The 71,149-nt window shown below is 42.9% G+C and overlaps 5 protein-coding genes and 1 long non-coding RNA gene across 19 annotated transcripts in view; 2 read left to right on the top strand and 4 right to left on the bottom strand.

Annotated features, from left to right (window-relative positions):
• dab2ipb (DAB2 interacting protein b) overlaps positions 1-3,963 on the top strand; it is a 171,502-nt gene extending 167,539 nt beyond the window's left edge. For all 11 annotated transcript variants that reach the window (XM_086186535.1, XM_086186541.1, XM_086186537.1 and 8 more), the window contains one exon: positions 1,143-3,963. In XM_086186535.1, coding sequence (XP_086042661.1) covers positions 1,143-1,310 — 168 coding nt within the window. In that variant the 3' untranslated portion in view covers positions 1,311-3,963. The remainder of the gene's footprint in view (positions 1-1,142) is intronic.
• A 7,630-nt stretch (positions 3,964-11,593) lies between these two features.
• Positions 11,594-31,471, bottom strand: ttll11 (tubulin tyrosine ligase-like family, member 11). 2 transcript variants are annotated; one of them, XM_086186964.1, is made up of 10 exons: positions 30,390-31,471; positions 26,092-26,191; positions 24,883-25,016; positions 23,777-24,067; positions 23,405-23,689; positions 22,146-22,241; positions 21,945-22,057; positions 14,624-14,869; positions 14,438-14,544; positions 11,594-12,054 (listed from the first exon to the last, which is right to left on the bottom strand). In XM_086186964.1, exons 1-10 carry the CDS (start codon positions 30,870-30,872, stop codon positions 11,747-11,749), a joined length of 2,163 nt encoding a protein of 720 aa, XP_086043090.1. In that variant the 5' UTR covers positions 30,873-31,471; the 3' UTR covers positions 11,594-11,746. The 2 variants fall into 2 exon arrangements, with proteins under 2 accessions (XP_086043090.1, XP_086043091.1); XM_086186965.1 differs by lacking the exon at positions 11,594-12,054 and adding an exon at positions 12,072-14,197.
• A 991-nt stretch (positions 31,472-32,462) lies between these two features.
• On the top strand, positions 32,463-39,468 carry dipk1b (divergent protein kinase domain 1B). The gene is made up of 5 exons (XM_086186966.1): positions 32,463-33,250; positions 33,702-33,836; positions 36,003-36,110; positions 36,729-36,905; positions 37,756-39,468. The coding sequence occupies exons 1-5, from the start codon at positions 33,182-33,184 to the stop codon at positions 38,566-38,568; spliced, it is 1,302 nt and encodes a 433-aa protein (XP_086043092.1). The 5' UTR covers positions 32,463-33,181; the 3' UTR covers positions 38,569-39,468.
• LOC147243737 (uncharacterized) lies at positions 37,242-41,263 on the bottom strand. Its single transcript, XR_015110350.1, has 4 exons — positions 41,165-41,263; positions 40,328-40,421; positions 39,880-40,011; positions 37,242-39,005 (listed from the first exon to the last, which is right to left on the bottom strand). It is a non-coding gene; the product is annotated as an uncharacterized LOC147243737 (long non-coding RNA).
• A 452-nt stretch (positions 41,264-41,715) lies between these two features.
• mrps2 (mitochondrial ribosomal protein S2) lies at positions 41,716-44,532 on the bottom strand. Its single transcript, XM_086187228.1, has 4 exons — positions 44,384-44,532; positions 44,050-44,166; positions 43,831-43,951; positions 41,716-42,645 (listed from the first exon to the last, which is right to left on the bottom strand). The coding sequence occupies exons 1-4, from the start codon at positions 44,406-44,408 to the stop codon at positions 42,099-42,101; spliced, it is 810 nt and encodes a 269-aa protein (XP_086043354.1). The 5' UTR covers positions 44,409-44,532; the 3' UTR covers positions 41,716-42,098.
• Positions 44,533-44,997: 465 nt separating this feature from the next.
• ppp1r26 (protein phosphatase 1, regulatory subunit 26) lies at positions 44,998-56,502 on the bottom strand. 3 transcript variants are annotated; one of them, XM_086187820.1, is made up of 5 exons: positions 55,566-55,812; positions 49,066-52,324; positions 46,457-46,571; positions 45,699-45,766; positions 44,998-45,606 (listed from the first exon to the last, which is right to left on the bottom strand). In XM_086187820.1, the coding sequence occupies exons 2-5, from the start codon at positions 52,251-52,253 to the stop codon at positions 45,576-45,578; spliced, it is 3,402 nt and encodes a 1,133-aa protein (XP_086043946.1). In that variant the 5' UTR covers positions 52,254-52,324; positions 55,566-55,812; the 3' UTR covers positions 44,998-45,575. The 3 variants fall into 3 exon arrangements, with proteins under 3 accessions (XP_086043946.1, XP_086043945.1, XP_086043947.1); XM_086187819.1 differs by lacking the exon at positions 55,566-55,812 and adding an exon at positions 56,239-56,502 and having other exon boundaries at positions 44,999-45,606; XM_086187821.1 differs by lacking the exons at positions 44,998-45,606; positions 45,699-45,766; positions 46,457-46,571; positions 55,566-55,812 and adding exons at positions 46,722-47,350; positions 56,239-56,502.
• Between the last annotated feature and the right edge of the window lie 14,647 nt (positions 56,503-71,149).

Raw genomic sequence — 71,149 nt, 5'->3', positions numbered from 1 at the left:
CAAACAGATGAATTTCATTATAACAACAAAGATGAAAGGCATTTAAAAACACACCACTCCACCCAGCGCCGTGCCTCTGACTAACCCAGGGCACCCAACACTGCACCCGTGTCTCTGAGGAAATCAGCGCAGCGGGATAAAAGAGCTCCGTGGAGCTTCTTTTTCCTTGTCAGGATTCGTCTGTCGGTGTCATGGATGATTGACAGGCTGCTGCAGTGCTGGAAAGGTCATCCAGTGGTTTTGTCAGCAGTCTATTATCCCTCCTGCTGTCTTAACAATCCTGGACAGCGGGTTTCTATGTACTAAAGTTAATTGTTCGTATCAGACGGAGATATTAGAACAAGGATCTCCTCGAGCGCGCTGAGCCACGACATCATGACTGAACCCAAACACTTTAACAGTCTGGTGCGCTGAACTCTGGCCGTTCCAGTCTCATGACAGATGCGTCCACGTCAGGCCAAACGCAGGTGTGCAGGAAAAGCTGGAATATTTAGTTAAAACTGGCCTCAGCTGGACGGAGCAAATCAGGTGTGGGTGCTTTGTGGGGCTGAACGTGGGACGGGCAGGAGCCAACTTCCTCCTCGGACAGCAGGATTGTGGCGTTTCTGTGTTTGTTGATAGAAAAGGAGACGCGGCCCCTGACGAGTACTCTACCCTCCCCTGCTTGTCTGGGGGTTCCCTCGGCAGAATTCTCTGTTCTCAGAATCAATTTGTGGATCACAGTCGAGAGCTCCTCTCATGACTTCGACCCCTTCAGCGTTTCTCCCGAGGAAAAGCAGCTTCTTTATCAAAGTGGACATGTTTTTGCTGTAGCTTAACATTAAGAAGTGAATGTTGACAGCGCAGAGGAACATCTGTAGAATAAAGACACCTACATCTGCATTTAGATGACGAAGCAAGTCTGTCCACCGCTGGGAGTTGTTGCGCATTCTGTTCCTCGACCGAAGCTTGTCAATGTAGTCGCACAAATTTGTTCTTGTGAGAAGAACACAGGAGCAGTGAGGTAGCCAGAGATGCTAGTGCCTACATCGTCCTAGAGTTCCTACATCTGTCGGCTCAGCTGACGCGTGGCGCTGCCACAGGACCTTCGTGTAGATCTACTCATTCTCTAACTGTACCTCTGGGTATTTGTTGTTGTGCAGGAGAAGCGCATTGCATCGCTGGATGCTGCCAACGCCCGTCTGATGAGCGCTCTGGCGCAGCTCAAGGAGCGCTACAGCACGCAGACGCGCAACGGCATCTCACCCACCAACCCCACCAAGCTGCAGATCACCGAGAACGGAGAGTTCCGGAACAGCAGCAACTGCTAGACGGGCTGCGTGTGGTCGTGTACAGCTTCTACATGAGAGGACGTCTACGTGCATGCACGGATGCATGCCGGTTTGAGAGACAGCAAGGGTGTGCGTTTGTTTTAAAAAGTGGGCAAAGCTTTTGGAAGACATTTCCACTTTTTGGACACAGAGTGGAAGTGATGATCTCGCCCCGAGGAGAGAAGAGGTCCATCACCAGACCGCCTTCGTTACCAGGGTGACGGCCAGAGGAAGCAGGGCGGAACTTGTACATATGAAAACTGTCCATCAGTCCAACATTTCCCCGGTGGATGATCCCCGTCGCCGGGACAATTGAAGACCCTGCCCGACCTGGGACGAACCACTAGATAACCACACACAGCGGCGGCGACGCTCCGCCTCGCTTTTTTCCTCCTCCCTCTTGACGACCACTTCAAATTGAGAATGATCACTTTAGTTGTCTCGAGAGGATCAGTGCTTTATTTTCAAGTTGACAAAGAACCAAATAGGAGCTAAAAATGATATTTTTAGTCCAAAACAATCTTCTTTATTGCCCCCCCTGGGTGTGTTCCTGAGCACCCCCCCCCCCCCCCCTCTCCCCCATGTAGTGCACTTTGTGAAAAGCTATTGGTACATGAAACGCCTTAAGTGAGGAACACAACTTTATTCCAGAGCTCCCCTACTTCTGCAAAAAAAAAGGCACAACTTATACTGTGGATTTGTAAAGGATACAGAAATAAATTGTACACACTTAAATGTATAATGAAAGTAAAAGAATTCTATGTGATACTATATTAATGAAATTTAATATAGATGTATGCATTTCTTTTTGTCTTCTAGATTATACACACATATTCCTATATTTGATAAATTCAAATATAAAAGCAGCCCTTTATTTAGGAGCGAGAGCTCGTTTTATTTTTCTCCTCTAAGGATGAGAGACTGTAGTGTGTAGCTTGCTTTAGAGCCCTGGAGGAGGAGACCACAGCCAGCAGGGGTCAGCGCCGACGCCCCTGTGCACCGCGCACGTTCACAACAGTAGCAAACTCCAGATTAGCAACTCCAGATTAGCAGCTCCAGATTAGCGTCCAAACTAATCTGGAGGTAATAATTCACTCGTACATCGCGTTCGATTCAAACCTTGCAGCTCGAAGGGCTTTACAACCCAGAGAAGAACATTAATGTTGTGTTAACACCGAATACTTCATCATATGCATTCTGTTTTCTTTGAACAAACTTGTAATATTTCCTTAACACTTTTGGATACAAACACAAAGTAAGTTTGTATTTTCTTCTTCAAAATTTGGTTATGTTTGTGATACATTGGGATGGAAACCTGACTTCAAAACAAATATAAATACGTGGGGGGGGGGGGGGGTTAAGTTTGTCGATTCCATCAACTTTTCCTAATGTGATACTTCAAAGTACCTGGATGGAAACCCAACTACTGTAGTACAACCAGTGCTGCTCCCTGATCCTGGCTACAGGAACGTTACCTGACCGTTACAGTGGAGTTGTTGAGCTCGTGTCTCGCTGCAGCCAAACATCAACACCGATTTAGCACAAGCTGAAGTTTAGCATGACCACCCTCAGGTCAGGTGGAGCTGGAGTAACGGGCTGCTGGTGCTGATCGCTGCTCCTCACAACAGACCGACAGTAACGTGTGTGTGTGTCTGCCTGTGTGTGGCGCGTGGTCTTCTCGCTCTAGTAGCACAAGAGCTGGTGAGGGGTGTGTGTGTGGACACACCCGCTCCGACTATACACTGGACTGGTGAGCCATCGTAAATGTGGACTCCTGTGTGACTTTTAATTCCTTTGTGGTAATGAAGTATCCAAACTGTGACTCTATTAGTGGCATCATCTCTCTCTCTCTCTCTCTCTCTTCCTTTCTGTATTCACCTCCTTCATCCCTCGCTCGCTTCTTCTGAATGTGAAGACTCGCAGTTGGTTTCAGAGGTCGTCCTCCTCCTCCTGTCGTCAGATCTTACAGCTCGGCTCCATCTCAGCTTTCGTGTAATTTTCTATTTGTTTTTCTTTCCTGTAACAGACTCGATACATCCGGCGTGAGGCTCTGCATGCTCCATCCTCGCTCTACGGCCAATGGGAGCATTGGTTTCACATTGTGTTTCCTTTTGTTGTCAGTGGGAAGGTGGTGGTGGTGGTGGTGATGATGCTGATGATGATGATGATGATGATGAATGGCTGCAGACATATACAGTAAATTTATGAGTGTATCAAGAGGCTGGACAGCCTGGGAAAGTGTAAATAAAAAGCTAACACTATTTTTACCTAATGTTAACAGAGCTTTTTGTAAATGTATCTTGTGCTCCAACTCTGCTGTATCATTATGGATATTGTAAATATAAAAAATAGCTCATCTGTCCTCACTGGGTAGAACTATACGATTAAATTAACCTTTCAGTGTTCTCCCTGTTAAAGCTATTGTTTCTTCTCTTTGTATTTAGAGTATATTATCACTAGCCAAAAAAAAAAAAAAAAAAGAAAGAAAGAAAACAACAACTGGTGGTAAGGTAAGTAAGAGTTTGACTCATGGGAGGTGGTGGAGGAAACGATGAGTCGCAAGCACAATCCTGTATTCCTCATCAGTCGAGCTCTATGCACTTTTATGTTCAATGGTTGGTGTTTCGCTTTTTTTTTTTTTTTTTTTTTTAAGCACATCACCTGTTCCAGGTGTTCAAAAATGTGGCAAAGCTAGAAACTGACGAAAGGGATTTTTGGTGTCATTAGTTCATTTACAGTCACGTCAGATGAACCACGATAAACCGTTTTGTTTTGTTTTTGTTGTTGTTGTTTTTTTTCCTGTTTGAATAGTTTACCAGAATCAGAAATAGAAGAATAGCAAGTCTTCACCAGGCATCCAGTCCTACACCTGCAGAAGTACAACTGAGACTATGTAACTTTTGACTTAAGACTTCTAACGCCTGTGATAACGTACAGGCAGACACGCCGAGATCCTATGACCCCGCCATAGCAACACAGACAAATCCAATTTTTAATAAAAATGTATTTAATGGGCGCTTCTTTGGTGCATACTACACCCTCCACCATGTTTTAAGCCTGGCTTGTGCTCCAGTCTGTCAAACTCAATGCCTACTGAACCATGTTGGAGCGCCGCTTAAATTCAATGTTATTATGTCATTGTGTCAGAAATCAGGCTGCAAATTTATAGATTAAACTCTTTCACACTGCAATCAAAACACAGATGTTTGTGGGGGGGTTTTCTCTTTTTTTGGGCGAGTGGAAAAAGTGGTATTCTTAAGCAAGAACAGAACACTTAGCATTACTTCTGCTGTATCCTGACTGGGCCTAGCTAAGTAGCTAAGCTAATTTGAGCTAATTCTTGGTAAATTCCCCTAATTAGCTGCATGAACCTCTTGCTACATTTAGCTTACGCTATCTTGGCTTTTCAGCTAATTTCCTTGCTAAATCCCCAAAAGCTACATAGTCTCCCCTCAATACTGCAGTGTACATAAAGAACAGATAGCTAATGTGTTGCTGCCATTATCCTTCAGCACATCGAGGCACGCTAACATTTGGTTGCTAATTTGACTTGTCAGCGATCAATTCTTTTAGCTCATCCATGTTATCGCCTCTAATTTAACAGAGTTTACAGTCGGAAAGCTCTTCGCACAGATCGGCCAGTCTGACGAACGATCAATCAATCAAAAATATACAGCTATAAATAAATAAAGTTAAAGATGTTGTATGTTTTCTATTATCTTGTAGAAAATACTTTTGTAAGTATGTTGAAAGTATAAAGTATTCGCTGAATTCTGCTCCCTTTGACGACAGTGACAAAACAATAATGTACAGAGGAATTTGTGTTGACAAAATGTGGCTGTGCAATTTATGTACATTTGCAACTAGACCTATTAAAGTTTTATTTAGCTATTTTAAACCTCCTGACTTTGTCCTTCTCTTGTAGCCATTTTGTTTGCTCTGATTCTTTTTTTTTTTACTATAAAATGTAGATGAATGGTGTTCATTAAATACTCAAGCAGGCCTAGATAGAGGACAGGCAGCGAGAGGGAACATATGCTCCAACTCCCGGTCCAAACGAGGGGATGATGGAGGGATGTGAAAGACTGGTATGAGCAGCAAGCCTGACCTACATACAGCCTGATTGTTATTCCCTGCAGTGGCTATTGAAGCCTATGGCCATCAACAAAATGGAGGATTTATAGCAAAATGTCTCTCTCAAATCACTAAAATTAACAGTTTAATGTATATTTAAGAAATGAAAAAAAACAAACAAAAACAAGAGAAATCCGATGAAATTCTTAAGAATGAACCAGCGAAGATGTGATGGAAAGAGAGGAAGTGGACCTCATTAACAGCAGATCTCATCATGTGTTTTAAACGAAGCCCCTGTTGTTAATTGCTCCCTGAGAGACTCACTTATTTACTTGGCTGAGTAGAAGCGGCTCCCCCAAGGCCAAGAGAGGCATTCAGGACATCAGGCTAATAAAACAAGCTATGTGCTGCACCCCCTCTGGTGCTCAAAGTGGAGGAACCGGGACCACATGGTGGGCCACTTGTTGGTGATAAGTGTATTTTCCATCACCTGCAAAACAACAACCAACATGTGTTTGCGTCCTGTAACACATCTACATAAATGAATACAACATAAAACAGAATTGTGTGTTTAGAAAAGCTGTTTAATTGTGCCAAATACAGTTGAAGTGGTGGTACCAGGAGAACCCATAGAAATAACTATCAAAAAAACTCGGGAAGGAATCATATGTTGATGCCAAAAATTAATTATAATGCAGGACAACTTAGATCTCATGACAAGAAAAAAATTCAAAATGTGGGAAAAACACTGTGCGTTTTATGTATGTATAAATGTGTATGCATGTATGCATATATATGTTTATATAGACATACATATATAAAGTTAGACATACATATGTACATACATATATAAATGTTCATAGAATACACACTGATATTCATACGTATAAGCACATATGTACAAACATACAAATGTGCATACCTAAGCACATTCACATGCATACATATGTACGCATATATACACACGTAAAAACATGTTCATATACATATATACACACTCATATTTACGTATACATGGATATGTATCTATATTTATGTATATATGTGCGTATTTGTATGTATGCACTTATATACTGAAATATATACATATGTATATATATACATACATCTAAACATACACATATATACATACAAATACATACACATATGCATGTAAAATATACATGTGAAAACAAATTCATATATATACATACATAAATACAGTATCATCTTACATGTATGCATATGTATATGCATGTAAATACATAAATATGCATATACATATAAACACTTACATATATATGTACATAGATATATGTAAACATATATACACATTAATGTATAACCACATGTCCAAACATATATGTATACATATATACATGTACACATGTATGCAGTATACATACAAACATGTATACATACATATATAGATAAACACACATATGGAAATACATACACATATACGTGGGTATAAAATACATATGTGTATGTATAATTGTATAATATGTTTGTATCTATGTATTTACACATTATGTATGTGTGTGTGTACTCAAATATTTATACATACATATAAATATAAATATTCATATATGTACATAGATACAAACATACATACATATATACACATATATGTACATATATCTATATATACATACATGCATATATACACATATATACATAGCTGTGCACATATATAAATATGCATACATGTATATACATATACATATGTAAGTGTATGTACATGCATACGTATGTACATACATACATATGTACATACATACATACTTATATACATACATACGTATGCACATAAATATGTACGTACATACATACATAAACATGTACATACATACATACTTAAATACATACATACATATATATGTACATACATACTTATATACATACATACACATATAAATATGTACATACGTATGTATGACTGATTTTACATATATGAATACATATGTATGTTCATACATACATACATACAAACATTTGTACATACATACATACCTACATTCATACGTACATACATACCTACGTACATATGCATGTACATACATACATATTGCGTACATACGTACGTACGTACGTAAATGCATACGTACATACATAAATATGCATGTTCGTACATACATACATATGTACATGCATACATATGTACATGCATACATATGTACATGCATACATATGTACATGCATATATATGTACATAGAAACTTACTTATATACATACATACATAAATACGTCCGTACGTATATATGTGCATACATACATATATGTACACACATGTACATACATGAATACATATGTATGTTCATACATACATATATTTGTTCATACATACATCTGTACATACATACATATATCTGTACATACATACATATATCTGTACATACATACTTCTATACATACATACGTACGCACATAAATACGTACATACATATATATGTGCATACATACATTCATCATACAAACGTACATACATTTGTACATACGTATTTATGTACATATATGAATACATATGTTCATACATACATACATACATACGTATGTACATACATACATACATACATACGTACGTACTTACTTACATACGTACATACATACGTAGTATTTACTTACATACGTACATATTTACGTACTTACGTACGTACTTACTTACATACGTACATACTTACATATGTACATTTGCATGTACGTACATACATATGTGCGTACATACGTAAATAGGTAAATGTATACCTACATACATACATACATACATATGCATGTACATACATACATATGCATGTACATACATACATATGCATGTACATACATACATACATATGTACGTACATACATATGTACATGCGTACAGAATTATATACATACATACGTACGCACATAAATACATACGTACATACATATATGTGCATACATACATACATGTACACACGTACCTACGTATGCATGTACATATGTATGTATGTAAATACGTATGTATGTATGTACACATATGAATACGTAGAATACGTATGTTCATACATACATAAGTACATACATATGTATGTACATACAAATGTATGTACATACAAACATATACATACATATTAGCTGCCATACATATGAAAGTCCATGCATACACACATATATGTAGACATGCACATATATGTACATCCATAACATATAAATGTACATATCTACATATTTACGTACGTACATACATACATACATACATGTATATACTTACATACATATATATACACACACACATATATATGTATATATATACATATATACATATGTATGTACATACATATATATGTATATGTATATATATATATACACACATACATACATATGTATGTACATATATACATATATATATACGCATATATACACCTTCATACATATATACAGTCAATTTTTCTTTAGTACATATTTCCATATGTCTTGCTTCACATACTAGATGTCTTCAGTATGTACATACAATGCAGAATGTAGTTCAAATAAGGAAAAATCTCGTCCAAACTTTAGACTGGCAGTGTCCTTTCTATATATAAAGCTGATTAAAAAAAATCTTATAGTATAAATAGTTAATAAATAGTTAAATAGTTGTATTATATGTACAGAGATACAAAAGGTGGATTTTCTAAGATATACAGGCTGTTGCATCAATGACACCTACAGCAGAGAAGTAAATCTGTAGCAGCTTTTCAAATGGCTGACTGGGGCTTCCATGACGTTGTTCTCTGATTTTTCCAGGCGACACATAAAACGAAACATCAGCTGCCTTACGAGTGCATCACAAATTGGCACTTGATTGGAGACAAACAACTGACTGACGCTGTGCCACCTAAGGACTTAAAGCAGTAACATCATTCCATTGTTGTGTGCTACCTTGAGCTTCTGCATATACACAAATGTATACATACATACATGATGAGACACCAAAAAAGCAGTGGGAGTACAAAAATCTAAACATCTGTTTTCATCACGGTCATCGATCTCTCTAATAACTTCTCCCCTCATTCATTCAAGACATTGAAACAAGCAGCTTTGACCAGTGTTGGAGGTTTAAAGTCTTCAGACAGAAACTGCAGGTTTTGAGGAACGAGAGTGAAATGTAAGCAGCGTCTTAGCTGGAGCAGATTTAGAGTTCTGCTGCTTCCCCCAGCAGGACTGTGGGAACACAGTCGTCACTGTGTGTTTTTAATTATTTTTTTGGAGCATGACAGCACAGTATTCATATCAGACTTTTTTTTTTTTCTTGGAATAATCTATCACCAGTATCAGGCTGCACCAGTCAGGAGTGACACTGCTGTTCGTTTTAAACGTGATGAGGGACAACAAGCGTCACAACCTTCATCTGGTTTGTACAAACATTCTGCTGCCATCATCCAGATTGAGCTGGAAGCTCAACGGATGACTGGGGTCTATTTTTCTGTTGACAGACACCTCAGCTCCTGCACCACTGGGCATCAAAGCAGAGCTGAGAAAGCTCCGAAGGATACTGCAGCACTGAGGCAGAAGTTGCTGGAAACACTGGCAGATGGTGGTGTTGCGAAACACTTCAAAGGTCTTCAAATATGAAAAAAAAAGAAGCTATTTCAGACTCATATTAAAGTCTTGTTCAAGACAACAAAGTAGAAAGCGGGACCTTCCAACGGTGCTGTGAAGATGACATGTCATCCTGTAACGTGACACATGATGTCCTCTAATGAGCCTTCACACAGGAGCAATGAGAGTGAAACACCAGAGGCCACAAGACATAGCTTGTTCCCACAAGTTAGTTAGTTTGCGGCCATGAGACATAACTTGTTCCCTTGCTGTAGTTAATTTGTAGCAATGATGTAACCTGCTACTGCGCTTTATCGGTGGCCATGAGATGCAACTATGATGAATGAGTACTCACATATTTTTAGACCAAACGCCGGGTCCTGCTGCTGGGTCCTCTGAGCTTCCCTACAGGGGCAGCTGGATGTTTACTGACGTCCTCCACCTTCATATCTGCTCCGGTGAAGCTGGACAAACCACATCAACTCACACATCTTCAGTTTTCAGACCAAAGTTGATTTTATTTTTTTGCAGTGCACCGTTGAGAACCACAAATCTACCTTGTTACAGACTGCAGTATATATACAATATGTGTGTGTGTAGTATATATATATATATATATATATATATACACATACATATACACACACACAGACATACACGCGTGTGTGTCCCAGAGTATGTGTAGCACAAGTGTTGTGTATTAGTTTTTCGTTGTGTTACAGCTGCACAGCCTGCAGGTGTAGCAGTGAAACACATTGGTGTTCTTCCTCTGACAGGTGCAGCCCCTGACTCTTGGTCTGCTCTAGACAAATGAACCCTGCTCATTTTGGTATGAATTGAGAAACGCTTGTGTCAAGTCGCCGCAGTGTAAAGAGGCTGAAACTCTGTGACCTTGCAGCTTAATATCCTCCAGCCACTGTCACTGTGTGCAAGATTGACAGCTGCAACGTTTTATTATAAAAATCTTTTTCTTTTAGAAAAACAAAAATGCGCCAGTCTAAATTTCTATTTGCCATGCAATTACTTCTGAATTAATGAATCCCCTGTGGCAGTAGTGTGGATACAAAGGAGCACTCCTATGATGTCCCCTCCTCCGTCATGGAGGTCTGAGGCGCCTGACTGGAAAAGCTGCAGAGCTGAAAGGGGGATGAAGTGGCGACGTGGCCTTTTCCCTTTGAATACTTATTCACTTAACTCATCACTAATGGGCTCATGATGCACAGCTGAGCCACTGGCTGTAAATAGGCTTTCAGCATTGAGCTAAACACACACACAAATAAAATACAAACACACATAAAGAAGCCACACACACACACACACACACTCAGTCACGCTTACATCCATCTCTGTGCAAATGGGTTTTTGTGCAAAGTCAATGTAACACACATACTAAGGACTTTCCCTTCCACCAGTTTATTGTGGTGAGTTTAAATGAACCGACTGCAGCTTGAGAGGCTAATGTCATCCCTGAAAAGAGCTCGTCTCAGTGTGTGTGTAAGTGTGTGTTGCCAGACAAAGGTGAAGGGAAGCAATAGCTGCCCTGTAGAATCAGTAAGAACATGAAGAAGCAGCCACATCTTCTTCAGAGGCGCACTACAGGATTGCAGGAGGGGGACACACACTCCCGCCTCCTCATAGCCCTCGTTCTGTTACTGCTCTGACCCCCCCCCCCCCAACACCCCTTCGCTGCAGAAACAGCAATCAGGCTGAGAATAGTCCTCCTGCAAGTCAACCAGCAGGGGTCAAGCTAGTCCCTCTCTCAGCTGCCTAATTCTCTGTGCCCCAGGAGGAGCCTAAAGGCAGTGATTTGAGGCTGGATGAGGGGGCGGAGCCCCCCTCAGTTGTCTACGTTGGCCCTGAGAGAGCGAGGCTTGAGTCTCTGCTGCATCCGGTAGTCATGACTGGCAGCCCTTCGCAGCGGAGCAGGCGAGTACAGCTGAGGGTTGGTGAGGCCCACGGTCTTGACGCTCCGTGGCAGCGCCCTGCTGCAACTCACAGAGCGCCGGTCCTCCACGCCAGGCTGGGATTCCAGCTGAGCTTCGCACAGCTCCAGCAGAGATACCACCTGCTCCCTCAGGGCCAGGGATTTGAACCTGCGAGCTCCCAGGAAGGAAAACGCTTCCACAAATGCTTGCAGTCCCATACCTGACAAAAACAACACATTGTAGGACAGAAGTCAACGTCAACAGTCGTCATCACAGGTGAAGAAAAAATGTTACAATGCTACTCAGAGAGTTAACACTGCTGCTAGTGACATTTACAGGCTGAGAGTGTATAAATAGAATGTGTTCATGTTGCTGTTGTTATTACTGTTATTATGGCTGGCATTAGTTCATTGATTAGAGAAAAATTAACAACACAGATTCAGCTTGTAAGCGAATGCAACGGAGCAGAAAATTTCCCTTGAATGAATTTTAACGGGAAGTTAAGCTCAGGAACTTTGGTAAACATTGTATTTTTTTCTTTGTTTCAAAAGAGTTGGAAACCTTAAATGTGAATTTTTGTGAACATTTTGAAATTAACAGGACTAGAATTGACATTGACTGGTAACTGGGACCAGGCTTCACAGGCACAGACTGTTAGCATCTTTATCAGATTACGGAGAAAACATTTCTTCTACTTCATGTCTCTTCTTGTTCAATGAATAAATCTATTACAGCTCTACTCACAAATGAGTGGAGACACAAATTTCATTGAAAAAAAAGTGGATTTCAAATGTTTACATATATAGTAAGTATAAGTCTATGTATATGCAAGTACTGTATATGGTGAAGCATAAATTAGCCTGGAATGTCCAGTTTATTCCTGTTAATCTGCATGATGGATTCAGAACTGGACAGCACTGGAACACATATTTACATTTACTTTAGGATAGAAATTCTACCTCAGTTCTGTGTTTTAGCTGAACAAGAAGCTGTGAACAGGAAAGTTGACCTTTGACCTTTTGGATACAACATACCAGCACTTCATCGACTTTTCTTTTCAGACATTGGTGTGAAATCACTCCGAGGATTCTTAACCTATGCGCTGAGAGGTAGGGTTAAAGCGACCTTAACCTTTGACCTCTGAATTCGGACTGTTTGTTGCCAGGTGTGGTGGAATTCCTCCAGGTATTCCAGAGATTCATGAGAATCTGAGTACAGGCCCCAGTAATAACCAGCACTGAGACATAGATATCCATGTATTTCTACACTGCACATACGCTGCTGCGGAGTTATCTGGATTTTTGCCTCTACTGAAAACGAGCCCTCAGTCTCCCCTCTGCTCATTAAACCTCCAACAATGAGGGGGTGAAGGGGGGGGGGGGGGGCACCTTAAGAAAACTCGACGAGAAAGAGCTGATTTTGCGCCCACGGGTCTCCTAAATATTCTACTGCAGCCTATTATTGTGGAGCTGGAGGAGGGAGGCAGATGTACCAGACACGGAGGAATTCACGGTGTGAGCATGTCGATTCAGTCTGGACTACAACGACAAAGATGCTCGTTCGTTTGCTGGGAAGTTAACGTTTCCTACAAATCACAAGTGGAGTGTTTACTATAAATTCATTCATGTAGATTTTAACCTTTTATTTCACATCCTTAGTAACAGTGTTCACCAATTAAATTGCATTATACAGCAAAACATATTACCCCAAAAAAATATTTCTCTCTTCATGCCAAAGTCCAATTGTTTTAACTGAACACACTGGCCATGTCACTCCATCCACCCGTCAACTGTCTTCTACTGTAGCAGCACAGAGTGCAACCTTAAAGCTGGAGGGAGGACCGTTCAACGGCAGGGAGTCAAGTACGAGTTTCCTGATGGTCAGTTAGCTGTGCTAACTACAGCTGACATTAGTCTGATTAGCTGACTCATCCCGATGGTGCCCGGAGCCATACCTAGCAAGAAAACCAGTTCAGTACTGCTCTGACTGCGTATGGCGAGCTCTCTTAGCATTTAACGGGTCGTGGTCTCCCATTGGCTACAGCTACTCCCTCTCATACTACTTGTTTTTGACACAGGAACACAAAAAACGCTGAAGCAAATCGCAACCAGTCTTCCATTTCTGTAGGACTTTATCTAAACGAAACTGACAAAATAAAACAGAAAATTTTTAAATACAAGCTTCATGCCACATCCTGATTCTCCATAAATCCTCTGATGCTCACAGAAGTAACAGAGTCTGACTGGAGTCTCCCTGAATTTGTATGAGCTCATTTTCAATTCAGCCCACAATCTCTTCCGAACAGGCCCTTCCATCTCGGTCCATGTGATCTCCATCCATCCGCTCCCTCTCGCAAACATTCCCTGCAAGGTGCAATGTGTGAATAATTCATGTGGGAAAGTCTCTTCTCCGCTGTCACATTGTGATCTCAGCTCATTTCAATTATAGGGCCGCAGTGTCAGAAGACATCTGACAAAGAATGACAAGCAATTATCTCCATGCACAGTTTTTGGTGAGAGCCTCAAGGATACCTGCTCTCTGTCCTCCGGTGGTGTGTCTTTGTGATGCTTCTGTTTCAGCGCGTGTGCACGTGTGTGTGTTACCTGCTTCTCTGGAGTCGGGCGTCGCTCCAGACCAACGCCGTGTGATGTCGATGTAGAGGATGTCCACCGAGGCCATGGTGAAGTTACTGTTGCTGAGCTTACAGGTCCTGAACACACACAGGGAGTCACTCTGACATCTCAGTCCACGTTTCACTGTTTTTCATTGTTACTGGATGTTATTTATACCTGATGAATGTTCTGAAGGCGGTGGGACCCAGACGCATGTTGCCTTTGACGCCCAGGAAGCGGATGAATAGAGCTGCGATTCGCTCCACAAGCCTCAGGTAGTTGAACTGCTTGGTGTACTTGGGGTAGACCTGCTTCAGACACAGCGAGGGCAGAACTCCTCCATCATCAGGGTTCCTGTCTTGGGATTCGGCCTCCGTAGGAATCTCCTCCCCGTGTTCCAACCCGCCAGCCTTTGGTTGGGAACTTTCATCAGAAAAGAGCAGAACAGAACCACAAGGATTGATCTATCACTCTGTATTTCAGTGATGGTCGAGTAGATGACATTACACAATTCATGAAGGTCAGAAAGGTTCCTAAAGTTCAGTCTACTTCTTTCCAGTGCTAAATGTGATTGCAGCCCTGAAGTAAATCCAGACAGAAGCTCTTTAATGCTGCAGTGAATCTGACCGTTCCAAACTTTTCTGATTTGCAAATGAAAAATGTTCAACTTCCCTGTTGCCTGCAGCCAGAACTTCCCGTCAATTTGAAGGCAAAAGCCCTCTTGAGATATTGTAGGCTACTTCTGTATTTTTCTGTACGCACACCCCCCCCCCCCCACACACACACACACAAAGTAGAATCGTCTCGAGTTCCACTCCACACCAGAATAACAACTACCTTTTCACCGTGTGCATTCAGGTTGCTGTAATTTCTCTACCTTCTGGAGCAAAAGAGAGCAATACCACAGCTGTCTTTTCTCTGCAGCATTTTTAATGTCTTCTCTCCCGCATGAACGGCCCAGTTGATGAAAAGACCATCTTCTCTCTGTGGCCAGTGTCTATATTCACAGTTATTGTGCTGTCCAGCAGCACGTCTGAGAAGTGGCCTTCAGTTTCTGCTGTCCTCAACTGCAGGACCACAAAACCAATCCTGTGAGCTTTTGTCAGCAGAGCTACTGGTCGGCGGATACCTGAGTTAAATAAATGCACGGAGCCTTTCACTTCCTCAAGGAAAACAGGACGAATGCTGCTGAATGAAGGGTAAATACTGGCCCTGTCAATTTGAATTCCCACATCTCAGCGCAGCCCTTTTCACTGATTGTTCTTACCATCATACATCTGCATCCGTGGGAGGACGTTCAGCAATGAAAATGTAGAAATCAGTGCATACTCCTAAAAAGACAGATATGTAATACAGCAATAAAAAAGAGTCCCAGACAGGAAGGGGACTTGGTGCAGGAGCAGCGGTGTGACTCATAAAAATCTCTATACCCAGAAGAATCCTCTTGAAAAGCTACAGTGCTTCTCTGAAGTCGTTTTATTCTGTGAAGGACATTATTCAAAGAAATCCTGGGCTTGCACAAAGACCCGTATCACCAATTCCATAGCAACTACCAATGGTACAAGTCAATATAAAAGCGCTCGTTTTAATTAGCAAACAGAAGATTCAGTTTGTCGCTCTCGTGTGGCATAAAAGTAGTCAGAAGGGAAAGAAATGCAAATAACAAGTCATTAGGGCTAAATGTATTACAGGAAGTCTTTACAGATGGATCCTGAGGCTGAAAATTAATTCAACATGCAAGATGCACGCAACACCTTTAGGTGAAAATGGAAAGTTTACAAAGAAAGCTGACGCTCTGAGGTCAACGCCACAGTTTAGCAGCAACGCAGGGATTTCAGCCCCCTGGCCACTGTGGGAGTTACAGGTCAAGTTATTTCTCCCTCTGAGAACTTATCTGAACTTTGCCCTTCACACTACTACACCTTCCTGTCGCTCACGGCTCACCACTTCAATGCCACGGGATTTTCTGCTTCTCAGAATAAACGAAGGGGAGCCAGGTACTGCGCGTTTCTCTCTGCGATATGTACGTGTGCATCTCTGTTGCTATTGCACGAGCAAAGCGTCATGTGACCTCCCACAAGTTTCATAACTGAGTGGTGCAGGATTGAGTTCTAAAACTCTGAAATAAATTAGCATTGCTCCAAAAAAAAATGTATTGGATATTTGGTCGACACCAGCTAACCATATTTTACCATGTAGTTCTACGATATAAAATACATCCGTTAATGCACTTCTAACAATGGCATTTACACTTTAAAGTGGTGCTCATTTGTGAAGATTACCTTGCAAAACTAAACAGGCACAGTGCTCACGTTCAGTAGTCATCTGATGTAATGATCCCATTGGCTTCCTGTTGAGGAGCCTATCGTGATGCTAACTTCTGGGCTGGCCAACAAAAGACTCCTCCAACTCTGTTGTTGCTACCTCAGCCACTGAACACACCTGTACGAAGGTTCTGCATCTAGTTACTTGTGCATGAAGGCAACTGAGAGAAACACGCCGAGGTACATTTACATGGAGGGGATCCGTTACTGCTGACTTTCAGGAGGAGGCAGTTTCTTTCTCCATGAATTAGTAAGCAGTGTGAACGGTACTGAGTGAGTGCTGCTGAATGTTTAATAGAATCAATCATCCCACAGCAGCCAGAAGGACACCGCCCACATCTGTTTTGACAGGACAGGCTTGGCTAAAAACCGACATGTCTTCAAAGTCACTGAAAGACAGCCAGACAGACAGCGAATGTCTACAAACACTCAGCACACTGACAGAGGAAAATGATGGAGGTGACATGAGGGGTGGCAGCTTATTAAAAAAGAGATACAGAGGCTTGGTGCCATATGTTAGGTGAGGGTGTACGAGGAGGAGGGCGAGGTCAAATCCAGCAGTCAGTCCTGCAGAATAAAATCTTCTTAAAAGAATCAAGTGTCTGCACAGTGATCATTTCATCATACAAGCACTGATGATGTTAGCGTGCGCAAGGTGTAGCGTCACGCCGGAAGGAGGCCACGAGTTACTGCGGTCACCAAGATTTTTGTGTTGACATCAGTTCTGATTGGAGCCAGAGCTGATAAATACCGTGTCTACTGCAGGGTCATTTAGCCTGTGACTGAATTTCATTTAGCTCCTTTTCATTGGCAGACAAAAGCCAGATGTTAGCGGGGTGCTGACCTGTGGACGGAAGGCTTTAAGTGCATCAAGATTCTCTGGTGAAGGATTATTTCTCGACTCCAAAAACGACAGCAATAGTCTGTTATAGTGGTTGTATTTCTGCGTGTTGATCATTAGCAGGGAGACGTGCATGGTGATATAATGGAATGCAGTTGCTAACGATTCCCAGCTTGTCGATCATTCTCTGTCCTCGCTGACATTCAGAGCAAATCCGCAGACGCCATAACATTTTAACTACAGCAGAAAAAGAGATTCAACGTGCTCAGATCACTGCAGCCTGCTGACAGACATCCCGACTAGTTCAAGACTTCAAAAACAAAGAATGTAATACAGTACAACACATGACATCATGCTCATGACCCGAGATATAAGGCTGCTCGTAGGAGACATGAGTCTCAGCTAGTCACCATCTGTGAGGGCTGTAACATGGCTGATTAACCGTGAGCCTTCAGCTCACACTTGAGAAGTTAGCATTTCTTTTTGCCTCCTCAACTTCCACTTTCTGAAATATGCTGCCCCCTACTGACTTCAACTAACTTCTCCCCACCACCTCCGAATGTAAATTTAATGTTAATGCACCTGTGAAAACAAGCTTCTTTTTTTTTGTTCTCACCCACACATTGTATAACGGCTCATAAATCATCCGGAGAGACATAAAACACAAGATTCATGAGCTTCCTGAGTACAGAAGTACAGCACTGGTGTCAACACAACCTCCTCCTCAGAGTCCCACTCTCATCTCTGTCACGTCCTCAACCCTCTTCCACCATTTTGGAGTCTGCTTCACGTAAAAACACAATGTCTCCTTTTACTGGCCGCAACTTTTCTTTTGTGTTTTGCTGCCCAGCTGTACTGTTATATCGTTGTGTGCCTGATCAGGTCTCACCTCTCTTTCACTTCTTCTTGACAAATGAAATTCACGCGGGGGAGTGACTCTTGTGTTAATTGTTCCGAATGACTGAATCCAGTCCATCCCACTGCAGACGAGCTGCTGGCAAACCCCAAAGGTGCATTTGCTTACTGTACTGCTAGACCATCTGCCCAGCTGCCTGCCAGGTAACGGCAGCGGTAAAATGAGTCCATGTGTGCAGGACCAAGAGAAAAGTTGCCTTTCTCACTGAAATATCACTGAATTTAAAGCAATCTTTGCATGTGAGTGGCAGTTTGTTTTATTGCATGTCTTTGTCATAATAAAAGCAATATTCCACCAGGGGTGCTTTAGATTTTATTCTGTGATTGTATAATATTAAAACTGTTAAAGTGCCAATCAAAAGACTGCTTGGTAGGATTGTAAGCATGCCAAAATGTTAAAGGGAGATTATTAATCCAATAATTTTGATGAACAAGAGTTAGTGAGAGGTTTTACACAACAATTTCTATTTCATTTCAGTCAATTGCCTACCTACTACCTATGCCTGACATCAGTGTCTTAAATTTGGGGCGAGCGATTTGGAAAACATATCTGATTGGGATTATTTTTGAGACACATTTTCAAGGACGGAGACACAAATATTATATCTTCTGCAATTTAGATACTGCTTGAAATAAAAGTTCAATGAACTGTACCACCTCAATTACCATGAATCTCAATTTGGATGGATTACCCAGGCCTATCTTATGCTTACACACTAATATGTGACATCTGTGGTAATTTGTCAGTGCCTTTATTAGTCTGAGTCACCATCTCACCATCAGCATCCCAGACGTATCAGCAGCCGCAGCCCAGCAACTGATCAGCGACTTAAATATATTGTCACTCTCCATGAAGTTTAAAAAATATTCCAACTACTTGTATACTGTTCAGTCACATGACCCCTCCATGCAACACATAGGAATTCAAAGCCTGAGTGCTGGTAAGATCCAGGTCCTCCACATCACACACACACACACACACACACACACACACACACACACACACACACACACACACACACACTCCTGGCCAGGGTTGCCGTTTCCTCTATGAGCAACACTATGAATCATATCTTTGTAAAAATCTCTGCTCTTGTTTTCCTCCACGATGTGCAGCGCCACAGTCTGGACCTAATCCTCTTTCCACCACACGACTGCAGATTGTAAAAATACCTTTAGATGTTCTATGAAAATATTCTTCTACTACTTATTTGGCCCGAAGAGTGAACAAAAAGAAAATCTGGGAACATACTGATGTGAGCAACAATATCCTCAACGCAATAAGCTTCCAGCCCCTGAACGATTACGCACCTGAAAATCTCTATGTGTTGAAACGAACAGCTAACCACATACAGACATTTTGACTGTACAACTGTTCTGCCCCTAAAATAATATACTCTCAGAAAAACAAACCCAAAAAGAAATGATCACATCTAAATGCCATTAGCAAAACGACATTCCAAAGTGCTATAAATTATCACAACTACATCGTCCTCCGCAAATTATTTTCTCACTTATCGGTTGTTTGGTTTATGAAAGACAAATAACAGTGGGAAAAAAATGTCCATCAGAATTGTCTAAATGCCAAGATGATGTCTTAGACTGGTTGTCCACAAAGCTTTTGCAATGCGCAATAATATGGAACTAACAGAGAATGGAACCCAGATGACATTTGTCATTTTTTCTTGAATAGCGATGTGCTAATTGGTTGTATAATGCTTGTAGCTTAATTATCCATCAACCAACTGCAGCAGCTCCACTTAATGATGGACTGTATGAGCAGTGAAACCGGTACTGTGAAGATGCATGCTGAAGGAAACCCAACTCGGAGTGTAAACTGATGAACTGATGAATCGATGCAGAGCAGAGCAGAACTCCGGTGCATCGTTTCAGACCAGATCAGTCAAAAGCTGAACACATGGCGTATTTACACCTCTCAATACGAGGCATTCATGTTCTTAAGGGGAGAGTAAAGCGACATTGTCTCTCCTCCAGGACCCCCCACCCCACACTCACTGATAACCCACCCCCACCCTCTCCTCTTTCTGCTCTTCTTTTCGTCAAAACATGGTGGAAACTGAATGTTTGATATCATCGCACCAAATGTTCATAGAGCAAGACTGTGGTTTAAGTTCAGGCTTCACAATAAAGCTGGAAGCTGCTGCAGCAGGACGTGGCTGACAGCAGGGAACTACGCTGCAGTACAGCACTGATCTCCTGACCCACATCCTCAGACGCGATGACATCACACACCTGCAGCTTCGAGCACGAAACGGAGCATAAGCGTCTCCTTCGGCACACAGACTCTCTTATCAAAAACCACAACAGTCTCATTAAGCTACAAATGAAATTCCTCATTAACAGCGGTCGATCTCTCTCTCGTTACTGGATTTCATACAAACTTCAAGATTTCTTCTCCCAACTTGACAGTTCCGCTAAAGCGTTGCTGTTGCATCGTTCTGTACACCCATCTATTGTGACTTATTTTGATTCCATGGTCAAAAAAACGTCCCTCTCTTGAGTTGCAGAACTTGAAATGCGCCATGATCCCGTCAGTGGACAAGAATCAAGATGTGTATCATATCAGCATCTACAGGTGAGACCCCCTCCCACCACCACACACACACACACACACACACACACGCACACACACGCACACACACTAACTCATGGCCTGAGGTTTAGGTCAACAATGTGAGGGACATGAGATTAAGGGTCTCCACAAGTGTGCAGACAGGAACCAGTTCAAAGGTGCTAAATTGAAACTCGTCACACAAACCGCAGCATCATTTGTCTCAAGACAATGACAGCTGCTCTGCTGAGTCAAGCTGGATGGAAATATAGCAATCCAGAAGAACAAGGATTAAATCTATTATAGGGGGATTACAGCAATATGTTACTGGACATGAATATAACAGTAAACTGGGTATTATCTCTCACACTTGCAGAATAAAGCAGATCAACTATCGAATAGATAATCTGGGAACTAGGCAAAAAAAAAGGATTGAGGAAGAGGGGGGAGAGGAAAAGAATGAAAAGTAAGGAGAGGAAAGAAGGACAGAGTGAAGAAAAGTAGATGGTGGTAAAATAGAAACAGTAAATCCTCTTGTCAGAGAGGAAAAACGAATTGAGAGGGAAGAAAACGAACCCTAATGGTAGAGGAGATTTACTGGCAGGCACCACACAGAGCCAGTCAGCCAGGGAGACTGAGCCACCAGACTTGTACAGTAATGTGTGATTTTCCATCACGCCTCAGCTGAGTTTAATTTTTCCATTTAACAGGCTTATAGAGAGCTGTGCTTTGAGGAGGGAGAGGCAGAGTAAGATATCATGTCCTTCAAGGTGGACTCCGAAGCCCAGCAGAACAGGAATAGGAAGATCTAAGAATGCCGCTGATATTTTATGAGTGTGTGTTTACATTGAGTGCCTCTTGAGGCCAGGGTCCATAAGGCGCAGCGTGTCCCTGATCACACCCACTTTGACCTCTTCATCCACTGGACTGGGAACATATTCAAACACTCCTGGTGCCACCTGGAAACAAGACAAGAACTCACTACATCTGAGTGAATAACAGCTCATGAAAGTATGATGGTACAGCGATGGCGGGCTTGCCTCCTACCTCCTGTTCGTGTTCTATTCTCATACTGGGGTTGGAATTGACCTCCAGTAAAACTGGCTTCAGGTTCTTCATCATCAGGATATCAAAGCCTAAAATCTGAGACACAAACGATTAAGTCCACTGAGTGAATTTGACCTTTTCCATGCAGAGTAAACTAGAGGGACCCCAGGCCAGCAACGACCTGTTGAATAACTGACATCAGGATCAACACCAAGTCCTACACACAGTATTCATAGTATACATACAGTATTCATAGTATACACACAGTATTCATAGTATACATACAGTATTCATAGAATACATACAGTATCTGACACCCTGATCAAACAAATTACCTGAGAAACTGAAAAAGAAAATGTCCAAGAATGCAGAAATGGGAAATTGTTAAACTCTGGTCTACAGTCTAATGTTGGCTCCACTGTAACTTCCCTGCTCTCTCTGGGGGGACGGGGGTTAAAATTCCCCGACCACCGTGTCTGCCTGCACCGAACCACATTTTAAAACTAGTGCACAACCATGCCAACACACAGGTTTTCGTCAGGGTTATGAGAGTGGAGCGGAACTAAGTAAAAACTAGAGGGCATTTGGAAAGTGCATAACTCCTCCGAGACATCTTACTGACAGACCTCAGCCAAATCTAGTGGAAGAGAAAAGGCATTTTTCTCCATGTTGAACGGACGCGCACAAAATGTGTTCTTCCATTGCCGATGTTACACCCGTCCACTGAGTTGGCAAAAAAAAAAAACAGCCTTGTAGTGTTTCCAGAAGCCTGCTGACAGCCAGACAAACGGCGCTAATCACATTACATCCTTGGTAGAACGAACAAACCATAACAATGGCCGACACCGAGACGACACACTACAACTGGATCGATTGGATCAATCATTTGACAATCTGCTGTCACAGTTCCAGACGAATCAAAACAGTTGGAAATACAATGTTCCGTCAGGTGATGCTAAAACCATGAAAAATCACCAACTAAACCACTGCTTGTCTGGAAATATTGATTAAAGTATTTGAAATACCCTAATTTTTTTCTCTCTTCGTAACAAGGTCCATGTTACACTGCTCTACAAGACAGTGACAAACAAACCTGAGTGCGTCCAGTGACCACGATTTGTCTCAAATGTAATGGTTCTTTCTTGGCCTACACTGCTGCTTCGAGCAGACAGACAGACCGACAAACAAACAAATACAACAGATGCAGACAAAAAAAAATAACCTCCTCTGCAATATTAATCCATGTGTGTACTACCCACCTGGAAGCATGTGGGTCCAGGTTTACCAGGCGGTATATCGGCCTGATAGTAAACTTTAAGTTCAGGCACCACGGCGATGACGGTTTTGATGACAAGAGCAATGATGTCGGACCACACTCTCTTGATGTCCACACCTTTAGCAGCCAGCCGGTACAGCACGCTGGAGAGGGTGCGCTTGCTGCCTGTGCTCTGGCTGTCTGAGTGGACAAAGTTGCCACTGTGGACATTCAGGGAGTAGTTGGTCAGGTGCATGAAGACATGGCTCAGATTCTTCTGGCTTGGCTCCTGCACAGAGTAGAATTTTAACGATCAGGGTCTGATCTTATCTTTTCAGAGTGAATCTTCTGTTTTCATTTATGTTGTCATAGCTACCTGGTAGGGCTCAGTGCAAAAACGTGTCAGGCCTTCCTTGGCAATATAGACCTCCAATGGCTCCATGGACTTTATCAGCACGTAGAGGCGGATATCAAACTTGAGCTTGTCGATGAGTAATGGCTTTTGGATGTACTCCTGGACTACAGCCTGTTTGGCCTGTGAACCCGCCATAAGCTTCAGGTCAGTAGGGTCACGGATGAGGTAGATACCGTCCCCCTGAGAGCCGCCATCTGGTTTGACGATGAAGGTGGGATTCACTGTTGCATCTTTCTCCTTCACCATGCGAATCTGCAGCCGTGGTAAAGAAAAAGGTTAGAGGAATAAAAGGAGGATAAACTGTGAAGTGCTCATTGGTAGCACACGGACCAAAGTTACATCCACTCAGCCAGCCTTTACACCAAGATCCCTACACTTGCCTGCTAAAAGCTCACAGAGGCTTCATGTTCACTGTCCAGTCACCCAAAGTCAGAAAGAAATCATTACCCATATCATTTTACCCAAGGAAAAGTCAAGTCAATCCATTAGTAACACTGTGTGATACTTACATGGATTTAATAAGCTTGCCTTATTAAAACTGTGACACAGATACTTATGTTCATGATTAAGTAAAGAAATCTATTTATTTTTCCAAAGGCAGGCAGTTTTTCCCTGCTGTAGACCAAATAAGAATTAAAATAATGGTATCATGGTGCCCCCTGCTGGGCATTTCATATAGCTGCAGTTTATAATTTTCCTTGAAACAGAGATACCGGGTTGCTCTTGCCATTACCGCCGTATTTAACACCGCTCGTCAGTGAGGACTGCGACCCCCGGTGACTGCACCAGTAATTCAGCCACTGAAATGACACCGAGCTCTGCCAAAGTCTGTGGTGAGAAAACTGTCAGATATTTTAACACTTTCAACTAAAAGTACACTGGTTTTCTGTGGTTGGATGAGATTACACACTTCTCTTTTGTCATGTTCATCGAGAACAGCTCCATAGCTACTCAAAGTAATGCCCATGTTTTCACTGATGTGTATTGCTGAGAATGCTAAAAAAAAAATAAAAAGAAACACTGTATAGTATAAATAAATGAGTTCTTGTAGCAGTTTTCCACTTTACCTGCGTAAGGAACTGCTGGTACTCCTCAGGCAGGATCCAGGAGCGGGGATAGAAGTCGTACTCCTCTGGGAAGAGCTCCTGCATAGTCCGCACCGCGCGACTCAGGTTGATCTTTCTCAACATTTCCACCATTCCTGCAGGGCACAAAGCACAGTTTCAGAGCTGGGAGGTGAAAATCCCCCAGGAGGTGACATTGTTCTCTGAATACAACAGGTTTTAAATAAAGCAAACACATTCAGCAGAGGTAACCAAGTACTTCTACCTCGGAGAGAGAAACTGACATGGATGATATGAGCGTACTAGATGGGTTCGAGTCAGGACACTTGACGCATGTACTAGATATGGTCGTCCATGTCTTACAAATATAATAATGTATTGAAAGAATTGTTACTAACAGACTCTCAGAAAGAACAATGAAATATGTAGTTGAAGCTGTCCTAAACCAGCATTACTACTACTGGCCACTTGGGGGCAGTCTATCAATTACAAAAATAAGTGGTGGCACTGTATGAGAACTAAGCCTGCTTCTCACTTTAATCAGTGTCTTAGTAGAAACAGTTCCTTAAACTATGGCCACTTAATCGTGGCTCCATTTACACTAAAACAGATAGGAAAGCAGGTTTATGCTGAAGACTGAAGTTATTTCCCTCCCACAGTGATCTGTCAGGATTGGAGTGAGCCAACACATATTCACTGCACAATGCACATGCTGGGTGTTTCTGGGTTACCATCCGTCCATCCATTTTCTTCCACTTATTCCTGTTAAGGGTCGCAGGGGGGTTGGAGCCTATCCCAGCAGCTTTCAGGCGAGAGGCGGGGTTCACCCTGGACGGGTCACCAGTCCATCACAGGGCCAACACATTTAGACAGACAACCATTCACACTCACAGCCACAACTACGGTAAATTTGGAGTATCAATCAGTCTGGTCCCCATTTGCATGTCTTTGGACTGTGGGAGGAAGCTGGAGTACCAGAAAGAACCCACACGGGCACAGGGAGAACATGGAGACCCAGAAAGATCCATGATGGAGCCGGGACTCAAACCCAGAACCTTCTTGCTGTGAGGCAACAGTGCTGACCACTGCACCACCGTGCAGCCTGTTTCTGAGTTTATTTTTTAGAATTTTGACAATTTCACAACGTTTCAGTCGCTTAAAATGCCTTGAAAATTTGGAAGTGGAGCGAGTGAGAGGTAAACAAATAAATACCTGGGAACTTGTTCACCTGTCCAGAGACAACATTTTCATTGTCATGGAAGGAAACTCCGTGCCAGTAAATATCACAAGCGGTTCTTCTTCCCAGAGGAAACTGAAGACAGCAGAGGAGAGGAGAGGAGAGGAGAAGAGGAGAGGAGAGGAGAGGAGAGGCGAGGAGAGGCGAGAGAAGTAAAAGTTATAATAAAATTCTTTGTTGATGTTACAGATTACAACAAAATACATGATCTGCATTTTATTCTTTTTGGCTTAAAACACCTTGTGGCATTGTTCACCTCTGACAAACTTGGTAGAATTGTAAATGTTCACTCAAAAATAAAGAAGTAGAGGGAAATCCTACACAGGAACTTGGAAGGCTGGGCCTCCGACCCGTCTTCCTGTGAGGAAACAGTGCTAAAGCACGTCAAGGTTTTATATCTTTAAATTAAAGGCATAATCTGTTGGTGTGACTCAGGACATTAGCAGTGTGTCCCCATGGTGATCCCAGAGGGAGAGGATAATCTCGCCTACCTGCTAGTGCGTGTTGTCATGAGCTGGGAAAGGAGAGAGGAAGTGACACTATAAAAGGATTTAAGGCGAATGGAAATCCTACTGCCACAGGCCGCCGCTTTTGTCCATGACACGTCTACATCTGCTTACTCGCACACGCCATACAGTTTTAGTCTCATTGAATTGGAGCGCGTGGGTGCGTCACACACAAATGGCCGTGTGAATGTGGCCAGCAGTTGTTATGGAGCCATTATTAACCTGTACCGTTGGGGTGTCCTCCACACTTGTGAATTAAAAACTCATATTGTCAGAATATGACACCCCAGTTGGTTTCTGCTTAAAATCCTCTGTAAACGTTGTGGTGGAGGCTGAATCTCCAAACCAGTCGTGGACTTGTGTATTGTTCTTATTGTCTGACGTTAGCAAAAAAACAAAAAACAAAACATCGACTACGAGACTTATTTGCAGGCTTTAGGACTCATTCCTGCACTGCTCTATGCCTCGTATCAGAGCTGGTTTCATTTGTGCCTTCCGTCCTCCAGTTATTGTACTCTGATACGACCCCCCCCCCCCCCCCCCCCCCACCAGCTAGGAGGTAGATCTCTTTCAGAGTGACATCTCATTAATGAGTTAGCATGTGAGTGTGTGAAACAGGGAAACCCTGCATGACAGCCAGGACCTGCTATAAATACCTGCAGAGATCCCAGCGTGTAACTGTCTAATCGCATCACAGGTCAAAGAAGGAAGATGAGGTCACATTAACTGCTTCGTTTCTAAAATAATCAGCGATATGGAAACGCTCGTCTCTGTGTTGTGACCTCATCACATGTGGGCCGAATTTCTGTTCCACACACTGAAGAACAATGTGTCATTTCAGGTATTTTGACAGGGTTTTTTTCCCCGCACACGTTCCATGGTAGTCTAGGGGGCTGGCTTTAGTTAAGTGAAAGTGTCAGCAAAATCTGAGGGATCCTGATCAAAATACCAAGCTCCCCATTAAAACTGCCATGGTTATTTGCCTCGTTTTCTGCACTTGTCACTCTCTGACCCTTTGGCTTGTCATTCTCTTCGCCTAAAAGAGGACTAAGAGTTTATTGGATTAAAGGAGCTTAAGGCTTCTCACTGTTTAGTAGAATGCCATATGCTGAAAGTCAGTTGACAGCTGGCTTCCAGTCACCCGGAAAAAACTGCAGATGTAGGGACATAATACTTGATATGTACCTTAAATCCAGCTATGGAACTCAGTCATTATAGTAATGAAAATAGGGATGAACCAATTGATCAATTATGGGCTGATCACGATGTTGATGATTGTTTTTGCCACAAATGGTTTTTTTGGTCTATTTCAGTAGTTTTTGTGGGTCTTTATACCCCCTTTTGCGTCAGGGAAACTCTATGTCATGAAAAAAAATGCATTTTGTAAACTTTTAGCATTTTATTACCATCTCTGAGTAAAAATTCAATCCAACACGATGTTTGACAGAACGTATTTCATCAACATGAACACATCCCCACTGCCGCCGGGGAACGGCAGCTTGTTTGGAGATGGAATTCAGCAACTCAAAAATCAGCCTCCAACCTCACCTGGCCGACGTATCGAGAGGAGAAGGTCAGTAAAGAAACACTAGTCACTAAAAACTGTGTTCAAACGTTCGCATGGACTTTCCAAAAACAGAGCCTGCGGCTGCAGACTTGGTTAGGCGTGTTGCGACTTCATTACAGGGATTACCAGCAGTCCATATACATTTCAGAAACGGAGAAAGGCTACTGGAGTTTCAACCCTTCAACCATGTTGACAGAAACTCTCAAAATGACACACAGCGCCCTTGACTTAGTCGGGGAGCATCAGCAGGACAAAGCCAGGTAATGTATAGGCCTACTGTCACCCGTCATCCACAGCAGGGCCGCTCGGGTTTGAGTGTCACTGTGTGGTCACCTGTGACAAGTTGAGTCTTTACTTCACCCGTCTACAACACATCGCCGTTCTTTACCCCCATGCATAATGAAGATCATGTTCATAATGGCCGACGGCAGGTATTAATTGTATCACGTTCCACCTGCGTTGCCAGAGACCAGAGTAAGAAGAACTGGATCAATTAGCTATCTCGTAAATATTTCAATGCTAATTCTTATAATTCATCAACAGTGATCCCTTCATGGAGGCACGCAGACTGATACGTTCCATTTATGGCTGAGTTGGGGGTGTTGGGCGGCATCCACCACCAGAGGCACGTCAACGGTCACACCAGCTTTTTCCAAACATCTCCTAAACCGAACAGTTTAACTTGGTTTACTCCGAGTTTTGTTTATGTGTCATACTTATTATGCTGTGTTTTACATATGCTGTTCATATTGTGTGCTTCCATGATTTCTACATCATTTTTGTTGGCACAGTCTTGTGTTCGTCATTAACACCTTACTTGCCAAATTAATTAACTCTTAATCAATCAATCAATCAATCAATCACACGTACTGCCTTTCACTGACTTACAAAGAGCAAATAAAACGTGCTTTTCCATAGTTTCCACGTTAGCTTGAAATTAACTTGATGATGGATTTCACTATGGAACAGTGTCTGGATTGCCTTGTCTCGCGACTGTAATATCTTTATGTCCCAGTCCCCCTGCAGAAATGTAAGTGTTTCTGTGAAATAAAGTATATTATATTATTATTATTATACCTCAAGCGCATGTTGTTTTTCTTGCAATCACGTCCTTCATACACGACCACAAAAAAATATTCAGTTCACATGCTGTGAAGAGATGCTGCCTCTTTGAAAAATCAGATTTTGGCTCGCAAAAAGAAGAAGCACCGTTACATAATCAAGTCGACCGCCATTACATTATTTTTAGGCTTCAGCAGATTGATTTTAATCCCGTTCTGATTATCTACCACAGCGATGATAATGAGCTGCAGTCTCCTGCCATTTCTTGCCATTAAGCCCCATGGAAAGGTGGTCAGGTTCTACCGCTGTGCCTTGCTACTCCTCACAAATATAGGAATGTTTCTGCATAAATCAGCATAGAGACACTTCAGGCAGTCTTTGCTTGCGCATGACCTCTCCAACCCACATTCAGCTCATCAAACCCCTCTGGATCTGTGTCATCACCACCATCCGTTAGAGAGAAAGCCCAAAAACTTCTCCGTCACGAGAGGAGATTTCAGCCGACGGACATTTGTAGGGATGCACAATAATATCAGACATGGGTCATTCTTAATGATGCTTGATCGATGAGCAGAACTGGGCCAACGTCCGCTGTGAGATGATCAGGGAACAACGCTGTAAATTTAGAATTTACAGGATTTCTGCCTTCTTTTTTTTTTTTAAATACAGAAAACCACTAAAGGCTGAAATCACTTGTAAAATATCCGCATTAAAAAAAATGTCATCCCCAAAACACAGGACCTGCATGCGTGTCAAGATGCCTGCTTTTTTTTTCCACTCAGGAAATAACAGATATAGCAGGACATGGGGCAGTGAATGTCTCATCAGTTTCTCTTCTCTTGAATCAGTGGCTGTCAGTCTCATGACACGCTGATGCACTGAGCCCCAGATGTGAGGGATCTGAAGAATGACATTAGCGCTCGGCTCGGTTAGGGATGGGAATCATTAGATCACCGTCCGTGTGTTACCTAAGAGAATTAACTTGGTCTGCCTCTGGGTTATCAATGCCAAAACATGAACGCATGAAAGTTCTATCAGATACCACAGATGGAGGTCTACTCTTTCAAAAACATTGATATGATCTGATCAATTCCCATCCCTAGGCTCACTGGCATGAACGCGCTCTGATGTGACGCACCTCTTTCCATTTCAGCTGCTTGATGCTTAACTTCAGTGCCTCCAGGGAGGTTTTCGCTTTCGATGTGTCCACCGTCACAGGTCTCCTCTTCCTTGCAAGTTTAAATCCCTCCTCATGGTGTGTTTCTTGGATGTTTTTGGAAGGGTGATGGAGGGTCACATAGTTCCCATTAGTCTCCTTTTTGCCCTGCAGCATCTTTCCAGTTCCTCTGATTTGAAGTATCCCTGATCTATTCGAGTCTGAGGGGTGTTTGCCACAAGAGTTCTTATCGTGTTTCCCCTGCTTACTCCGACTTTTCCCTCTATGTTTAGAAGTAGATGCATCTCTTCCAGCAGTGGTGTTGCTGCTGGAGGGGTCTGGTGACACAGAGGCCGGGGGGGAAGACACCTGCTCTTCAGTATCCAGACCCTGCTTCTCTACATCATCCCCGACTGATTTCATTTGACCGAGCTGAAGCTTGACTTTTACATAATGATCACTCATAATAAAAAATGCAACAGCTGAGGCGACTGGATAGGGCACACTTGTACCACCGAGTATAACAGCCAGACACCGGCACACAAACGTTACTCTGTAATAATATGGTACGCATCGCTAGCTTAGATTGCTATTTAAATAAGCAGGTAATTTCAAAATAAAGATGAAAATGAAGATAATGGTGTCAAGCTTCGGCCACAAATGGGTCAACTACAACCCGCTGGCATCTTAAGCGCAGCCTGCAGTGTCACGATCGCTTAATGTCTGTAAATTTTAAAAAGACAATCGGCTGAAAATCACAGCTTGTGTTGACCAGGCAGCTAGTGGAGCTAGCTACTTGAAGATGAAGCTAAATCTGACGCGAGCCGGTCAAACTTAATTTAGCATTAGCTTGACATTACGGTTAACCGCAGACCCTTAACGTCACCTGTGACTCATGGCAGACTCTACCTGACAGATACCGATATGTTCATGTCTAGCGGTGACCAGGCGGTGTAAGGACGCCCACAGTCGGCCGCCCAGTCTGTGTTTCCTCCCTGTGCCGTTAAACATCAGCTACCGAGCAGCAGCGGCAGAAGGCAGAGCCTCCGCCTGCCCAGCCTCCATCTGCCCAACACATATGATGATGCCTTTGGAGCTCCTCGGAACTTCTGGTATTCTCTTGTTACAAGTGCCCTTACATATATTTCTCGTCAAATATATGTATCTATAAATATATAAAAACTGGATAGACTCCTGTGCTAGTGCGTTTTGAATTCATTTAAATATATGACATTAAAATTTGAAGCTGTCAGACTACAATGAAGCACAAAACAGTTTCCAAAACGGGAGAATTAAATATTCTTGACAACACTTGAAGGGACTCAAGGGATGCCAGATCTTTGGGTTTATATCCACCTATTACAGCTAACAGAACAGAAGTATTTCTCTTCCGGAAAAATTCATCCATACATTTTTATATCATAATGCAGGTCTAATGTGTAATGTGTTTTTCAACCACAACGGAATTTTAAAAAAAAATGCTCCACATCTTGTGTAACCAGGACCGTCCGCAAATAAGTCTGAACCCCAAGTATACAAGGAAACTGTATTTAAAACAAAAGTTCTAATGTCCTTTCAAGAAGAAAATGAACAAATTTGGAGTAAAAAAAAATCCAAACCATCAACTAATGTAGTTATTTTAACTAAATAAACAATAGTACTGACAAATTAAGCAAAAATGAGGTTAACGTTAGCATTAAGAAACAATACAAGTGCTTGAAAACAAATCAGAATTACCACATTTATTATTGCTTATAACTACTTTGATGCACTTGCTATAAAACCATTACATCATCCCTATAAACCTTAAAATGATGATCACTGACGTTTATCAAACCCTCGAAGAGTTAGACGTAGGACAACGAACACACTTATTATTGCTTGTAAGATATATATAGGAACTTCATCAAAAACAGTTTTTGATCCCTTGTAAAATAGATGCCAGTTATTATTTATAATACTACATAGGTTCATAAAAGCATAATCAACAGATTTATTATTGCTTTTAAGATGCTTGTTATCCCTTTCACAGCTTATAAGACTCTTTTTTTTTTAGATAAGAGCATCAAACTCCAAGCTCTTGGGTGAGGGTAAATAGGTGTGGTACATAAAACATTAGTTTTGATCATTTAGGTTTCACTAATTCTATTTCTCTAATAGTACCTTACGTTTTTGTTTTTGTTTTGTTTTTAAAGCTGTCAACACGGGGTTAAAGGCTTTTGTAAGGTAGGTTGACCTGCAAGTCATTTATGTCGGCGACAGAAAACCAGCACAGCTGAGAGCCCGCAGCCTCCCCTTTAAAGAAGCGCAGCGATGAGTCGCTGGGAACCGTGGTAGTGGGCTCACCGGGAAAGCCACTGACCATTTATATGTCACAATTATGCTTAGTTTCATCTGAAAAGACAACGAAGAAACCCTTTAGAGGTTTAGTCTTTTTTCAAATTAGCTTTGCTTGTGGTTGCAGCTGAGCTCCTTGATTCTGGGGCGAGATTTTTTTCTTTTTCTTTTTTCTGGCCCATATGGATCTAAAGCTGCTCAAATTCAAGGACGCGCAATTCTTTTTCCTCAGGCAAAAAATACACATATATATATTGGGACCTCTCCTGTAGAGCCCCTTCTACTGCCACAAACAGAAGCAGGGGCAATAAAGGACATATGATGCGCTCCCTGCTCGGACGCGGATTCTGCTTCTTTGCGACGCGCGGCTGCAGCGAGGATGTGATCGCACCGGGGTTCCTGCCTTCTCGCTCCGCTGCCTCCTAACAGAGACGCTCATGATGCCCAGGGCTGTGCGGAGACTGGTCCATTTGGTGCTCTTCTGCCCCCTGTCCAAAGGCCTGCAGGTATGGATGAACATCATGCTGCTTTTGTTGTGAAGTGATGCACACGCTTCACCTTCGTTTCACCTTAATCTGCACGGATGCCATCAATTACATCCACGATGATGCAGTGAATGAAAGATTTGCAAACCGATCAGCTGATCCCATCATAGCGAGGTCAAGTGAGCAGCTGGTCATGCATTCATCGTGTGTAGGCCTCAGGACTTCTCAAGTGCAATTGCTGCTTTAGGTGAATATGTCCCTTTAATAGCTAACAGCAGCATGCCATGTTGGGGTTGGAAATAGAATCCATTCTGTGATTTTGCAGTTTACCACCACACGTAAACACTACCGGGACATTCTGCAGAGCTAGTGTTTTGCCGTGGAATACGTTTTTATTAGCAGCATTACTCAAAGGAATCCTCTGGTTTTGTTCTCCTGTTCCGACATCCCTCTCCTCTCATCCCCTCCAAAGAGCCGCCTCCCAGCCATCAAGGTGAAGTACCTCCTCCTGGCATGGCTGGGCATCCTCATCGCCAGCTGGGTCATCTACATGCAGTATGCCTCCTACTCGGAGCTTTGCCGTGGGCATGTCTGCCATATGGTCATTGTAAGTTTCATCTCCTCATTTGCAGGAAAATCTTTTGTTGTTGTTATCATGGTGACAGAGCCTTAGGATGCAAAAGGAAGGCCAAAAACAACAAAAACATTGAAGTCATCATGTCTTCTCTGTCTGCTGTACGAGCAAATCAGGAAATCCCTGCACTCCAGTGTGGTGGCGCTGCTCCCAGGATCATTGATTAAGTATTAAGTTACTCAGTTAAATGGCCAGTTAGTGGGAACTAAATGATAATCAGATTGAAGCTCTCATGGGACCATTTAGCCCTGACGTGGCTAAAGATCCACGTTGTGAGCACATGTCAGGTTAAATCCAGTACGAGCAGGAATCACGCATGTACCAAACATCGACGTGAAGTATGTCCCATGCATGCAGGGGTGGAAACAGAGAGGGAAAAATAGAATTTGTGGCCAGAAGACGAAGGTTGACCCCACACTTTGATCCATTTGTGGCAATGCAATGCAAAATAACTCGTTTCCACCGTTTGACTGATTCGTGACCACAGGATACGACTCAGGCCAACAATTTGATCAATTTGTGATCACAAGACGGAACTTGTCTCCAAAATTTGATTCATTTGTGGCAATGTGATGTAATTTGTTCCGAGCCTTTGTTTATTTGTGGTCTCCAAATGTAACTTTTCCCCATAATTTCATTCATTTTTTTTGCCATGAGATGTAACTTAATCTCTATCGTGGATTAATTAGGGGCCACTGATTAATCAAAGCTTGGAATACATAAATGTATGTCTCACTGCCGCAGATTAACCTGTGTTGGAACAACTTCTACCTTGCGGCCTCAACATTTTCCTCCTGGCCCACTGGGTCTCCGTACAGACCAATGATTTGGCACATTAATGAAATGTTGATCTATTTTAGTTGTAGATTTGTAACCAGTTTTGATTTGTTCCACCAGTGTCAAACGACCTCAAGAGATCCTACAGCAACAGAGGAACACAGCGTTAGACAATAGCCGCTGCAGTAAAATGTGTGTCCTAAATAATGTGCATGGATTCCGCCTATAGCAACTCTCCTGCTGAGTCCAGCTGTTTCCAGCTGTAGAGAACAGAACAGGCATTCACATGGCATGAGCGCGTTAACGGCTTTAGAGCAGCAGATACACTTGGGTGCATGAAAAATCCATAATGTGAAGTAAATCCGCTCATATCAGCCAAGTTTTAGGGCCTGGAAAAGGAACAGCTCCCAGGGAGGGTTGCTGCAGACGTGAGGATGACGGCGTGAATATGGACGTTGCAGCCTCTTCATTTAGAACAACAATCAGAGGCGAGGGGAAACGGCCGGCCCTGCTCCGCCGCAGGCATCGGGACAGAAACAGGACACTCATTGTCATGTGCGCTACACAGTCCAACAGCGGGGTCGCGGGATCGTGCATCGGTGAAGTGGATCACGTGATCACGAACAATCCTAACGCACACATTCTGCAGATCCTCACTTTTTCTTTTTTAATCTTTGGCTGAAATTTCTAGTCAGGAATAAAAGAAGAAGCAGCATGAACTGCTTCTGTTGGGCATGAATACCATCTATGCATTATTGATGCCCTCTGTCTGCAACCCTGATTTATTAGGAGTGTAAACTTTTACTGCCGTGAAACGATGAGACTGAGATTAAAGGTACAGAGGAGCCAGTAAGAGGGGAAGTATTTAGGCGGAGACTTGGAAATCTGGAAAAAGAAAAAAAAAAAAGGTCTAAAACTCCAACTTGCTGCTGATAGCGTAATATTACACACTGAACAGTAACACGCTGAAACATTGATGGAAGGATATTTGTTCAAATATGCCACAGTTTTATACTTGAATATAAGTGTCAGGATGTATCCCTGCACCGGCTATGGTTGTGGAGTTTTGCGGTGTTGCAGCTCTGGCATGCGGGTGTTTCAGGAGGTGAGCAGCAGTGAACACACAATAAGATGAGATGTTTACACCGGCGAGGTGCGTTGACACAGGAAGTCAAGATGGAGGTCAGACAAATACGCCTCCGCCGCAAACAATGGGCAGGTACGAGTGAGTGTTTACGTGCGTCTGACGCTCGAAACAAACAGACGACTTAAAATAACTGCCGTACAAAGACTGCTCTCAGTTTCGCTGTAGAATGAAACCCTTGAGAGATGTTTCAGTCCGTTTCCCGTTTCCTTTTGCAGTGTGATCACTACAGACGAGGTATAATATCCGGTTCGTCCTGCAAGGCGCTGTGTGATCAGAGAACGCTGACCTTGCAGCGCTGCATGTCCACCTCCTCTACACGTCAGGTAAAATGCTGCACACGCATCGACAGAAGGCAGCACTTTCTGAGTTTACATGTCACACCGCTGGTCTGAGGACGGCTGTTCAACCTTTTCATTTTTCACTAAAACACAAGGATTCCGCACATTCTAAATGTTTCAGCGCAGCTCGGTTTCAACGCTTTTCAAATCAGCCGGTGAACTGAAGCGTAATTCCGATATCCTAGAGGTTAAGCATTAAAAATGAGGGATATATAATGATGAGTAGAGGTAGTGGTATGATAGTATGCAGTGAATTATTCTGTAATGCTAAATAGGTTTTATTTTATTTATTTATGATCTAACATTTTACTCTAGTAATATGACTCATTTTGTGCAGTGTCCATTAATTTCATCCTTTATTATTTATTGCCGTCTTTTCTTGTCTCTTCTTCAACTGATGTTTTTTGCGTGCGGTTTAGTTTTTAGGGTGCACTTCCAGTCCCGCTCGCACCACAATCACAATCCAGTGACATAAGCCGGGGGTAAATGAAAGGTGCCTGGAACAAAGCTGAGCTGGACGCCTGACCGTCAACATACTAACATACAGTACCAGACAAGTACACATTCTGCATGTTTTGCTGTGCTCACCTCTTCCTCCTGCAGGTGTACAGCGGGCTGTGGAAGGAGAGGCCTGTTGTGATCAAGTGTGGCGTCGAGGACCAGGTGAAGATGGATGGCGCTCCAGACTCGGTGCTGCGACAGGAGATGAGCTTATTTGACAAACCCACCAGAGGAACGTCCATGGATGAATTCAAAGAGATGCTGCACAGTTTCCTCAAGGTCGTAATCTCCCACGCATAGAATGGACCCAAAGTGTGTTTCAAAGATGATACAAAAGTGGATTTTTGAACAGCTGTCAGGATGTTTACGGTTATACAGAAAAGAGACAAAAAATGAACAGAGATTCTAATGTGGGACCCTGTCAGTATTTTGTGTGTGTGTGTGTGTGTGTGTGTGTGGTGCATCCGGGATACACAGAAGTCCCATTACTGACCTAAGAGGGCACTCAAAGACAAATAAAATACCTCCACTAAGGCAAACGCAGTAAAACCCCATGTAACCTCCCAGGCACTAGTTAATACTACGTGACTACAAGTAAAACTGTTGGCCTTAAATATTTGTAAAATTTCCAAGTATTTCTTTTCAAAAAAAACCCACTCGGGCACTTGCTAATTTTAAACCGTTGATGTTTAATGTACAACAGACATCCATATAGAAAAGAGGTACGATAAAAAAAATACTTTGCCTTAAGCCAATATGGCCACAAACCATGAAATACCACCACAATGGAACCAAATGGACAACTTAAGTGTCCACAGCGGCTCCTAGAGGCAGAACTGAACTTTACACTCAGTACACTGAGAACATGGCACATTTTCAGACTTTATCATCAAGACTTCACCCGACCTGTCTTCAGAAGGCAAATGGCCTGAGTTGATCATTTTCACCTGGGAACTTCAGTTACTGCCAGCCTCAGAATCCATGAGTGCAGCATTTACTAAAAATTGATAAAAATTGTTAAAATGTCTTAAACTCATGTTAACCAGACATCTTATGAGTCATTTAACTAAGTGAACCACCTGTTACCCTTTCCACACACTAACTGAGCCACGTCAACCCCCTCCTGCAGGCAAACCTTGGTGAGCAGCCATCTTTGAACACCTTGGTGGACAGGGTCATCAACCTGGCTGACGTCAACCAGGATGGGAAAGTGTCTCTGGCGGAGGCCAAGGCGATCTGGGCTCTTCTCCAGATTAATGAGTTCCTCCTGATGGTGGCCTTCCAGGAGAAGGAGCACACCCCCAAGCTGCTCGGCTTCTGTGGAGATTTGTACGTGACGGAACGTGTGGGCCACAGCTCCCTCTACAGGCTAGAAGTGCCTCATTACCTGCAGGCTCTGGTCCCCGAGGCCTTGAGCTCCAGCCTGAACCACTGGCTGGCGCCAGCCTGGCCCCGCAGAGCTCGCATCACCATCGGCCTGCTGGAGTTTGTGGAGGAGGTCTTCCATGGCTCCTACGGGAGTTTCCTTATATGTGATGCCAGTCCACGTCACGTGGGCTACAATGCAAAGTACGACTGCAAGATGGCCAATCTTTACAGCGTGGCGTCTGAGGCAGTTGTGCGGGGATATCTGAAGGGACGGCGCTGCGAGACTAACGCAGACTGCACGTACGGCCGGGACTGCACGGCCACCTGTGATCGCCTGGTGAAGACGTGCAACACCGAGGTTGTACAGCCCAATCTTGCGAAAGTGTGTGTGCTGCTGCAGGATTTTCTGCTTTTTGGGGCACCATCAGATCTCCGTGGGGATCTGGAAAAGCAGCTCCGCACATGTGTGACACTCAGCGGCCTGGCGAGTCAGATGGAGGTGCATCACTCACTCGTCCTCAACAATCTTAAGACGTTACTGTGGAAGAAAATTTCTAACACGCAGTACTCCTGAAAACCAGCCAAGAGGATCCACCCTGTACATCTACCGTATGTAAAAGGGAGTTGTTATGTGGACTTGTTGCCGATAAAAGCTACTTGTTTTAGATGGTGGTGTATTTTCACTTCATCTACGGTGAAGAAGGCAGCAGGGGGAGGTGCAGTGGTTAGCAATGTCCCCTCAAGGCAAGAAGTATCTGGGTTGATGTCCCACAACCAGCCGGGGCCTTTCAGGGTGGAGTTTGTGACTTCTCCCCATGCCAGTGAGAGAGACGACACTAAAACATGTAAGCTAGGTTCACTGGAGACTCTGAATTGGCTGAAGCTGTGAATGTGGATGGGTGCCTGTCTCTGTACATGTTGTCCCTGATGGACCTGGCGCCCCGTCCAGGATGTACCCCGCATCTCGCCCTATGACAGCTGGGCCCCTGGAACCATGGATGGATGGATCAACTGTGAATAACAGAAATACTGAGTAAATATTAGACCAGAGGTGAAGCAAACGTGATCTCTGAAAACCTCTTACATGCGACAAACTCAACTTTATTCAACCGAATTTTTCCAGCTTTATTTGAGAAGCACATTCCTCTATTTAGATAGACGAAGGTCCAATTTACTAGGTTAAAAAAAAAAAAAAAAGATCTTTGTCTTTCAAATATCCTTTTCCTGTTCCAAGTGTCATATTGTGATGGACTGTGACAGTTTTTCTACAAATGTAAATATTAGACTTTAGTAATTTCCTGTTTCAACCTGTATTTGACGCCGCAGAGAGGATGTAACAATATAATGGATTATACATTAGCACAAAAATGTCCTTCCTGCCAATGAGCTGATATTGATCATGTATTCAAACTGAACTGAACCGACTGAGAGTTGTAAAAGACAATCAGACCTCATTAAATGGGACTCCACTATCTCTGAATACACTTGCTTTGGTTAAGTCTATTATTTTCCGCCATTTTTTTCCCCTTCAAAACAATTCAATGTCAGTTGGAGGGACGACGACGGAGCTCTGGAGAGGCCAGAGGACGTGAGTTGCTCCTACACTTTCATTCGTTTGAGGCCACAAGACGTAATTTATCCTGCCACTTTGACCGATTTGCGGGAACAAGTTTCATTTCATGACTACAAATTAATAATAATAATAATTATGGGGACAAAGTTACAGCTGCTGACACTGAATAAATACAATTGTTGGATTTCAAGATCAATAAAATATTTTTTCCTCTCTCTATGGTCAGTATGGGGCTCAACTGAGACGACTGTGGTCATGAGCTAACAGGTGCATCCCTCCAAACCTGTCTGAGTACGGATGAGTTGAATGTACCTTTGTATCCTTTCATCACATGACACAGGCTCAGCTCAGGGTGGGGCAGCCACAGGGGCAGGATGGGAGGTGACAACGGTTTCTCACCCTCCGGGGCTTCTTCGCAGTGGCTCGGCCGGTTCATCTGGTCCTCTGTAAGTCAAGTCCAGGCTTCCTCAAGAACCTCATTTGTAGGAAAACGCTGCAAATCAAATTAATACTAGACTACAACTTTTTGTGAAAGGACCCTGACACCTCATGGTAAAGTACAAATATCTGGCCCGGTTCCATACCCAAAGCCCACTCAAAAGTGGAAATTGAGCCATCGAGAGCCAGTTTATTTCTGCCCAATAGTTGCACAACAAAGACATGGGAGCCTGAGTTGTGTCTCAAGGGGCAAAGTTAAACCCGAGAAACCCGTCTACATGACACCCAGCTACTGCAACATGTCTGTGAAATGACCAGTCACCGTTCTCTGGAGTACGCAGCATTTCCAAGCATCCTCCTTGGGAAAACAAACCCATGTACTGCGTGTGGCAAGAAGGTGGGGAGCCGCTGTACACCTGCATGATAAAATAATTTGAAATCTTAATTTACAGAACTTACAACCTACAGGCCAGCGCTGTCAAAACATAGTTTTAATTAATTGCTCGCATATTTTCACCTCCTTTGTCAATTTCCCAGCAATTTTAATAACTCAAAAGTTTCCACATTCAGCTGATGGCCGAGTGGAACCCCAAAGGAATAACCGCCAACAAATCTGATGGATTATAAAAGTAAATTCAGTGCCTGCCTTACTTATATCAGGTCACTTCAGAATGATAAATCATCATTCAAAGGACTTCCCTTGACTTTTCCACGCAAATATCTTTAATAAAAAGGTCGCATAATTATAATATTTTTCCCCTTTTAAATTTTTAATGCGACTTCATCACGTCCGCTTTGAAATTATTACTTTTTGATAACTTCTGACGAGACTCGGGCTTTTTGGCGCGCGCACACACACACACACACACACACACACACACACACACACACACACACACGTACACACACACGACATAAATATATCAGCCCCAACAGACAAATCGGGAGAGGAATAGTCCTGGAAACAAAAACTTGGACGAGCCTGACACCTAAAAATAGCCTGTTGCTGCGTCGCTAACAACATGGAGGGCAAATTTCTTTCACGCAAACATGGCAAACAACTCGAATGTTTGTTTGTTTGATTGTTTGGAGTGGATTTAACAAAAATCTATTTTATCTTTACATGTAGTTCATGGCCAGCTGTCATCACTCTGCTTACCATTTTACTCTCCGAATACCTTCTTCCTCGACGGACTAGTCCCTGACCACGCCCCCACTCGTCTTCTTCTTGGGGGTTAAAATATGGTGGTTGGGGAACTAGCTCACAGGCGTCACCTGCTGGACTGGAATGTGAAACGGTATTTTGAATGAGGGGGGACGCCTCGATTCCTCCCGTCACGTTCAAATGAGACGTTTGTGAACTTTTCTTGGTGCCTTTCATGTAACAATCCTCCAGCGTAACATCGTCTGCTATTTCACGTAACTCTGCACATCTGTTGGGGTAAATCCCTCCTTGTTTCTGGTTTATTTCAGCGTGAATGTAGTCCAGTAGGGTCCTTGCCCTCTTCAGATAGTGTGATTTAATCCTGTGCCCGCTAACCTTCATAACCCTCATTCCCAGCCCATCTGAATGCTGCCACCTGCCAAACTCAGCACATTTTGGACTCTAATGCCTATTCTTACATGTACAAATTTACTGTTTGAATAGAATTTATTGGGAAAAAAAAACAACCTTACACAAATAAACCTCAGTTACCGCAAAAAGACAATCTAGATAGGGACAGAGACGCTTTGATAGGGATGTTTATTAATTCTCTGGGGTTAAATTCTACAGCACGGGTGCAAGTATGAGGAGAGCAGTACAAGTGCTGGGTGAATCGGAACGTCAGACGACGGCAGCCCAGTTCAACATCATATAAGCTTCGTAATGGAGTTGAATTTTGGTCACTGCTGCAACGCTCTGCATATCCAACAGTAGGAATATTTGGAGGACCTGATGACATAGAAACCAGAGTACACAAAGCTTAAGGTATGATACAAAGACACTGCAGCCCTGAAGAAGAACACCAGATCTTCCCCTAAAGCCACATGATGAAGGGCAGCAGCAGACAGTCTTGACTCTTGAAATTACACGTTTATTGTCTTTTATTACATCATGAGCTTGGTGAGGAGGGTGCCTTCAAGCCATACTTTAGCTCCATGTGTCTCCTTGTATCCTTGGCACGCAGAATCGTCTTCTGGAATAACTCACAGTAAAGCTCCATGCTATCTGGAGTGTCATCGTTCCCAGGCACTGGGTAGGTCACCAGGCAGGGGTTGCAGTTCGAGTCCACCACACCCACCGTGGGTATGTTCATCTTGGCTGTTTCTTTGATTGCTCGGTGCATCTGGAACACGTTGTTGAGAGTGGAGAGGAAGATGACAAGGTCTGGTAAACGGACATGGTGGTCCAACTGGATCTCGGGGTTTGTGAAAAGGCCCCCCTGCCAGTAACGCGTATGAGCGTACTCCCCACACGACTTGGCAGTGTTTTCCACCAGGTGGCAGAACTGACGCCGGCGGCTGATGAACAGAATGATGCCGCCACGGTACGCGATGTGGGCGGTGAAGTTGAGGGCTTGCTGAAGGAGCTCCATGGTCTGATCCAGATCAATTATATCATGACCCAAACGGCAGCCATAGAGGTAAGGCGCCATCAGCCTAAGAAAAAGCACATTAGGAGGTCAGATTAATCAGTCAACCATGTCAAAGTGAATCACTCCAACAGCTCCACTCGCCAGCTTCCACTCTTGACTGATGAAAGAATGATTGTGTCGGATTGCCAGGTGTCATGGATGCCGTTGATACTGAAAATGGGTCACGTAATGCCAGTGTGTCAAAATTAGATGGATTTAAAACAGTGACATTTTTGTTAATGGGAATGCTTAATATCGAATGCTTTTTTTGTCGCCAAAATACCTCGATTTGCCGGGATTATCAGTGTAAAAGCATGTCCATATAGTTATTACACTTCGTAAATACAGGGAAAACATGCTAAACTGAAAAAAATAAGGTTTTGCTTCAGTTACAAAACATTTAAAAATGCATAAATCATATTTGTCTCACTATGTATGTTAAAAAAGCCCAATATCTGCAGGAACCAATGATATGCTGACATTATGGTGCAACTCTCAAGATGAATCATTTGGTTTAACAGAATAATCTGTAAAATGGTAAATTGTAAAAGCTGGAGGAAAAGCCATTAGCGGCAGCCCTAATTCAGTTGATTCACACTGACGGGGAGTTTCCTTCCACGTTGGCTGAAGACTTTTTGCATTGTTTTTGTTTCACCTGTTGTTTTTTTTACGGTCAAGAATATTTTTTTGTCCTGGTGCCTGCATCTGATCACCACCTAGCTTTTCAGTCAATCGATCAGACTGATGTGGTGTAAAAAATTAGACACCACAAACTGATCATTCGCAAAACAATGTCTCACCTCAACCTGTAGCTGCACGAGTCATGCGTTCAGCATTAGTGACCACGGTGACTGCGTCCCATAGAAGATCGTACTGAAAGTTACAGGTTCAACCTGAAGTTACCTGCTAACTAATCCTGTTTCATGAGCCTGACAACAAATGACTGTCGAATTAAGCTTTTGTGATTTTGAAAACTGTATAAATATATATTTTCAGTTGTTTTCTTGTACATTGATAGTGGTGGATGAGTCTGGAATGACTGCCGACTACATCACACTGCAACCATCTCAATATGTTTTGCACATCATGAATATTCTTCTGAATTTCCAAAGATGAAGTGGTACAAATGACTGACACAAAACTACCTGAACAAACTATAAAACGGGACACAGCACTGGTTATTTTATGAGTCGGTGGACGCGTTACCAACCTGTGCCTGCATCCTGCTTTATGGCCAAGATGCACTCTGGCATCAAACAGTTGTTTCAGCGTAAAGAGCTCTGACACACGGAAGAAGTCCGGCTTCTCAAGTGGTTTGTTGAGTACTTGTTCTGCATGTAGGGGGGCAGAATGATATGAGCCATTGTCTGGTGATAGAAACGTACTGAACAGGTGGACGTGAATCACAGGCAGCACGGACAGAGCTCACCTAAAACATTGTCAACCAGCGGTTCGGGTGATTGGACAGAGACGGCGGTACTGCGGTTTCGTCCTCCACAGAAGTTACCTGTCGCAACAGCGGGTGTGGGTCGTAGTCCCCATAGTCCTGAAAAAACAAATAAACACCACAAACAGCTAGGTCAAAATTGAGACCAAAATCTTTACCAAGCTAGCTTAGTTGCTAACATAGGTTAGCCGAGTAGCTTTATCATAAACAACAGTGGGAATTCCTAGCTGACATTCAATAACGTGCTGGAAAATTTCCCAACTGAATGAATCTCCTGAAATTGAAGAAAGAAAAAAAAGTCATGCCGTGGAGATACCTTTCGCGAGTCTCTGGACTGCCATGCTTGCGGCCCCGATCCGTCACAAGGTCAGTTAAGTGCGCATGCGTGCTCAATCTTCTTCTACGCTCTCATATGAAAGTAGCTCGCATCTAGGACTTAGCTTTATCGCCACCCACAGGTAACTAGGTTCATCTCTCGGGATCCCTCCCCTTGGAGGCCTTCTCTCCAAGCCTGTCGACCTCAACCTCGTCGCGTTACTCTACTACTCCCGACTACTCCCTAACTTGTCAGCTAGCCACTTTTTCTTGTTGAAACTTTGTTATATTTTCTTTAGTCTTGTTTGCAGGGTGTTATAAGGCTATCAGCAACATTGATCCCACACACCCCTCAGGTGTACTATTAATCATTTTCCAATGACAAAAAAATGTATTCTACTCAATTCTCAGCCTGCTGATTAACATGTGCCCTTTCCGTTTTGCTCTTCTCTAGTTTAGTTTAAGTGAGTCTCTCTCTTTGTCGTATCCTACCGCGGTTGCTGATTTGGTGCGTAGTCCAGAACGTCAGAGTATCACAGTATTACACAAGAATTATAATCATTCAATCAGTCATATAAACACTAAAAGAAAGAAAAACAGCAGGACTTCTTGGTCGAACCATTTTATTGTCACTGAAACTTGATCCCTACATCTGAAGTTTATGTGAAAAGCCTTCATATCAAAAGTAAAGGTCGACGAGGAAAGGTTGATGTTTTTTTTTCAACCTTTGTACCAAGAAAGGTACGCGACTGGAACTCTAACAAGCCAATGTTAAAATTGACAAAACCTGACAGTTAACATCTGGCATTAAAAGAAGATACTTCCCACAATAACATCTGTATTCAAAATTTCATCCTTTGAGACTAAAAGCCTGAAAACAGACAACTCTTGTTAATCAACGTGGAAAAAAAAAAAGTCAAAAACAACTTAGAAGATTGTAAAAAAAAATTAAGAAATGCCTTTGTCTATAGGAATAAAACAGTGAAAAAAAAAAAAACTCCTGCCATTTTATCTCCAACTGTAAACTGATGAACTTCCTATGTGGAATGTTACAAACTCACTTTTTTTTTTCAGAATCCCAATTTTTTGGGTTCTCAAACGCGAAACAAAAATAGAAATCCCAAATCGATATGCTTTAACATCACATCTAACTGTGGTACCGAGCTGGAACATTCATCCCTGTCACGGCTCAATCAGCAAGGCTTTCTGGCTTCTTCGTTTCCCCTGTAAAAGATGAAAGCCGCCCAGGTTGAATAGGCTGTGATACGACGGTGACCTTTTATTGTGGGCAACGCAATCTGGGTCCGATCACATACCTGCTCACTGGAATGAACAGAAGTTTTCTTTTGACGCGTTGTGCATTCTTGTTCAGAGACGATATCCCCTGCAAGCACGATGCAATAGTTCTCATGTCTGTCCGACAGCCGCAGTCAAAAAGTACTCCCATTTTCATCAGAGGGTCAAACCGTCTCAAGACACCAATGTTCATTCTTTCTAACCAACAAATTTCCATTACTTTTCAAAACCCGTTGATGGAATTTTGATGACCGTCAGTTCTTTGAAATCTCTCTTTACACACAAGAAACCAGAAAAGTCCAAATGTACCAGTTTCAGTGAAGCTGAACCACCGCAGAGGGGCTTAATTTGCAGGTATGCGTGAAACAAATTTCCACCCCTTTTCCAAAACTGTCAGGATTTATTAATGAAAAGAAAGAAAGAAAGAAAAAAACTTAAGACAAAACCGTTTTCCGATCCCAGACTTGGAGAATGAGAAGCCACACAGCCTGAGAGGCCCTGAGCGGTTGGTGTTGTGTGCTACGATGGTAGTGAGGATGTACATACAGTACATTTGCTTGTACATTTACTTCTGGGTATTTTTCCCCCTTCTCTACATATTTGCTCACAACTGGAAAGGGACGTTTTTGTTTTTATGTTTTAAAAGGTCAATGACTTTTCCAGCACTTTCATGACTGTACGAACCCTGTGACTAACAGATCTGGTTTCACTGTAACATAAAATAAAATAGTGAAGTGGTACAAAAAAATAGCACTGTCCTGTAGCTACATATTTATACCTGCTTGCAATGTTCAGTCAGGTATCTCCTGTTGAACCTCCTGCTTCTCTCCTCTGTGGTGAGAGCTATGCACGGTCTGAAGGTGAAGCCAGGGTCAATGGCTGAGGACAAAGACCTGCGCGGGGCAGAGCGGGACACAGGTCAGACCACTTCCTAGTCCTTATAACTCACCGCTCAAATGGTTCGTACCATCTTTCAGTGAGTGCGGCCTTTGAATCACACGACAGCAGCTCTGTCAACATGAGGAGTGTTCAAATATCAAAGAATAACAGCCGCTCATTTAGATTCCACTCTTTATTACACAGATGCACATAAAAGACACAGCTTTTTTTTTTTTATTATCTGAAATAGTAAAAGAAAAAAAACAAACAAAACACCTCTTACAAAATATTTACAAAACCTGGCAATGCACAGCATGTTCAGTAACTTTTTTTTTTTTGATAAACAAAAATAAATAGCCTTTTTTGTTTTTTTTACATAGGAAATTCAAGAAAACATACATGACGGAGAAAAATGAACACACTGAATATCAATTCAATAATAGTGAGACATAGAGATGATTAATTGAGTGGCTTGTTGTGGAATCTGGAACAACACTTTAGTGGACATCAAATGAGTGTTAAAAGTGAATCAGTTCAAGCCACACAATTAACTGAGGGCGCTGTGTCAGAAAAAGAAATGACGTTGGGAGTTAATTTATATCTCTTGAGAAATGATACAAGATTGCTCGGTTTTCCAATGCCCATCACAGCAATAAAATTGCCCCTAAAAAAAAAAAGATGCATATCGAGCTCTGAGATCATCGTCCCTTCCAGAGGCGCACCCTGACTTTTTCATCTCTTTATGTGCAAAAGTTCGCGCGCCAGGTGAGAGCAGATTTAGAGCTCCAAAAGCCTGAGGTGACAAAACAGAGAATTTGGGCAACTTAGAAATTAGTGCTGGGTGCTTCAATAAAAATAGAAGAGTTTCTGTTTAGTTCAGCTACATCGGTCGTCACATGTATTTTGATTTAATACGACTGAATATTAAAAGACCTTTCTCTACAAGGATGCTGGAAGTGAGGGAGGAGTACAAACGTCAGTGGAGGTCAAATACTGGGCAGCAATGATCATGTAAGGGTTGGAATGGCCGGCAATACTTTAAAACCGCTTCCAGAACACTTTATACTTCAGCAAGCTTGAACACCTGCATGCGGCTGTGCGTCACAAGCATTTTCTTTTTTTTAGGTTGGTAGAGCATGATAGAGAAACCGAACCCATCATGGAAGATGTTGGCCTCGCAGTACCAACCTCCCACCAGTCGGAAGCGCTGCAGCCCCTCAGCAGCCTTACTTTTGAGCATCCCTGGATCTGAATGAGATGTTCCTGACGGTGTTGACGCTGCTTTACCGTATTACACAGCTGCTTTTATGACTGCCAATCACACTTTCTCACTGCCCTCGTATGTCCTGTTGAAAAACAGCCCAAAAGGGTTTAAACGGCAGTCATACGGTTTGTACCAATGAAGAGAGGCCAATATTGATTTGTTGTAAGTGGAAGCCATAAAAGTTGAGCTTTCATGCTTGAGTAACAGCTAGAGTATTTTATGATTGATCAGAATAGATGTGGATCAATTTCCTGTTCAGCAGGGGTGGGGCAATACACTGAAATACATCACGGCACCTCCTTTTGTGATATAATATTGATGCGCTGGTCACAAGATGTCACTTCATCACCACGAAGGTGTGACAGAGGCATTGAAAGGGACTGAATTTAAAGAAAACCCTGTAATTTTGTGAATCCAACTCACAAGTGACGATTCCTGCTCTGAATGTTTCCCTTCATTTCCTCAGGTTTCTTGGTGCATCACAGATTGAAATGTAGCGAGTAGCGGCTGTGAACGTGCGTTATCGTGAGATCGCAGCCTGGGATTCCAGCCCCTACCGGTCATTTCACCACTGTCCTATTTCACACCAAGTTACGTGGCTGCACGAGTCTTTAGGCTTCGACTGAAATTCCCCAAATGTTTGAAACGAGTCGTCGCGACGACAGCAATAAAGCCTTCCATCACTTTTGCACATCCTGGCGCCATCCTGTCTCGGTAAAGTGTGTAAGATTATATAATAACAGAACGTATTTGTCTGATTAACACTGTTCAGTTTCCCGCGAGTACGCTTATAAGATACATTCTGAAATCTGCATGTGTCTTATGGAGACGTTTTTTTTTTTTCTTTGTCAACTTTTACTTATAAGAAATGGAAAAGGGTATTTGGGATGATTCTACAAGACAGTATTTGGCATTAGAATGGTCCTGTTATTCGTGCCAGTTCACCTCTTGTGTCAAAACGTCACAGTATTGCTTCAAAAGTGATATGAATTAATCTCAGAGCGCAAAAATTGTCATGTTGACGCTGATGTGTTACATAGCTGTATAAATGTACAATCCAATCACATTTTTTAAAAAAATGCCTGTTTTGTTTTATTTTTGTTTGTTTTTTTTAGACACACCTTCCCCTATAGCCTATTAATGTATGACCTTGATTATATGATATAGCAGATCACAATTAAGTAACAAACTCATAAAAATTGGATTATGATGCCATGGGACATAGTGACCAAAGAAATACTTACAATGTGGGAAAGCCCTGCTTCTTCTCTGGATTTTTCCCGTTGCCTGACTCAGAATCTGCCTCGTCAATAAATTCTTCCTCAGCTCCTTCTAGATGTACATCTTTAGCATCTATCTTCAAACTCTCGACTTCTCTTTTAAACTCAACCTGCAGGTCAGCTCTCTCCTTTCCCTCATTCCTTTCCCTGCTTCGGACCTGGACATGGTTGGTCCTGTCTGATTCCAGCTCCACAAATACACTCTTGTCTTTTGGCATATGCACCATACTCTCTGTCTCTCTTATGGGGCACTGTGACCTGTGACCAGGTGCAAGGCTCTGTGTAAACGACATCCCTTGGTGCTGCTTGGCAACAGAGAAGAGGTTCAAAATAGGGGTTTGGGTTGGTACAGTTGTCTCTGTAGAGCAGGTGAAAGGTGTTCTGCTGGTTCTTGCAGAGGACCACTCAGTGAATGGAGCCTGCAATTTGAGGTTGATGCCCCTACCTTGATACGGAGGAGCTGTTAACGCAGTCTCGCTGATTTTAGATGAAGTGATATGAAACGGAGTCCGACTGAAAAATCTAATGTCACTAGTGGGGAGTCCCAGGCTCCGGCGCCACTTTATTGACTCAGAAAGATCAACATTGGGGCTCAAAACAGGCTGAATTCTCTCCGTCGGCGAGGCGGTGTCCTGAATATCCCCTCTTCCAACAATGGGCCTACTTTGCTCAGATCTAGCAGCTCCTGCCCCATCTGCTGGCTCCAAAGGACTGAGGCTGCCGCACTGGACCGAGGGCAGACGTGGTTGTGCACTGACATTAAAGATGGCGTTGTCTGGCAGCGAACTCTGCTGAACTTGGGGTGTTAGACCGTCATGAGGCGGTTTACTCTCAGGACTACTCAGGGGAGATCGTCCACTTTTTCTTGGAATCTCAGCCAGCTGATCTTCCTGTTTAATGTCTTCTCCTCTTCGTGGGGCAGTGCCATTTCTTGATACCTCTCCGTCTTTACCCCTCTCTGCACTAGAAATCTTTTCAGCCTTCTCAGCCAGGAACTTCCTGATCTCTTGCTCAATGCTATCGTCGCTGTCGACGGAGCTGCTGTCTTCCCTTGTCTGAAGAGCTTTATTGTACAATAATGGTGTGTCTTCTTGACCTTCAGTCCCTTTCAATGTCTCTGTCACACCTTCGTGGTGATGAAGTGCTTTACTCTTAATGGATTGGGAAATGGTCTTTTTATTCAAAATTGGCTTGTCTTTAATGTCTCTTTTACCCCTGTGAACCTTCTTCAAAGCACTGCGCTTGGATGTAGGGTCAGCTTTTACCTTTTTGGTCTGTGAAGAATTTGCTAGCAGTGGTTCCTCCTCTTTGAGGCACTTCCTTGATTTCCGCTTCAAGTCTCTTGTCTTCCTCTTCGATTTCTTTTTCGTCTTTAGCAGGTCTTTTATGGCCGTGTCAAGATCCTCATCACTGTCAAGTGAGCTGCTTTTGTCTCCGCTTTGCTCAGTCTTATGTAATCCAACAATGGACTGTGTTTGGCTTCTCTCAGACAATGCCAGTGGGCTCAACTCCTTTCTCTGCTCATGTAAAGGTTTAGGGGATGTATCTTTATCTATCCCAGACACAGTTGAAATGCTGCTGTTTTCCTCTGTGTGTTGTCTTCTTTGAGTCAAGGACAATCTCGACGGTTTCTTTTGGGTAACAACCCTTTTTGTTTCCATTTTCTCCGGCTCATTTACACAAGATGGCTCCTGAGTCATTGCGGAGCTGGCTGGCTGTTTGTGCATTTGGGCCTTTTGCTCCAGAAACTTCATGATCTCTTGCTCAATCCCATCCTCGCTATCGATGGAACTGTCACTGCTGTTGTCCTCTGGAAGTGAGGATTGCAAAACTGATTCTGCGGGGGCACAATTGCTTAGGCCAACGCTATGCTGGAAGGCTGCAGGCATGACTGTTTTAGAAATGTCCAGTATTGCTTCAGCACACATGAGCTCTGCAGTTGTATTAACCTTTGGAGGGGCAGGGGAAGGTTGCTCTTTATAACTTTCTACTTTGAATGAAAATAGCCCATTACCTTTACCCCTCTGGCTGTCAGCGTTCTTGGGTGTGAAGAAAGATGAAGGAGGAAGTAGAACAGATTTCACTTCTTTCTCTACTCGGTTCTTTTTCTGTCTCAGTCTGTGTTTCTTCATGGTTTCAGTGCTTGTGCCTCCAACAGCATTCATTAATACTTTACTTATTGCTTTCCTTTTATGCAGGAACGGTTTCGAAACGCTCTTCTCTTGAAGTTGCTGAAGCTGGTACGTGCGGATGGCCTCTTCAATCCCATCATCGCTGGTAGAGTCGGACTCATCCGTGAATTCATGAGGCTTAAACTCTTCGTCTCTGTTCTGCTGCTCCTTTTTTTCTAACTGATACCTTTGAATGGCTTCCTCGATGCCATCATCGCTGCTGGAGTCATCAGAGTCTTCTTCCACCTTAACTGGGCACTTTGCTTTGTTTAAAAGGCTCTTGGATTTAGAAGGGCTTCTGGGTAATAAACTTTTGTCCACTGTATTTGACTCTAAATTCCTGGCAGTGCTGTCATGAAGAGAGGCCTTGTTTTTGATGTATTTCTTGATAGGTACGGTAGCTGGTGCTATGGGGTTCTCAGGGATGACACTTTTTGGAAACTGGCTACTCAAAAAGGAGTTGGTGTCAGATTTCAGTTTGGAAACCTCAGGAACAGGTGGGGTTTTCCTGGGAATTTTGGATGATTGGAGAAAAGTGGTGCATGGTTCTGCTTTGCGTTTGTGATCATCCTTTTCCTTCAGGTATTCCAGTATGGCTTCCTCGATTCCTCTGTCCACAGAGTCGTCACTGTCAGTGTCACTGCTTTCATGCTTGGTTGGTGAGGAAACACCTGTCTGCTGGTTTTCAGGAGGACTTTTAATTTTGGACTTTGCTCCCACAAAAGAACCAGCCGCCACCTTGCAGACCTCCTGTCCTGAAAGCAAATTTCCCTCGATCTCGTCGCCCATCTCGAGTGAGGACTGGGTGCTCCTCAGGCTCTCTATGATCATCTGGACCTTATTTGAGATAGGTGAACCTCTGATGGACAACTCCGTGTCTGAGTCATTGAAGCAGACTGGAAGGCTATAGCCTCCAGGTGGGCCACACGTTCTCCATTCTGTGCGAGTCGCTGCGACAGGAGGTACATTCATCAAGTACATTCTAGAGAAGTGAAGTGAGGTCCAGGACCATTGGAGTGCGGCCGCCTCCGATCACAATCACATCGTTCAAGCTGCGAAGACACAAGAGGCAGATATTAATCCACGCTGGTCTCTCGATACACATTTACACATAAAATTTGTAGGCGAGTGTCTGCAAACATTTTGAGAGTACAAATCCACTAAAGGACCACAGGTTGAATCCAAAGTATCGTATTTTTGTAACAAACGTGATTATTTCATTTGTATATTGCAAACTCACACACCCCCAAAATGTGTCAAAAGCGGTAAGTTTTAGACAAAACAAGAGGCCAACGGATTTATCGGTATCAGCATATATGTTGTCATATATGCTCTTTTGGGGATCATTGCAAAAAGTTCAACAGCTGATAAATTTACTCATGAATAGTGGTACAAACGTCAGCCCCAAAAGTCCAGTATGGATAAAGATATGTGAACCGTTCAGTGTGCTAATGTGTATCATTTTGGATGATAATTTATGAAAAAGGCTCCTTTTTTAGTTACACGTGTTTGATAACCACATTTCAGGGATCATAAAGAGAGAGAAAAAAGAAAAACTATATGTATGTTGACTAATGAGTCTCCCCTGACACGGCTCATACCAGCCTCCAAAATCCTACTGCAGTTGGGCCCTAAACACTCCTACTGTTGACAACTTGCCGAGCAACTGCTAAGAAAACTTGTTGCCGACTATATTTCACGAGTACAATTCACTTTAAATTGCGGGACTACTCTTTCAGAGCTACAAGGTACTGCCTTTTTAATTAAAAAAAACAAAGACAAAAGAAGATATTGAGAGCTGAGCCACAAGACTGGACAATTAATGCCTGAATTACAGTGAATGTTTGATTCTATTACTTAACCTGCGGCACAGGTCAATCCTGACAAAGCCACATCCAATCAAAACAGGTGACAAAGGGAGATATCTCCACATGCTGAACATGCAGTCTAATTCTGCCTCTCAAACACATCGTTGCCATCTAGTGGATGAACTCAATGTGACCACCGACTGCATGTACTGCACACTGCATGTCCACACAGGTGAAAACTCATGCAGGATTCTTGGAGATCTTCTGAGTTGCTTGGGTTTGCAGAAGTTGCCGCTCAACTGTGGGTAATGTATGGGATGTCTGTGTGGAACAACATGTCCAGTTACGCTGACTGTTTCCTGTCGTGTTGTGTTCTGGTTTTCCAAAGATGCTACATCGTCACGGTTCTCGGCTACATGCCAAGAGGACCACGAACTGTTGGGAAGCTCACGTGTGAGGAGGCAGTGATGACAGAAGTCTTTTTTTGTTCGGACTGCTTTAGTATAAAGACGGCGCATCAATTCTTTGTCGTCAAGACAGAAATATCGCACGTCATTACAGCTCTGAAAAATAACAACAAATAACTTCAGGTATTTCAGCAAATGAGAAACCAATAAGGCATGCCAAAAGAAGCAGAATACACTTTCCAACACGTGAAATGAGCCGAGACTGGCAAAACTACGAGAAACTAAAATACTGAAAAGGTACTTGAAAGCGGTCATTCACTGACGATGCCATTTAAAAAGGTCCTTATGATCACGTTCATGATATAAGAAAACAAATTTGCCAATAGTTCCGCTGCCACCATGAACCTGCCACCATGACACCTGCCCGACCCCGAGGGTTTGGGGGCCCCACAGAAATGTTAGCCTGGTTCTAAGTCCACCCTGGGGAGCCCTGAAACTGTGGCTGGAGTGATAATGTATTTAAAACTGCATTCCAGAAAAATAAATTTTAAAAATCGTCAACCACTCCATCCTGATATGAGGACACTTGGCTTTGCGTGGCTCATTACCGTTTACTGGGAGTAGGATTTAATTCTAACAATGTGGTGTCACGATTTACATCCTCAATCTAAAAAAAAAAAAAGACAAAACAAAAAAAAATTGCTTCCAGTTTTGAGAAATGTCCTCTTTTCCATCCCCACCGAGCTGACATGTTTGAAAGTGGCCTGCAATTACCAGGCACCACAGCCATGACCAGACGCACAAATACTGAGCTGCCCCCCCCCCCCCCAAATCAAATTACAGCATGGATTTGGAGAGTAATAACATCCATACACATACAGAGCGAAGTACCACAAGGGGTAGTTCTGGTAAAGGCACTTAACAATCCACTTCTGCTGATTGGAGTTTACTCTAAAAACAAAAAAAAACAAAACAAACACATAAACTTTCCAAGTATTTTAGATTACATGAAGTGTCAAGATGACCCATAATCCCATTGGCCAGAGAGCAAAATAAAACCATCACTTATGCCCGAGGGTTCCTTTTACGAACAGCAGATATTAATTTATTGATGTTATGGATGTACCTGCAGAGTATCGAGGGAAACACTTTGGATTAGTTAAGTGCACTAATCTGATTACTCGATTTATTCCCCCACAAATCATCTGTATATGTACCTGTCAGAAACCTCCAGTGTTGGCAGCAGACTGGCGGCTGTGCCGAATACAGAGGTGCCAGAAGATGGTTCAGGACAGCCCCTTTAAGGCCTTGGACAACAGTGAATTCTTGACATTTTTATACTTTTTATGAAACTTTTGACACATCATAAATCTTGATTTTGCACGGCTAGTAGGGGTGGGGGAAAAAAAAACAGACATTGTAATATATCTTGACACTCCCCCTGACTCAATATCCATATTCCAGTTCTTAATATCTTAAACTGCAGCCATGAGGTGTAACTAGGTACCATAATCTGATATGATTATGGCGACAGATTACAATTTGTGCCCACAATATGAACAATATGCCCACCTGTTCCGAAAATTTGAATAAAGATGTAAAACGTCCCAAGAGTTCATTAACTTCAAGGCCATTATTTGTTATTTAGGAATATCTTTAAATAAACAACAAAACCTGTTGTCCCTGCAATTTTCACCCAGGCTGCACCTTGTTTACACACGCATTTACGAGGACGAACTGGTATTTTTCTTGCCAATTAATTCCGGATTTTATGACTTCTGATACGTGCAAGGCTCCGTACATATTGCATAACAATAACAACGAAGCCAGGAGGGCTGAGACTGTCCTGTGAGTCACCTCATGTCCAAAGTTACACCCCGCCTGCTACAGCCCGTGCTGAGCCGCCACCAGCGAGCCCTCTGGAGGACATTATCCCAGTCAGTGAGTCGCCATGCGGGAAGGAGCCTCTGCTAGAAACCCACCCCAAAAAAAAATACAAATCTAAATCGCCTCTACGCAGCTTGCAGGGAGCGAATGGCAAACCGACCACAACCAGAAACAAGAGACAATATGCCTACCTTTGAGGCAGCAAACTGCCAGAAAACAACTGCACGAAGCGGCTGTGGTCGCCAGAGACGCCCCGCAACGAAAAGCACATAAACCGGGGCTGAAACCTCCAAATGCCAACTTTGTTTCACATATCATGTGTACTAAGAAAGTTTAGGAACACATTCATTTAGTAGCAAATCCGATATTACATGACGAAGGCGTGTATTTTCACTCCGGACGATTTCCTGTTTGCACCAGAGCAACCCCGGCTGTCCCCGTAACCCTCTAGCGGCACGACTGCACAGATGCCCGGCGTGCAGCGCTAGGAGACTCCGCAGAGCAACCATGTTTCTTGGTAACGTCCACGGTTGTCAAAACCTAGAATGTTTGCTCGTGAGGGTGTAAAAAAAAACCCGTTAAAGCTCGTCCGTGTAAGTTCATTGAAAACACGTTTTTTGTTTTTGGAAGGGTGCATATATATGCAGGAGGAGGTGTGAATCATCGGAGGGATAACCACCGTGGCTAGTCGGTGACTTGAAAGACACAAGCGGGCCTCCCGGCTGCTGCAGTCCCGGCATTTTCTCCGGCGAAGAAAGCCTTTGTATAGAGCCACAGCTCACACTCCTAGCCGCGGCTATTTCTTTCTTTTTTCTTTTTGCAAAGCATGAGCCGCAAGATACGGTGCTGCCGAGTCAAACTCACCTGAATACGAAACAAAAAATCCACCGCTACTTGAAGAGTCTGTTCATCTCTTTTAGCGTGGATTTGAGGCGATAGGAACCGTGGTGGTGATGTTTCGGTGTCCGTCTTGAGCTCCCCGCACCGCCTCAGGCTCTCGCCGTCGCCTCCCCCTCTGACTACCGGGCGGGCAGCTTCCTTCAGCCCTGGGTGCAGCTGAGCAGCGTGGACCCCTTCAAATATGGCATCGGCCCTTTTTTTTCCCCCCCGGAAGACACGTTATTATATTTATTTTGGATGACATCGTTCAGTTTTTGCAGTACATTAATATTTTACACAATAATACAAATAAAAGGTGTTTTTTTTTCCAAAATTGAATCACAAAATGACTTTGCAAAAGTTTTTCTTTTTTCTTTCTTTCTTTTTTTTTTTTTAATAATCTTTTACATGCAGAAGATTCAAGCTGCTCCCATTCTGGAAGGCTGGACTGTCACAGACATCAAAAGCTGTTTTGCAGTTTGAAGTAGCACATAAAAGGTTACCAGACTGAACAAAAGTTAGATGAAATATTAATAAAGTAGAATAAAGTATGGACACAATCACCTTCTCAATAAAAAAATAACAGTTGGGCCGTGAGTTCTGCCTATAAAAACAAGAACTCTCCAGTTATTTATACTATCTACACTGTAAATCCCATTAATTACTGTTATGATTGAACTACAACTTTATTATTGAAGTGACCCTGTAGTTTGCAGGATGGTTGAATTGTGTCGTTTTGAGAGGGGTTTCTTATATTTTGGTGAAATTATTTGGAACCCACCCAAACCTCCATAATACACTTTTGGCACTTTTATGTACATTGCTCACTTAGCAACTTAGCATACAGACTGTATACATTTTCCATAGGGATATATTTTATTATTCAATGTTTTCTGGTTATCGATCTGTACTCTTCATAATCACTACTGTATGTTTCAGAAATGTCATGCAGCCTTAATTTGTTGTATAATATTGATTTCAGGGGAATTATTCTGTTGCGGGTAACGGTCATAAGAGTTAACTCCATGACTGGCCGGATGAGTCGCTGTTAAATCTGCAGAAATCCAATTCTATTTCTTACAATACATACATTAATATAATCTTAGAAACCAGGAAAAGAGAATTTTGCTTTCCGACAATTCTCAAAAGGCCCATTGCTTGTGACTGCATTTTAAAATCAGCGTCTGTATGGATCAAAAATAAGGTTCACGGAAGAGGATGTATGTTTAAAGCTGTAAAAACTGAAGTCTCTCTTTTCTATCGCCAGCAAATACGCTTTGGTAGTTTTTTTGGATTTGTAAATCCAACTTGTAATCGAGAAAGTACTTATCCTCGTGGGAAGGTCCTTGTTGGGGGGCACTGCTGCGACTCAACAAGGACCTTCTGTAGATTGTGAGCGCTGCTTTTCCTAAAATGCACGTTGAGGTTTCAGAGGCATCAGATGCTTCAGTTACCAGAGAATAATTCAGTTTGACCGCAGTAATACATCCCAAAAGGAAGAGCTTTTCCAGCGCTCGTGAAATCAACAAATCCATATTAAAACTGATTTACCAAAATAGGGATTTTGGGCAGGAGGGAGCGATTCTGCCCGGAGATGCAACGACTGTTGGACAAACCCTCTTTAAATGAGAACTAAATTCAGTGAGTAGTTTGACAGATGTTACATTAAAAACTCTGGCTCCCCAAAATGTCATAAATTTCATTCTTAGGGAAGAAACAATACTGTGACCACTACTGATCGAGTCGCCTCTCAAAGAGGGACGTATTAGCTGGGTAATGTACCTCAATATATATAATTAGTTTACACCCATCTTCTGCCCTGCTAAACGACTTTTTCTTGCATTGTAGCTCAAACATCTTTGAGCGGGCAAAGACGACAGATACATCCGAGCCTTGTCGTGGTTTTGCATCCAGACGTGAACAACCAGATATGGTTAGGCGGCCGTATTTAGGTGGACGTGCCGAGTGGCGTCGCTCAGACTGCGAGGTTTTCTGGCGAGTCTCTCACATCAGATCTTTTTCCGTCCACACTGACAAGATCGGATTTGTTCTTTCTGGATATCACCAACCAACCTACGCACACAAAAATAAGGTGTCTGTTGTCCACAGAATCACAAGAGACGTAGACGCTTTGGAATCCTTTTTGACCACGCAGAGAGAGACACGTAAGCAGAAATGGGATTCCAATCAGATTTAAAACAAATGTGGTTTGGATCGGAGCAACATAAATTGTAATTTCATGTGGTTCTTGGCTTTCCAGTCTAAAATCAGTCTGGAAGCCCCAAGAATCGGATTGGGCTGGCAGCCTGGACATGGCCGATGTGACAGAATCGTCAACATTATCATTAGTTGTCAGCTTAGATTGGAAATTTCTGCCGTGTTATTTTGGCAAACAGCTGAGGAAACAATTTGGGCCACTGGTACTGTAGAGGAGTCGTTCCATCGTTCACAATGAGCACATACAACTCTGAGTTCATCTCCGCATGGATTTATGGTGACAGGAACCGTGGTGGTGATGTTTATACATCCATCCATTTTCTTCTGCTTATCCCGTTAAGGGTCGCGGTGGGGGGGGGGGGGTGGAGCCTATCCTTCAGCTTTTGGTGAGTTGGGGTTCACCCTGGACAGGTCACCAGTCCATGGCAGGGCCAACACATAGAGACAGACAACCATTCACACTCACATTCACGCCTACGGTCAATTTAGAGTCTGGATTAACCTCGTCCCCTCTTGATGTCTTTGGACTGTGGGAGGAAGCTGGAGAACCAGAGAGAACCCACGCAGGTACAGGGAGAACATGCAGACTCCACACAGAAAGATCCCGTGCTCCAGCCGGGACTCGAACCCTGAACCTTCTTGCTGTGAGGCGACAGTGCTGACCACTGCACCACCGTGCTCTCATGTTCATACATTTTTTTTCCCTGCACAACCCAAATAATAAGAAAAGTGAGGATATGTCCCTATAAATCTTACGTACAACCATGATCAAATATTCTTGATACTTTTGTCATGGAGGGATACAGGATATCAGTGAGGAGCCTCGCGTCGTGCGATGATGGACCTGTGGCTCAGGTTCGTCCAAAGTTGTCCGAGTCGGTGATTCATCTTGAAATGGGAAGTCACTGGAGCACACTGGTGTTCTTCACCGAACCAGTCCAGGCTTCACTCACCGGGTCTGTTCAACCGAAACCGTGACCGTCACCACACCTGACACCGAACCCTTTCCTCTAAGCTAACACCACCACGAGTGATGTCACACCCAACCATAACCAAAACCACACATATCTGCTGAGGGTTCCGCCCTCGCTGGGAAAGTACAGAAGAGTACAGGAACTGGTCCTGCCAAGTTGCTCCACCTCTAAGCTCCACCTTGAAGGAGCTCATATTTCAGAGCAATTATTTCAGCTGGGTTATGTCAGTGAGAGTCATTGGATTTCTTCATCCGTTTGTTTGTTGTTTAGCCATCAGTGTCTTGTTGGTCAGTCGTGGAGTCTAATCAGTATTTTGTCACATTTATTATTTGAGGTATTCATGCAAGGTTTTTTGTTTGTTTTTTTAATCATGGTTCTGGAATCTTCCGTCCTGCTGCCTGATGTTCTCACCGGTCAAATTTGAGCTTTTTTTTTAAAAACAATTTTAATCGATATTGTTGCTTTTACCGCTGGCGAACTACTTCTTGTCAGTGAGTTACAGGTGACCGTATAAATGTGTCGTATTTAATCGCACATTGGATCAAGATTCATCGATGGAAGAACACGTTAAAAAAACTGCTTTTATACTCCCCCACAGTGTGGGCCTCGCAAAGGTAGGTGGAAGTAGGAAGGTGGAAGTAGGAAGAATTCAGCGGTGAAACTGCGTGTGAATTAAAAATATAAGGATGTGGTTTAAAAGAAAATAAAGTGATAAACTACCAGATGTTTTGATTCATTTGAGGCTGAGTTGATTGAAATACTTGCGATCGCATTAAAACGGTCATTTTCTCATTTTTACATTCACGGCAACAAAATTTCTTTTTATTTTAGTCTACCGTGACACAACACACCAGGTGAAGCTGGCTGTCAATAAAGAAGCAGCACACCATGGAATAAATACGTTCCAAACACATAAATTCCCACCCCTCCCCCCCCCAAAAAAATACAGATTTCTTTTAAAAGATTTCTTTAAAAAAAAAATGCTACATGCATACAATAAATGTACAAGAAGTCCACAAAAGAAATATTTAACTGATGTGGTTCACAGTCCGATTCAGACAAGCCATTATGAGCACAGCTCTTGATGTTATTAAGATGGAAAGGAAATTTGAAATTTTTCGTGTTGTGATAACAAATCTTACTTTTAAAAAGGAGTAAAGCAGTGAAATATGTCTGTCGTTCAGCTCCAGAATTTGTCAAGTATGTCTTCGAATGGCCACGGATGGTTGGACTCGTCGCACTGTTAAACTCATCAAGGGCATGAATTACATTCCTGGATGCGAGCTCATCTGCATTCTTAACATATTTGTTTCGTAAGCAACAGAAATATCAGAGCTCCACAATCCTGGCAGGCAAGCATCTTGTAATTCTTGTCTTTTGTTCACGTGTGTAACTTTTCACATTTAAGTTGCACCATTGACAGTAAGACTAAAGGTGGATTACACACCCATCAGCCAGAACATTGAAGCCACCTCTGTAATATTGTGTAGGTGCCGAACTAACTGACGTCTGAATGTCTCCTGCAGCGGATTCATTCTTGCAGCAGGTTGTGAGACAGGAGCTCTTCTGTGGGATGGAACCAGACAAGCTAACTTTGGCTACGTGTAATATTATAAAAATAACAATTACTGTTATTTGTTGCTTTTTTTTAAAAAAAAAAAAAGATGTTTATTCCTGACATCATTGTAAATAAGAGCTTGCTCTCAATTGACGGTTGAGGATGAACAAAGGTGGAGTGAGTGACCACTTTCTCCCCCGTCTGTCCACATGTGGTTGGTCCCCAACAACTGCACAGAGTTGGAGTTTGGAGTTTGACGACACAGCCGTCAGATATTTGTGTCCGACCACTTCCTCAAAGATCAACTAGAAGAACTGACTATTCGCTTGCTGCCTCATTTACTCCTCTGCCTGACAGGGGGCCATTGGCACACAATAATCAATGTTACTGATTGGCTGATGCAGTTTATATCTTGGTTTAACCTTGAACTCGAACCTGGTGTGGTCATGTGGCATTTCCATTTCCATGCAAATGAAGAAGAGATGGGGTTGTTGTTGGTGATTTGGTGGCAACTGAGTTTTTTCACCGAGAATAGACATGCAAACATGGAAAAGCCCGACATTCTTGATACTTTTGTCGCTCCTGTTGCTCTTTTTTCCTAAACTGCTGCTGGCTATGGAAGCTCAGCCTGTCAGAAAGAGAGTCGAGGAAGTGCAGGAGGAGGTTCAGCACCATGGACAGCAACCACGGATTCCACCGGCCTCGGAAGGGACGAAGGAGAACACAGAACCTGATGGACTGTACCTGTCTATCGCTGGAACTGCTGCACTCTTTTTCAGAGTCATTCACAACAGCCTGCAGCCATTTTAGTTCCCTTATTAATTCACTGCAAAACATTAAAAGCCTGCAATGTACATCATGTCTCCGCCCGTCCCTGTTTGTGTGCATCCCTGCATACATTAGCCAGACATTACTCCACAATCCAGAACCATGATGCTGCCCGACGGTGAAGAATCTGAGGTGATGCAGCCGATCGGTGGCTGTCAGCATTCTGTGAATGGTTCCCTGACGCAGGAGCTTGTGTGCATGTCACGCTGTCTTTGATCCTTCCATCTACCCAGACTTATGCATTGTACCTGAATTATTGATAGACACGTAAAACCATGCCACCATTACCACTGTGACAGATTCCTGATATTTACCGCTGACATGATATGTCAACAATTGGTACCAATTTACACCTTCATCTAAAATGTGGGGGCGCCACGGCTCAGAGGTAGAGTGGCCATCTAACAACCAAAAGGTCCCTGGTTTGATACTGAGCCTGAGCCCCTAAATGCTCCTGATGGCCCTGACATGGACTGGTGACCCGTCCAGGGTGAACCCTGCCTCTGACCCAATGTCAGCTGGGATGGGCTCCAGGCCCCTGTGACCCTTAACGGACACGAGGTATAGAAAATGGATGGATAGATGGATCTAAAATGTGACTTCTTATTCAATTCTACAAAAATGAACAACAACATCAATCAATCAAACTAGTTTTAAAAACTTAACTGCTGGTTTACCAAACAGGCAACAAATAAAAACAATGTCTGAATGAATCTGGTAAATATGCTTTTCTCTATTTTTATCTCTTTAGTGTCGTACAATTTAAAGTTCATTATTCTGACCCAGTTTGTGTGTGTTGATCAGCGAGCGAGTCTGAGGGAGTTTAGAAAGTTAGAATGGATCAAATAAGATAATATGAGCAGAGAAAAAGATCATATGCTCTCATAACTTGAATAAAGAACATACTTTTTGGAGATTAAGAGTTTTTTTTAGAGTTTGAAAGTTTCTTGAACTCTTAAGTTATCTTGAATATAATCCCCAGTGATGACAAACGTTCCCATTCTCAGTAGGTTTTTTTTCTTAGAAACCCAAAGTTTGATCTCTCAAAGGAGAATTCTCAGTTCATGTATGTTGCAAACAATCTGACCCACAGGACACAGTCCCGAGCCCCTTCCCGAGGGAACTCAACAACCACTCACAACTTGGCCCTGATAACCCTCAGAGATACTGGTTGGATCAACAACCTCTTAATGACCCAGCAGTTGAATACCAGTTGAGCCAACGACTCTCATGTGACCTCATTGGCTCTGGAACCCAGAGCTCACACGGGACGACGACTCAGCAGAAGGTCACAACCGCCCAGAGATATAAAAGCCTGCAACTTCCCAACGGTGACTTGGAACGGTAGAAGCTTCTCGGATGAGAGCAGAAACACCTTCAAGGAAACTGAAACGGTCCAGCTGAGGATGTCACAGCACTCAGGACACGTCGCTCATGTCGTGTTTCTCCTTTGGGGGGCAGCAGAGAACCACGATGGTGCTTGAGTGTTTGTTTTTGTTTTTTTCTTCTTGCAATATTTGTGTTATTCAGAGAGACAGAGAACAGGAGCAGCCTTCATTACACCTCAAAATCCAATATTGAAACATCTTTTCTCATTATGTGGAGAAGCTTGACAGCCTGATGTGATGGTTGATGCTTGATGTTGCTGATGATGGTTATTTATTTATTTATTTAATTTTTGGGATGCACCTGCCAAACTCATGCACATCTGGCAGGTGTGTGATTCCAGAGATGCTGGTGTGGAAGAGGAAGATCCTGGAAGCTCAGAGGCAGGGAAGCTGGTATACCAGCTGGTGCTGGTTAGCCGGGGTGCCATTATTGCTGTCGACATCCAGGAATTCAGAGAAAATATTACATACAATAAGCAGCGTAACTGAGCCATCACACTCAGCTCTCACAAATCTGTGAGGAACTGGCCGAGCCGACACGTCCACCGTTCTGGGGGTCAAGTAAATGTCAAGTCCTTTGCATTTCTTCAACAGCTGCACCTGCGTTCACTCTTGGAGCGACACCTGCAGGCGCTGAGCTCATGAATGGAGACTGAACTGCTGTTGGAACTGACCTGACGAAGTTCCATCACTTCCATCTTGAGCTCGGTGTGAAGATGCACTGTAGTACAATGACTTCAGTTCAGTGAGTGAATGCCAGGACTGAAGTGTTAAGAGTAGATTGACTTTTTTGTTACCAACAGGTGGCGCTATGACTAATTTCCCCCTTTTCACTTGAAAAACAAATGAGACCAACAACTGCGTAGTCTCATGGACACCAAATTACAGCGAGAGGAAAGAGTCAGAGGAGGCACTAACAAAAGGAATACATGCAATTTACTCTAAACAATAAGAATATGCATCAGTAGAAGGAACTGCTACGTGAAACATCAGGTTACAGCATCATGTGACCAAGAACATACAATCTTCTGCAGTTTAAGAAAAACAACAACAACACATTGAGAACCAGAGGTTGAAGTGGGGTTCCCCGTGATGATGTCAGCTTCAAGAACATCCTCCGCTCCCAACACGTGTCGTCGTCTTGCTGCCAGGAGATCTACGTCCTCTCCCTCTGCTCCATTACAGCTTCCATTTGGGTTTCCATCTGCACACGTTTCTCTAAAGCGACGTGAACGGTCGTCATCATATCCTGCAGTCCCCGCTCCCTCTCTTCGCTCGCCTTTTACATGGGGATTTCTACTCCTTCGCTCTGTTGGTTTCAAGCCCCCAAAGTGTGACGGATCCCCATCACCAGTTGAATATGTCCTCTGGTTGAGTGGCGTTGAGGTCAGGGAGTATATTTGGGACCTTGTTTGCTGGGTTCGTGACCAGCATGGAAGGACGACCCCCCCTACCAGGGAGAAACCAATCTTTTTCCCTCTTAATTTTTGGCCTCATTTCGTCCTCAGTTTTCTTCTGCCACTTTTCTCTTCCACTCCTTTGTGTTCCAACTCCATCTCTCCATCTTCTGCCTCTCATCTTCCACCTTTTTCTGTATTTCTTCACCCTCCGGCTTTGGCTTCCCAGCTTTTAACTCCCACCATCTTTGTGTTCTGCCAACTTTTCTCCTCCTTCTGCTTCTTTCTCTCCTCCTCCCTTGCCTTTTATCTCTTTTGTTCTTTTTTTTTTTGTTCTTGCCTCTTTTGCTCCTCCTCCTTTACCGTCTGTCTCTTTTCTTCCTCCTCCATTTTCTTCCACTTCTTTTCCTTCTCCTTTTTCTAACTCTTTTCTTCCTCCTCCTTTGCCTGCTGCCTCATTTTTTCCTCCTTTTTCTGCCTCTTTTCTTCCTCGGCCTTCTGCTTCCTTTCTTCTTTCTCCTTTGCTTTCTGCCGTCTTCGCTCCATCCATTTTGCAATCATGGATTTTTTCTTTCCTGAGTCAGATTTTTGGTCAAACTCCTGCAAAGAGAGAGACTAATTCAGACGGTTCTCTGATGGATGAAAACAAATCAAACTACTTATCGTGGAAACCTAAATGATCAGGAATCGTTTCCTGCTTACCTGAAGACTCACGTTTCGCTGAGTTTGAACCTCGATCTCTTTCTCCAGTTGACACACCTTCTCTTTCATAGTGTTTATTTCCTCTTCCCACTCTCTCTTTTTCAATTCCATTTGTCTTTTTTGCTCCTCCAATCTTTGAGACATTGTCTTAAGCTCTGTCTCCAGCTGTTCTTCTCCAGCTTTGCTTGACTTGTAAGTCTCACTGAGGGCCAGCGAGTCTTTTGTGGCCTGAGTTAAATCATCCAGCAGCTTCTTCTTCTCTTGCTGCCAGCTGTGCGCATTCTTCTTCATCTCCTTGACCTCACAGGTCTTCTTCAAGCGCTACAGGTCATGTTTGGCCTCTGCATCATTTCCTTTAGGGCTTCTTTTCCTGCTTCTACCTGCACATTTTGAGCCCTAGTAAGAAAGAGGGTGTTTGTCCTTTATGTCCTCCAATTCCTAAGGTGGCCCGAACGGCTGTCCTCTGATCCTGAATCAACCGATATCGCAGGCCTGCATTTTCCAAGTTTTGCTGGTCACAGGTGTCCAGCTCCACCTGTCCCAGGGCCTTCTGAAAGGTTTTCAGGTTGTTTTTGACCAGTTTGAGATCATCCTGTAGCATCTTCTTTTCCTGTCCTGTTGTGTCTGGCACCAACATATCTGCAGCAGATTCATTCTCAGCTGCTTGTGAGACAGGAGCTCTTCTATGGGATTGAACCAGACAAGCTATGGAGGAGGCTGCAGACTTGAGCCTCAAGCTGCCATCCTGAGTATCAGTATTAGTGCTAGTAGTATTTATATCAGTATTCTCAATACTGTATTAGCATTAACATCAACATTCTGTTTGTTAGCGCATAATCAGTCATATCATGCTGAAACTGATGACTTGAGTATCCTGTATCTGTTATCACTGGTAGCTAGTTGTGGTGATTGTTTGCCGTCTTTCTCCTTCCAGTCTGTTCACGTCCCCATCTGTCCATCAGTCTCTTCCCTTTCTCTCTCTCTTTATCTCTGTCCCTCTCTTCCCCTCTGTACATCTGTCTTCCTCCAGTATCTGTCTTTGTCTGTCCTGCTCTCCAGCTTCTCTTCCCCCCAACCGTTCAAAGCAGAAGGCCGTCCCCATTGATCCTGGATCTGTTCCATGTTCCTGCCTGGTAAAAGGAAGGTTTTTGTCACCGCTGTTGCAGGATGTGCCTGCTGATGGAGAACAGTTGGGTGTCAATTCATCGAAGGAGTGTGGTACTGGACCTGCTCTACTTGTAAAGAGTCATGAGAGAACTTTTGTTGAGATTTGGTGCTAAAAATTCAATTCAATTGACTTGACTTGGCATAATTAAATCAGGGGTTAACATCAGAACTCACTATAATCCTTAAGGATCATTTACAGAACACAGTTTTGGTGATTCTGACATGCCAATCATAAAAAAAAAAACCTTGACGAGACAAATAAAATGCCAGTCAATATATTCAAATGTTTTTCAAATGCAGATCTGTTTCCTTATGACATATTCCACAACCCTCCAAAGTCAAGAAACAAAGAACTGAGTGAATGAATCAATGTACATGTTATTGGAATTTAACAGTGTCTCTCTGTTCAAGAATGTTGTTCTGCAATGAACCAGCAGGTGGTGGTGTCGACCTCTGCAAGAATAAGACATAAACGATATCCTCCAGGAGTTCCTGCAAACAGCCCAGCACATTTTTAGATGAATAAGAATAAAACAAATAAAACGGATGAAAATGAAGAGAATAAAGAGATAATAAATGTAACTTAGAAATTCATAAAATTTCATTTGAGACACTTAATGTATCTGATGACCTGTGAATGTTTATATAAAAGAAAATTTGTTACAAAAATTCTCATTTCATTCTACCTTTATATGTCTTGACGTAGAAATAGCGAGATTTCTTGTCATATGCTTCCTTTACAGTTGCAGCTGAGCCAGTTGCAATCAACAGTGATTCAGTCTCAATCACCGCACGACTCGGAACGGTAGAAGCTTCTCGGATGAGAGCAGAAACACCTTCAAGGAAACTGAAACGGTCCAGCTGAGGATGTCACAGCACTCAGGACACGTCGCTCATGTCGTGTTTCTCCTTTGGGGGGCAGCAGAGAACCACGATGGTGCTTGAGTGTTTGTTTGTTTGTTTTTTCTTCTTGCAAGATTTGTGTTATTCAGAGAGACCGAGAACAGGAGCAGCCTTCATTACACCTCAAAATCCAATATTGAAACATCTTTTCTCATTATGTGGAGAAGCTTGACAGCCTGATGTGATGGTTGATGCTTGATGTTGCTGATGATGGTTATTTATTTATTTATTTATTTATTTTTTGGATGCACCTGCCAAACTCATGCACATCTGGCAGGTGTGTGATTCCAGAGATGCTGGTGTGGAAGAAGAGGAGCCTGGAAGCTCAAAGGCAGGGAAGCTGGTATACCAGCTGGTGCTGGTTAGCCGGGGTGCCATTATTGCTGTCGACATCCAGGAATTCAGAGAAAATATTACATACAATAAGCACGGAGAAAATACTTGAGCTGTTTTTAGTATTTTCACAAGCATATTTCTTCTCACAAGACTGAAAAAAGTTTTACACTCTCAACTTGGACAGTTAGCGAAGCCTGCTAGCTTTTTCTTCTCAGAACATATTGGTGCGAAATTCTCATTCTGCAAAATTCAGTGTTTTCTTTTTTCAAGTAAGGGACTCCAAATATATCAGTACCAGCAACTAGATCTGTACTGAAAATATAGTACACATCTCTTTTTATTTTATAACTGTATTTCATTAAAAAAAAACACACATATATACATGTATATATATATATATATATATATATGTATATATATTTTAAGGAATTTTTAATGTGGTGCCTCTGTGTCTTGTGACCTAGGGACTCCAAATCGGTGCCAGAAAAGTAAACTCAAAAGTTTTTTTTCCCATTCCTGAAAAATTTTCTTTATTGAATATCTTCCATGTTCTGTCACCTTGGGATTCAAATCATAACCAGCTAACAGCCATTAGTATTAGAAGTGAAATATTGAAAACAAAATGACAAAACGAGCTTTGCGTCCTGTCTGTAAGAATAAATTATGGAGTTTATGTTGATATTTTTTGGTTTTATATCCAACGTTGGACTTGACAAACCAGATTTAGAGTTAAATATCTGTCAACTGAAGCGTAATGTTTGGATGACATCAACGCCGTCATCTTTCTCACATAAATTGGCTTTTGGTTCCAGCTGGGATATGACATGGACACACTGGCAATGTTAAGAGGAAAAAAGTACGAGCAGGGAGTATATGCCCCAGACACAGAGATTCCTCAGTTCAGGTAAGTGGTGTTCTTATAAAAATATGTTTTAAAAAAGCATCAGGAAGGCACTGAGAGAGGAAGCTGAGACTGCAGCTGTGCTCCTGCTCCCACTCATCACACATGTATGCACATATGCGAGTCCACCCACAGACAGAAGTGGGCCAGGGCCGACTTGGGTTGAAAAGAAGAAGTAGAAGAAGAAGAAAAAAAAACAGGAGCATGCTGATGAGATAAAGCGGTAACAGTTCTCACTAAATGCCGGCAGCGTAACTGAGCCATCACACTCAGCTCTCACAAATTTGTGAGGAACTGGCCGAGCTAACACGTCCACCGTTCTGGGGGTCAAGTAAATGCCATAAGCAAAATAAAGTTGTTTGCAACTGCGTTCACTCTTGGAGCGACACCTGCAGGCGATGAGCTCATTAATGGAGACTGAACTGCTGTTGGAACTGACCTGACGAAGTTCCACCATGGATCGAAATGCTGCCTGATTTGTTCAAATAAAAGTAAAGACTTCAGCTCGATGTGAAGAACCTTCCTCTCCAAAACACTGAGACTGACTGAGCATTTGATGTTGAGCTGTTAAAGCTCCCCCTGTAGGCGAACATCCTTGTAGGGTATAATAAGAATATAAGCTGAAACTGGAGAGCACTGAGAGCGCTTCTGTGCTTGAACCCCGATGGAAACTGCACGCTCAACAGAGACTTGACTACCGCATACATGCAGTTCCAATATCACTTCCTGTACCCACATACATGGAGCTGGAGAACACACACTTACTATATTTTGGATTGCAGCACATTGACAGTACATCGGCCTCACTTCCTGTAACAACTAGGTAGCGCTATAGATGACGGGGGCTCGCATATGGTACCAGGTGGCACCCCAAATTTAACAGGCTTTTCCTTAGGCTTTACTTCACGCCCGCAACTATTTTGGTAAAAATAAGTCTTGTAGTTTGAACATAATCCTGCTGACAACCCTGCTGAAGGGATAAGGTCCTGAGGGGAGGTAAAATAAAAACAACAACAACAACAACAACAACCCAGAAATAACTCTGCCTGTCTGTCACTGCTGTCAGGATTGACATGCACATCCTGTTCACATACATTTGTGCTCCCAAAAATACACAGTATGACGAAATGGTCTTGACATCATGTCAACAAAAGACAAACTGTCACCATAAATAGCTCACTTTTTTAAAAGAAAATGCATTTACAGCCATTGTTTCAAGCCTTTTCACAGCAATGCTGCATCATGTATCTGTCTCGGAGTTTTTGTCAAGATCAGACTGTAGCTGCGTTAACCAGTAGCTTTGTTACAAACCAGCAAGTTGTATTTCGTCACCTTCTTGAAATGATAGCCGACGTCATTTTTTTTCCTCCAAGATTTCAGAAAACACACACAAAAAAAATGGAGACAAAACATGATCAGGAGTTGTTTTAGGGTTAAAAAAAATTGTCCAAAAAAAATGACTTGATCTTCAGAAGGTGATGATTTGTCTCTGTGGCTATGCAGCTTTCACTGAAGCGTTTCTATTTGTTTTTACAGGTCTGCTTCTTCACAGCCAGGACATGGTGATGCCTCTGCAATGTCACAATGAGGCAGAGTTGCGTAATCATTCTCAGCGTCAGAGCCAAGGTTCCGTCTTTGTCGATGACTAGCATTTACTTCCAGATATTGCACTTTTATTTTCAAGGAAAATGTGTTACAATTTTGCATCGCCTGTCTTTACAACGGCTCTTGTTTCGTTGTTTTTGTCTGATCCATAATCATTTCAGGTTAGCACAACGAACCAGATAATGTCAGAGTTGGAGCAGCAGTGATAAGACAGACAATTCATGCGCTCCTTTCCTGACGATGCATTTTTTAATGTTGTCCCCTAACAATTAGGGATGAGCCGGATACTTGAATGACTCAAGCATCCAGTCCGGATACTGCACTTGTGATGAGGCCGAGTACCTAACGAGTGACAATGTGTCATTATCAGAGGGAAAGACGTGTTTCCTCACTGCTGAGTGCAGGTACAACTTCATTGTTGACAGGATTCACTTCTCTCGTTGCTGTTTGTACTTGGGCTGCAATCAACCAAAGAAATTCTTGGTCGACTGAAGCCCTCAAATTTCTACTAAAAATCGACTAATTTTATAAATGAAAAATATGCTGTGTCAACTATCAGCACAAGACCTGTTGAGGAATATTTAGACAATTGTTTTTGTCACATCATTTGTCCTGCGCACAGAGCGAGACTGAACAGAGGAGCTCGGCATCGCGGCTGAGACACAAATAGACTTTTAACCTAAAACTTTACTCTTAAACACAAAAGGCAAGTCCACGGTAAGAATTTTTACAATTAAAACAAAACAATTATAAGACCAAAATATTGAAATGTCAATGCTGATATGTTCATATACTCAAAACTGACAGGGCAACCTAAGGTGGACAAGTTAGCTCACCGTTTCTAGGTGATACGCCGTCGTGTTTGTCGTGGAGCTGAGATATGAAAGCTGCTGTTTGCAAACTTTGCATTCGAATTTTTT

Source organism: Aulostomus chinensis, chromosome 19 (genome assembly GCF_037954235.1).
Source record: "Aulostomus chinensis isolate RoL2024-O1b breed Wild chromosome 19, RoL_Achi_v1.0, whole genome shotgun sequence".
Lineage (NCBI taxonomy): Eukaryota > Metazoa > Chordata > Actinopteri > Syngnathiformes > Aulostomidae > Aulostomus > Aulostomus chinensis.
Note: the sequence above shows the minus strand (reverse complement) of the source record. Positions and strands in the feature narration are given on the sequence as shown.

Coding starts and splice junctions, on each gene's coding strand:
- ttll11 (XM_086186964.1), bottom strand. CDS start 30,872: ATGAGTGATCATTATGTAAAAGTCAAGCTTCAGCTCGGTCAAATGAAA. Junction 23,690..23,776: donor TTTGCACTGAGCCCTACCAG/GTAGCTATGACA, acceptor TACTCTGTGCAG/GAGCCAAGCCAGAAGAATCT. Junction 12,055..14,437: donor GCCCGACTCCAGAGAAGCAG/GTAACACACACA, acceptor TGTTTTTGTCAG/GTATGGGACTGCAAGCATTT.
- dipk1b (XM_086186966.1), top strand. CDS start 33,182: ATGATGCCCAGGGCTGTGCGGAGACTGGTCCATTTGGTGCTCTTCTGC. Junction 33,251..33,701: donor CCCTGTCCAAAGGCCTGCAG/GTATGGATGAAC, acceptor TCCCCTCCAAAG/AGCCGCCTCCCAGCCATCAA. Junction 36,906..37,755: donor TGCTGCACAGTTTCCTCAAG/GTCGTAATCTCC, acceptor CCCCTCCTGCAG/GCAAACCTTGGTGAGCAGCC.
- mrps2 (XM_086187228.1), bottom strand. CDS start 44,408: ATGGCAGTCCAGAGACTCGCGAAAG. Junction 44,167..44,383: donor AGTCCAGAGACTCGCGAAAG/GTATCTCCACGG, acceptor TTGTTTTTTCAG/GACTATGGGGACTACGACCC. Junction 43,952..44,049: donor GCTGGTTGACAATGTTTTAG/GTGAGCTCTGTC, acceptor CCCTACATGCAG/AACAAGTACTCAACAAACCA.
- ppp1r26 (XM_086187819.1), bottom strand. CDS start 52,253: ATGTACTTGATGAATGTACCTCCTGTCGCAGCGACTCGCACAGAATGG. Junction 46,572..49,065: donor AAGCAGGGCTTTCCCACATT/GTAAGTATTTCT, acceptor TGCCCCGCGCAG/GTCTTTGTCCTCAGCCATTG. Junction 45,767..46,456: donor TGACTGAACATTGCAAGCAG/GTATAAATATGT, acceptor TCGTGCTTGCAG/GGGATATCGTCTCTGAACAA.